At 41.8% G+C, this 71,799-nt stretch overlaps 2 protein-coding genes across 3 annotated transcripts in view; both read left to right on the forward strand.

The window, feature by feature from the left end:
• The first annotated feature begins 2,587 nt into the window (after window positions 1-2,587).
• On the forward strand, window positions 2,588-19,525 carry MSMO1 (methylsterol monooxygenase 1). 2 transcript variants are annotated; one of them, XM_017656223.3, is made up of 6 exons: window positions 2,588-2,688; window positions 5,919-6,204; window positions 14,491-14,639; window positions 15,577-15,703; window positions 16,956-17,110; window positions 18,508-19,525. In XM_017656223.3, the coding sequence occupies exons 2-6, from the start codon at window positions 5,950-5,952 to the stop codon at window positions 18,701-18,703; spliced, it is 882 nt and encodes a 293-aa protein (XP_017511712.1). In that variant the 5' UTR covers window positions 2,588-2,688; window positions 5,919-5,949; the 3' UTR covers window positions 18,704-19,525. The 2 variants fall into 2 exon arrangements, with proteins under 2 accessions (XP_017511712.1, XP_036880588.1); XM_037024693.2 differs by having other exon boundaries at window positions 2,637-2,741.
• A 25,638-nt stretch (window positions 19,526-45,163) lies between these two features.
• The window catches only part of CPE (carboxypeptidase E), a 70,616-nt gene continuing 43,980 nt past the window's right edge, over window positions 45,164-71,799 (forward strand). Inside the window, exon 1 of the mRNA XM_037024704.2 lies at window positions 45,164-45,476. Within this exon, the coding sequence (XP_036880599.2) occupies window positions 45,179-45,476 (298 nt within the window). The 5' untranslated portion in view covers window positions 45,164-45,178. The remainder of the gene's footprint in view (window positions 45,477-71,799) is intronic.

Raw genomic sequence — 71,799 nt, forward strand, 5'->3', positions numbered from 1 at the left:
CCTGGAGATGGGGCTGTGGCGTCTGTCAGTCTGGATGGTGTATGGGACCCTTTATGTTGGGAAGAAATTTGGTTCAGAGACGCTGGGAAGTCAAAGAGGAAGGTGAGGAAGGAATCCATTAAAGTGAGGATAACTGAATGAATGGCAGTTGCCTTGCAGGCAGCAGAGAGCAAGGACGAGAGAGGGAGGAAAGGGAAGCTCACTGAACCCCTGCTCAGCATGGGGCGAATCTTGCCAACTTCTGAAGCCAGTGGCATCCGGTGTCTGCCTGAATCTTCATGCATGGGAACTAAGCCTCTACCGACCTTTTGGATTTGCAAGGGGGAAGCCACAGAGCACTGGATGGAGTGAGATTATGTTCTGAAAACTTCCCAAAGGCAAAGAAAGGAGATTTTCAGGCAGGCTACTAAAGAGCATGATGGTGCAGCTGCAGTCCTGTCTGGGTCACCCAGGCGATGCAAATTTGTAAGCCCCAGATCACAGCTCCCAGCAGCCTCTCCCTACTTATCTAGAGTAGAACACAGAGAGAGACACACTTGAAGAAAGGGGAGTGTGGGTAACCTCAGAGAGGAGGTGTGCTCAAGGGTTTAGGATCTGGGTTTTATAGGGCTTTTTGGGTAAGGGTTAGCATAAGGCAAGATGTATACAGGTGATTCATAACTCCCTTGAAGTTTTGTCTTAAGAATAGGGTTATTTAGGTGACTGTATTGGTCTAGATCTCAGTGATGCTGGGGTTCTTGTTTGTGGAGTTGAAGAATAAATTTAGCAAAGTCAAGGTAGGAGAGTTAGGGAGACTTTTATTGAGAGATACAGTGAGAGGACAGATAGAGCTCTTGGCTCACACTAGGAGGGGACAAGAGAGCTTGCAGTGGTGTGTAGTCTAGGGGTTTTATAGGCAGTTGAGGACTTTTGGGAACTGGATAAAAGGCTTAGGGGTGTGGACTTGTTAAGTGGTTTCTGAATATTAAAATTTAACTTAACATAAGAAATTTACTCTTCTGATATCTCTTTGGGATATTGGCGTCTTGGTCTAGGAGTATATTAAGGCTGCATGTCAGCTCTTGAGGTGGGCTGAGGTTGTTTGCTAAAGAGTCTAAGTTTAAGAATCTTATTTCTTTTTGGGTATTAAAATGCAATTTTATTTTTAAGGTGGAATTTTTCTTGCTTTTTATTATGGTGTTTACAGTTGTGTTTGCATGTTAAATGAGTTGCTTAGTTTGCAACATTACCTCATCAGATCTGAAGGAGGAAAGACAGCACATAGGCCTGGGCTTTTAGCATGCTAAGGTGAATCTTACACATAATTATAAATGATTAGCATAATAAAAACATGTGCTACTCTAGAGCTTAATGTTTAACAGTTTTGGTAGGGGGTTTCCTTGCATGTAGTTACATTGCTTTGACTGTAAATATCCTGCCTTGCTTTTTCTAGAGGCCATCACCCTCCTCTGTCTAAGCCCATGGTCCCTGTCTCATCAGCATCCTTTATCCACATAGGTTTATTTACACTTTGGAGGTCTATCTCCTGTCCTGGGTACACAGTTACATGAGGCTGGAAGAAGAGGAAGAACAGCATTTAGATTCAGTTAAAGAATAAGCTGGGACTTTTGCACAGGCTAGGATAGATTTTACAATGAATGGCATGATCTAATTGGTACAATGAAGACACGGGCTGCTCTCTAACACTTCGCTTTATCTGGGGAATATGTGGACATTCCAAGTGACTCCTGGCCTTTGAAACTTCAACTAATTAATTCTGTGAGTCCTTTGGGGCTCTCGGTTTTATCTAGTTAACTCTTTGAGTCCCTTTTAGTGGGTCCCACTGGCCTTATTCTCTCTCCACCCACTTATATCTGTCTTTCTGCCTCACAGTTACCGCCTGTACATAAGCCTAAGATCAACAGATGGTGGAGGTCGCTTTTCAGGGGCCAGGACAAGCCCTGCTGCCCCTCATGGGATTCAGACTGTCCCACAGGCATCACTGCCTTAAGTCCCAGGGGCCACTTGCCACGTAGAACCCTCTCCTAAACGTTTCTGCCCCGGATTTCCTTATCTGCAAAATGTGGTGCTCAGCAGCTCCCTAGAAGGCGCAGGATGCGCCCGCCCGAACGCCCGTCCTTCTCACATAGGTGTCTGTCCAGGGGCGCGAGTCTGTCCGTGGTGCTGGGTCACCTAATGCGGTCTCCAAGGGACGCGTGCTGTTCGCAGGCGGCTGGCCTCCCCGCGTCGGGGCTCCTGCCATCCGGTCTAGGCGCCGCCACACCGCCCAGGGTTAACTTCGCGGCCACCAGGCCAGAGAACGGTGCGGGATGCGCCACCACGGCAACCGTCCGGCGGCGCGCACCGCCTGGCTCCGCCCCCTCACGCTGTCGCGCGCGGGCGCCTCTTTGCCCGAGCGGCCCTGCGGCTCCGGCTACTGGCTGGGAGCCTGGGTCTTACTATACTCACTCCATCCGCGTAGCCAATGGCTGGGACCGCCAGGCACTCGTTGGCTTGAGTCACAGGATGCTGGCAACGGCCAGGACCAATCATAGTGCCGCGGAGGCGGGGCGGGCGCTCTCCTAGCCAATAAAGGCATTCATAGCGCCTCGCCCCCTGGCTCCACCCCCGAGTTGAGAGATTGTTTTCGCGGCCGCAGCTCGCAGACGAGTGGGTGTCAGAGGCTGGCAGTTACCGGGGCTCTGGCAGGTGAGGGGCCGTGAGCGGTGCACGCGGGTGAGGGCCCGGGAGAGGGGGCTCAGGTGAGGGGGCCGGGAGAGGGGGTGCAGGTGAGGGGGCCGGGAGAGGGGGCCGGGGAAAGGGGCGCAGGTGAGGGACCCGGGAGTGGGGGCGCAGGTGAAGGCCCGGGAGAGGGGGCGCAGATGAGAGCCCGGGAGAGGGGGTGCAGGTGAGGGGGCCGGGGAAGGGGGCGCAGGTGAGGGACCCGGGAGAGGGGGCGCAAGTGAGGAGGCCGGGGGAGGAGGAGCAGGTGAGGAGGCCGGGGAGGGGGCACAGGTGAGGGTCCCGGGAGAGGGGGCGCAGGTGAAGGGCGCGCAGGGCGGGGCCTGGGGCGCGCGGCCTCCGGGCCTGCTTTGCGGTGGGGACGGGCGAGAGCGGACTTCTCCCGCGGTCGAGGTAGACCGGGCGTGCTCTTGCCCTGTAAGGGTTTGGCAGTGCCCGAGGCCGCACGTAGGAGGAGACAGCGAGCAGCGGTGACAGCATCGAAGTTTTACACAAACGGCACAGGGAGGACAAGGTCTTCCTTCCCAGAGGCTGCACCAGAGACATTCTAAATCGGAGAGCGCGGCGTCCTTCCTGATCTCCTGGCTGAGTCTTTGGATCAAATTAAATCAAGGACTACATGAAATCACAAGATCCAAGGGAGGAGAGTATTTCAAGGAGAGACATGACAAGTCTCCCAGATTGATCTAGTAAGACAAACCACAAAGAATGTTTATAGGATTTGGCAGCTAGAAGATCCTTGGTGATTTATTTGTAAGCCAAGTTAAGGGCAGTGAAGAGACTGGAAAGCTGACTGAATTGCTGGAGAGTAAATGGGAAATGAAAATGCAGACAACCTGCCTAGAACACTCTTTCAGGAGACCTTGCTGACCTGTAGGCATTGACCCTCTTCCTGTGATATTACTGTGTGCTTTCTTATTCGCCATTATTTACTATAGCATAATGGATGACCATTGGCTCCCCCACTTAGCATTTTTGTAACTTGGGTTAAGAAAGTTGCTTCATTGATTTTTCATTTACCTAATGGGGATAATAAACACTTTCTCCCTTATAATAGACAAAATTTTAAGGTATTTAAGTGTACAGTGTGGTAAGTTGATATATGTTTACATTGTGAAAAGATTCCTACCCTCTAGTTACTATTGTTTACACTTTGTAGATAATAACACTGAAGCCCAGAGAGGCATTTGATCTTGCTGAAGGTCACACAGCTAGTAAGCAGTGGTGATTCAGCATTGTGAAACTTGGTAATAACCTAGTGAAAGATGAGGATTGAAATGTTTATTTTGTGATTTTGGAGATTGAAGGCATCTTGGTGGGTGGGGAGGTGGATTGCTACAAGTTGAGTGAAGCAGTGGGAGGTGTTATTTTGGTCTCTCCCTTGAGAAAAAAAGTTAAAAGAAAGAGAAATAGGACAATGTGGCTTGAGGGGAGGCAGTAGAGGTTAGGAGAACTTCTCAAAAAAGGAAGACTTGGGTATTCTTTAAACTTGAGGGGATGGACTCCATGAAGAGGGGGAGGATGAAAAGGGTGAGTGGTGGGCAAGCTCTTGGTGAGGTAAGAGGAGCACAGAGGCTGCCCTGGCTGCGCTGCAGTCTCTGGAGCTAAGCATTCCAGGATGAGGGGGCAGAAGGACAAAGACGCGGTGTGAACTCAGACAAAAGGAGGGTTGGCTAAGCTCCCAGTATCCTCTGCAGACTGGGACTGTCAGTTTGGGGCTGGGGCGGCGGGAGTTGAGCATTTTAAGCACTATTACGAGAGCTTTTGAGGCTTTAAACAATTTGCTTTTAGAGTGTCCATCATAATTCGTAAATTAGGAACAGCAGTGAATGTTTTTATGAAAGTAACGTTCTGCATAAGTTTTTCTGTTTTTTGGTTTAGTGACTTAAGTATATTTATTACATAAGTAAAGCATACTCATGAAAATCATTACAATTTAACAGTTAAAAGAAGTTACAAACTGGAAAGTAAAATTCTCCTCTCCATAACCCCCTGGTGTGTGCAGGTGGTGCGCACCCAAACCCTACTGGGTCTTTACCTCTTCCTGCAGGTCGCTACACTGCAGTGTTCCCTGTGCACGTATGTAAGCACAAAAGCGCTTGGATAAACATACTTGACGTTATCACAAGTGGGGCTCTTGCTAAGCATTCATACTGCAAGCTGATTTCATTTGACATGATTTAGACACCTTTTCTGTGGACATGTGCATCTCCCTCATTCTTTTAAACAGCTGCAAAATTGTCTATGGAGGAACTTGGAATTTATTTAACTAATTTCCTATTGATGGACTTCTTTTTTTTTGTTTTTCTTTTTTCTCTTTGTTTTTGCTATTATAAGCAGTGTTTTCCTCAGTCTTACTGTGCCTGTCTTTGTATACGTGAGTGAAAAGACTGCTAGGTCAGAGAGTATTCATTTTGAATTGTGATGATTATTGTGAAATTTTCCTCAGAAATATACTAATCTTCCCTATCAACAGTGTATAAGGATGCTTGTTCCCCAAATTGTTACCCTCACCAATACAGGGTCCTGAGCAATATGAAACTTTTAGAATTTGATTTTAGAGTGTATTTTCTCATTTGAGTCAAATTGAACTGCTTATTTGTTTAGTAAGTATTTACATTTGTTTTTCTGTGAACCACCTGTGAATGGCCTTTGTCATTTTTCTATTGGGTTTTTAGCCTTTTTCTAAAGCATATTTTGTAGCCCTTTGTCATAAGTGTTGGAAGTACATTTTTCAGTTTGTCATTTGATCTTTAGTGTATTTATAATTGTTTATTTATTTCCCAGTCAGAAGTATTTCATTTTTATGTACTCATATTTGGCAGACTTTTCTCCTATAGGTTTTTTTTTGTTTTAAGTGATATTTTTAGACTTCATTATTGCCATTGAAGGTTTTCCATGGAAAACACACTAAAAGATCTCTTTAAAGATACTTTGAAATTCTTTATCCACTGTTCTTTTAGATCCTGCCGTTGAAAGTTAAAAATGTAGCTTTAAAATCAGTATTTACAAGTAGGGGTGGTGGTGACATCCAATAGACTTTTTTTTTTTCCAGTCACGTGTTTAGGGCCTGAGAAATTGATTCTCCTTTAGTAATTGGTGTTAAAATGATCAGAAGATGAATTTGAAAAACTCTTTTCTTGAAATTTCATTGTTTGCCTTGTTTATCTATTTATATATGTATTTATTTTTTACAGAATTGTAAGGCTGTCTGCAGAGATTTAAAAAATGGCAACAAATGAAAGTATCAGCATCTTCAGTTCAGCATCATTGGCTGTGGAGTATATAGACTCATTTTTACCTGAGAATCCTCTGCAAGAACCATTTAAAAATGCTTGGAACTATATGTTGAATAATTACACAAAGTTCCAGATTGCAACATGGGGATCCTTGATAGTTCATGAGGCCCTTTATTTCTTGTTCTGTATGCCCGGATTTTTGTTTCAATTTGTACCTTACATGAAGAAATACAAAATTCAAAAGGTGAGTATGATGGGCTTGCTATGGAATATTGTCATTAGTATTGTTGAAAATTTTAAAAGCAAATACAACTTTGTTTTGAAAAACTCTTGATTACAGCTGTTCAATAGAAATATAATGAAGTCACATCACTTTAAATTTTCTAGTAGAATACATAAAGCAAACAAATAGGGAAATTAATTTTAATGTATTTCATTTAACACAATAAATCTAAACTATTATTCTTTTGACAAGTAATCAGAGTTGAAAAGTATTTTATAAGATATTTTATGGTCTTACCCTCATAGTAAGTCCTTGAAATCTGGTATATATTTTACAGTAATTTTAGCCCATCTCAATTTAGACAAGCTATATTTAAGGTGTTCAATAGCAACATATTGCTAGTTTCTATCATACTGGACAGCATAGCCCTAGGTTATTATTGGTGGTATTTTAAGAACTATTTGCTAAATTTTGCTTTAAGGTACATGTGATATTAGTCAAATTTGGGTTTATAAATTTTAATCTTTAAACCAGTTGGAAAGGAAAATTAGGGGGATTTGTATATGTTAATATCCTAAGACCTTGATCAGAAAGTTTTGTTTTTTCTCTAAATATATGGTGGTAGTTCTACACATTCATGTCATCCCAGAAAGGAAGTGATAATGCTCCTAGCTTCTATATATTAGTTTCAGTGCACTAATTTCTTGAGACCCGCTATGCGTGACAAAGTGTTGAGATACACATAGTGCCTCATCTCATTTCTGAACATAGGGAAAACAGTGACCTCTACTAACGTGGACACTGATGAGCTAGATGGTTTCCCATGCAGGAGGCAGGACTGGCTTAAGAGATGACTTACCAGCACTTGGTAATCCATGATTGTTTCTAATACTTGTTGTTTACCCTTCTATAAATGCATGCCCAGCTAAAACTCAAAGGCACATAGTCTTGGTAGAAAGTAGAATCTTGAGAGAGATGATCTGTGGAGGTTAATTTGTACTCACTGTGCTTGTGTTCTCAGCAGCCTGGGAGTGTTCTTGCCCCTCCCAGTGAGTCTGACTTTATTTAAGCAGGTACTAACCTTACCCTCTCTGAGGCACTGAGCTGCAGGGTCAAGTGACTAGGCAGACTCTAAGCCCAAGGAGGAAATTGAAAAGGGATGTCCCCCGAAGGAGAGTGTACTGTTACCCTACATTAAGGACACATTCTGAGGAACCTCCATACTGCTTTTCACAATGGCTGAACTAGTTTACATTCCCACCAGCAGTGTAGGAGGGTTCCCCTTTCTCTACAACCTTGCCAACATTTGTTGTTGTTTGTCTTTTCAAAGATGGCGATCCTTACTGGTGTGAGGTGATATCTCATTGTGGTTTTAATTTGCATTTCTCTGATGATTAGCGATGTGGAGCATCTTTTCATGTGCCTGTTGGCCATCTGAATTTTTTCTTTGGAGAAGTGTCTGTTCAGATCCTCTGCCCCTTTTTAAATTGGATTATTTGCTTTTTGTTGAGGCATGTAAGCTCTTTATATATTTTAGAAGTCAGCCCCTTATCAGATATATCATTTACAAATATATTCTCTTATACAGTAGGATGCCTTTTTGTTCTACTGATGATGTCCTTTGCTGTATAGAAGCTTTTTAGTTTGATGTAGTCCCACTTGTTCATTTTTGCTTTTGTTTCCCTTGCTCAAGGAGATATGGTCATGAAAAAGTTGTTCATGTTTATATTCAAGAGAGTTTTGCCTATGTTTTCTTCTAAGAGTTTTGTGTTTTCATGACTTACATTCAGATATTTGATCTATTTTGAGTTTACTTTTTGTACAGAGTTACATAGTAATCCAGTTTCTTTCTCTTAACATGTAGCTGTCCAGTTTTGCCAACACCAGCTGTTGAAGAGGCTGTCATTTCCCTGTTGTATGTCCATGGCTCCTTTATCATATATGAATTGGCTGTATATATTTGGGTTTATATCAGGGCTCTCTATTCTGTTCCATTGATATATGGGTCTGTTTTTGTGCCAGTACCAAATTGTCTTTGATTACTGTGACTTTGTAGTAGAGCTTGAAGTTGGGGAGAGTAATCTTCCCCGTTTTATTCTTCCTTCTCAGCATTGCTTTGGCTATTCGGGGTCTTTTGTGGTTCAATATGAATTTTTAAACTATTTGTTCTAGTTCATTAAAGAATGCTGTTGGTATTTTGATAGGGATTGCTTTGAATCTGTAGATTGCTTTAGGCAGGATGGCCATTTTGACAATATTAATTCTTCCTACCCAAGAGCATGGAATGTATTTCCATTTATTAGTGTCCTCTCTAATTTATCTCAAGAGTGTAGTTTTCTGGGTATAGGTCTTTTACCTCCTTGGTTAGGTTTATTCCTAGGTATTTTATTCTTTTTGATGCAATTGTGAATGGAATTGTCTTCCTAATTTCTCTCTCTGCTTGTTCATTGTTAGTGTATAGGAAACCAACAGATTTCTGTGTGTTAATTTTGTATCCTACAACTTTGCTGAATTCAGATATTAGTTCTAGTAGTTTTGGAGTGGATTCTTTAGGGATTTTTATGTACAATATCATATCATCTGCAAACAGTGACAGTTTAACTTCTTCCTTACCAATCTGGATTCCTTGTATTTCTTTGTTTTGTCTTATTGCCATGGCTAGGACCTCCAGTACTCTACTGAATAAAACTGGGGAGAGTGGGTTTCCTTGTCTTGTTCCCAGTCTTAGAGAAAAAACTATCAGCTTTTCACTGTTAAGTATGATGTTGGCTGTGGGTTTGTCGTTTATGGTCTTTATTATGTTGAGGTACTTGCCCTCTATACCCATTTTTTGAGAGTTTTTATCATGAATGGATGTTGAATTTTGTCAAATGCTTTTTCAGCATCTTTGGAGATTTTGTCATTCTTTTTGTTGGTGTGGTGGATGATGTTGAAGGATTTTCAAATGTTGTGCCATCCTTGCATCCCTGAGATGAATCCCACTTGATCAGGGTGTATGATCTTCTTGATGTATTTTTGAATTTGGTTTGCTAATATTTTGAGTGTTTTTGCATCTGTGTTCATCAGGGATATTGGTCTGTAGTTTTCTTTTTTGTGGTGTCTTTTCCTTGTTTTGATATTAGAGTGATGCTGGCTTCATAGAATGAGTTTGGAAGTATTCCCTCCTCTTCTATTTTTTGGAAAACTTTAAGAAGAATGGGTATTAGTTCTTCAGTAAAAGTTTGATAAAATTCAGCAGTGAAGCCATCTGGTACAGGGGTTTTGTTCTTGGGTAGTTTTTGATTACTGATTCAATTTCATTTCTGGCAATTGGTGTGTTCAGATTTTCTGTTTCTTCCTAGGTCAGTCTTGGAAGGTTGTATTTTTCTAGAAAGTTGCCCATTTCTTCTAGGTTATCCAGTTTGTTAGCATATAATTTTTCATAGTATTCTCTTATAATTCTTTATATTTCAATTGTGTCCATAGTGATTTTTCCTTTCTTATTTCTGATTCTGTTTATGTGTGTAGACTGTTTTTTTCTTGAGAGGTCTGGCTAGGGGTTTATCTATTTTGTTTATTTTCTCAAAGAACCAGCTCCTGCTTTCATTGATTCTTTCTTTTGTTTTATTCTTCTCAATTTTATTTATTTCTTCTCTGATCTTTATTATGTCCCTCCTTCTACTGACTTTGGGGCTTCTTTGTTCTTTTTTTTTCCATTTCAATAATTGTGAATTTAGACTGTTCATTTGGGATTGTTCTTCCTTCTTCAAATAGGCCTGAGTTGCTATATACTTTCCTCTTAGAACTGCCTTCGCTACGTCCCACAGAAATTGGGGTGTTTTGCTGTTTTTGTCATTTGTCTCCATATATTCGTTGATCTTTGTTTTTAATTTGGTCACTGATCCCAATTATTTAGGAGCATGTTGTTAAGCCTCCATGTGTTTGTGAGCCTTTTTGTTTTCTTTGTACAATTTATTTCTAGTTTTATACCTTTGTGATCTGAGAAGTTGGTTGGTACAATTTCAGTCTTTTTGAATTTGCTGAGGCTCTTTCGTGGCCTAGTATGTGACCATTCTGGAAAATGTTCCGTGTGCACTTGAGAAGAATGTGTATCCTGTTGCTTTTAGTTGAAGTGTTCTGTCTGTTCTAATGCGTTGTTTAGTACCTCTGTCTCCTTATTTGCTGTCTGGTTGATTAGTCCTTTGGAGTAAGTGGTGTGTTGAAGCCTCCTAAAATGAATGCATTGCATTCTATTTCCCCCTTTAATTCTGTTAATGTTTGTACATATTTGGGTGGTCCTATGTTGGGTTCATAGATACTTATAATGGTTGTATCCTCTTGTTGGAGTGACCCCTTTATCATTACATAATACCCTTCTTTGTCTCTTGTTACTTTCTTTGTTTTAAAGTCTATTTTATCTGATACAATATTGCAACTCCTGCTTTTTTCTCGCTATTAGTTGCATGAAATATCTTTTTCCATCCCTTCACTTTTAGTCCATGTATGTCTTTGGGTTTGAAGTGAGTCTCTTATAGGCAGCATGTAGATGGGTCTTGCTTTTTTATCCATTCTGTAACTCTTGTCTTTTGATTGGTGCATTCAGTCCATTTACATTTAGGGTGATGATTATTAATAGATTTGTACTTATTGCCATTGCGGGCTTTGGATTCATGGTTACCGAAGGTTTAAGGGCAGCTTCTTTACTATCTAACAATCTAACTTAGCTCACTTATTACACTATTATAACAATCTGTATATTCTTTTTTTTTTTTACCTTCTTTTTCTTCCTCTTCCACTCTTTACATGTTAGGTGTCATAGTCTGTACTCTTTGTGTATCCCTTCCCTGACTTTTTGGGTTAGCTGATTTAGTTTTGTATTTGGTTAGTATGTAATTGATTTACTACCTTTACTGTGGTTTTATTTTCTTTGGTGACAGCTATTTAGCCTTAGGAGGACTTCCATCTAGATCAGTACCTTTAAATACACTGTAGAGATAGTTTGTTTGAGGAAAATTCCCTCAACTTTTGCTTATCTGGGAATTGTTTAATCCCTCCTTCAAATTTAAATAATGATCTTGCTGGGTAGCGTATTCTTGGTTTCAGGCCCTGCATATATCATGCCACTCCCTAGGTTTCTGCTGAGAAATCTGATGATAGCCTGATGGGTTTTCCTTTGTAAGTGATCTTTTTTCTCTCTCTGGCTGCTTTTAATACTCTGTCAGTGTCCTTGATCTTTGCCATTTTAATTATTATATGTCTTGGTGTTGTCTTCCTAGAATCCCTTGTGTTGAGAGATCTGTACACTTCCATGGCCAGATTGGGGGAAGTTTTCAGCAATTATTTCTTCAAAGACACATTCCCTTTTTCTCTCTTCTTCTTCTGGTACCCCTATACTATGAATATTGTTCCATTTGGATTGTTAACACAGTTCTCTTAATATTCTTACATTCCTAGAGGTCCATTTTTCTCTCTCTGCCTAACCTTTTTATTCCTGTTCTCTAATTTCTATTCCATTTACTGTCTCCTCTACCTCGTCTAATCTGCTTTTAAATCCCTCCATTGTGTTTCATTTCAGCTACTGTATATTTAAGGTGTCTGTGTCCCTCCTGAATTCATCCCTTAGCTATTGGATATTTTTCTGTATCTCCGTTAGCATGCTTATGACTTTCATTTTGAGTTCTTTTTTAGGAAGATTGGTGATTTCAGTCATGGAATTCTCTTTCTGGTGTTTGAGGGATTTTGGATTGAACAAGGTTCTTTTGCCATTTCATAATCCGGGAGTGATGACTCTGGTCGCAGGCGAGTGGTGCCAGTGCCTACCCTAAAGAGCAAGCCCTTTCCTCTTTCTCGGCTGCAATGTCTATCTCTGCTGTCCGGGCCAGTGAGCCACGCTCAGGGAGCGGCCTCTGGGTTAATCCCCTAAGCTTCCTTGGGCAGGGCTGCCCTCAGTTGCCTGTAGTGATAGTGTTGGTTGCAGGCGAGGGGCACTGGGGCCTGCTAGGAGGACAAAGCCCTTAACTGCTTCTCAGCTGCAGTACCTGCCTCCGCTGTCAGGGCTGGTGAGTCTGCACAGGGAGAAGCCTCTGCATTAAACTGTGTAGTTGCTGTAGGTGGGGCTGCCATCCGGATGGTTTGGAGCAGTGGTGAGGACAGCAGGTTTGTGCACAGGTGCCTGTGGGGAGGAAAAAGCGGCAGGCTGCTTATTTCGGTGAGGGGCCTTAGGTTGCATTGCCAGCCAGGGGAATGGAACACCTGAAGCTCCTGAATGTTCCCAACCTGCTGGGCTGAGTGTGCCAGGACGATTTTGTCCACCTGTTCCATCTCCTAAACCCTTGCCCCTTTAACAGCCTTCTCACTATTGGGAAGTCTTTCAAAGCGCCCACCTTTCTTTTGTCCCAGGGCAGCTGGTTGTGCAACCTGTTGACAGTCTCAGTCTCTGACTTTGGCTTTCATGCCCTCTAACCTGCAGAGCACCATGCAATGTGGGTTTGTGCTCCTGGAGTAGATTTCTAGGGCTGGGTATTTAGCAGTCCTGGGCTTCGACTTCCTCCCCACTCTGATTCTCTTCCACCCGCCCATGAGCTGGGGTGGGGGGAGTGCTTGGGTCCTGTTGGGTCTTGGCTTTTTTACTTTGCTCTTTTCCATGAGATGTTCTCTTTCAGATGTAGACCGGCTGGTGTAATCTTATTTCTGATCACTCTTTTAGGAATAGTTGTATTTGCTGTATTTGCATAATATATGTGGTTTTGGGAGATTTCCGCCTTCTCATGCCACCATCTTTTTTTCTCGAGTATCTTTGTAAAATGTCATATGTTCTCATAATTCTCTAGAAATTTTTCTCAAGGATGTATATACTAAAATAACTCTTTAATAGTGGTGTCCTTTCCTATTAAGGTGCAGTTATATATAAATTATAGTAAACTGCTATTCCACCAGGTATGAGTTTGTGATTAACTATTTTTAAGCTAATTTGTATACACATTAAACAGTATAGCATGATTTTATTAGTTGTGGTTGATTAGTTTTTGTGCTACTGCTACAGCTATATGGGTGTCAGATTCTAGCCATGATATTAAAAGTCTGTAAACAATTGCTGTGGGAAATAATGCCTTTGTGGCCCCATCAGAACCTTCCATTTCTTTTATCCCCAGTCACAGAGGAGGAGTTGGGGGTCAGATAATGTTCAAGTTCACATACAAAGACAGTTATAAATTGTCTTGTCTAAGCCCTTCATTTTATTGAGGAAACAGTATGAGCATCACAGAGGTAATTAATTGGTTTGTGGAAACTCTGAGATTGGACCCTGGCTCTGTAGACTGATCACTTTTTTTTTTATCAGGGAAGAACAGTTAAAAAATTTCAAGAATGGAACTGGAGACCTAGGTTTTGGTTAGTCCAACTTCTGCTCATCACTGCTTGTATGACGCTGGGCCAGGTGGTTGACCTTTTGGGCTTCTGCTGGGGACCAGTGGTTTCCATGCCTGCGGTATTACAGTTCAGTTAAAAAAGCTTCACTGGCAGAATTGTGAAGTTTTAAGTTAGGACATTAAAAAAAAGCAGTAACTGCTGTTTATTATCACCATCTTCTGTAAAACCAAAAGCACGTTTTCTTATCTAAGTGCTGCCTTTTCAATTGAATACATTTCATTTTTTTTCATCTGGCTTACTAAGCAAGTCAACATCCTGAAGAAGTCTTATGAACATGTCACTACATTAATCTCACTTTTCTCATTTGACTTTAATCTGTAAACTTCATCATCTATGGGAGTAGCACTCCATTCTTGAGGAACCACTGGACATCTGTGAGGAATACCATCATCCTATATGAACAAAAATGCACTCATTTCTAGGAGTGACTACCACTGCATGGCTGGAAGCATTGACTTACCTATATAATAAAGACTTCCAATGCTGCATGCACGGCTGCTGCAGCCGTTGGGAGAACCCAACTGTATTCTTAGTGTTACACGCTTCTTTGAAATTCCAGGTTAAAGAAGTGAATGTTCTGTGTGCAGCGAAGACTGGAGAATTACTCATTCTAGAGTGCATCTTTGGTTTGTTTGAGAACTATTATGCTTGGGTTTGCCTGTTAGCCATTTCTTCAACTATTTAAAGTGTACTGATAGTCGTCAAGCATTTAGAAGAAGAGGATGTCCTGAATCCTGGCCCTTAGTTAATGTAACATACTAGCTGGTAACATGGAATTCACATACCATAGAATTAATCATGTAACAGAATGAAGGTCTTATATAAACATTTGAGAAAAAAATGAGTTCACTTCTAGTTTTTAGGTCAAACCATTGATAATATTGTGGTTTTTCTCCATAGGATATACCGGAAACATGGGAAAACCAATGGAAATGTTTTAAAGTACTTCTCTTTAATCACTTTTGTATCCAGTTTCCTTTGATTTGTGGAATTTACTATTTTACAGAGTATTTCAGTATTCCTTATGATTGGGAAAGAATGCCAAGATGGTATGTAAAGATTTGATTTTTATACTCAGTCATGGTTTATTAAAATATCCTTAATGTTTGTCTTCTTTTTTTGTTTGGTTAATGTTTATTTGTTCTAAACTTTGGGTGTAAATAATATGGAAAAGTGACCCATACTATAAACTTGATATGTCCACATTTTTATCTCTTTCTATATTTTCATGGGCCATTTTATTGGGAGGTGAGCTTCTTGTATCAGTGTTTCTATAGTATCCTTGATATGAATGTATACAGATACACATGCTCATACTAAGTAGAGAAAGTATATGTGAAGTCTAAAATGAACAGAGTAAATGAGAGAATAGCTTGTGAATAGTTTATAAAAATCATTTCCTCTAGACACAGATGTCTATTAACTGAGCAGAAATATTTGTGTTCAAATAATATTTGTATTATTTGACGTAACTGTCTATTCCTTACATAACCTGATACAGATATGCCAATGTATAAACACATACTTTTTCTATATAATGTGTAGTCAACATAAAGAAGAGTTTCTGTGTGTGTTCATTTTATATAAAATATTTTTTCTCTACTGCACTATGTCCTTTCTCTTTGGTGGAAAACTGATGGTTTTGCTATTGTTAATCTTAGCAAAGTCCTTCATCAATATTACTCTTTTCCTAGCAGTTTTGAAGTCTGTTTCATAACTCTGATTTTATACCTGTGAGTTTTTAAAAAAAGAATTCGAATTGCTTTAGTGGCTTATATGTTTAAACCTTCTTTGAGTGGCATCATTGTAGATAGCTCTCTTGCATCTGGCAGTTTTAAGAATTTGCTGATCAGTATATCCAGCTAGATCAAGCTAGTGAGTGGCTATTTGGTTTTAGGTAGTGTCTCAGGAAGTGACCCCAGGTAAAAGTCTAGATTGTTCAAGTAAAAGTTATTTTATACTGAGTGTAGTATTTTCATCTTAAAGGTATACGCTCTTGGCCAGATGCTTTGGCTGTGCAGTGATCGAGGATTCCTGGCACTATTTCTTGCATAGGCTCTTACACCACAAAAGAATATATAAATATATCCATAAAGTTCATCATGAGTTTCAGGTATGTTAGAATTATATTTAATACTTTTTTTTTCCATTAGAGGCAAATTTTTTTTTAAATCTCCGGAGCTTTTAAAAATACCTTTGGCATGATTGTTAACACACACACACACACACACACACACACACACACACACACACACACACACACACACCAGATAAAGTTCTAAAAAGTTTCTTTAGTATCTTAATTTCATGGATACTTGAGACCTGAAAGAAAAGTCAAGAAATAGTTCAGATTCTCATTTTGGGGCTATAACACTATTCTGACACAGTTCGATATGTGGCAGTTTGATAGATGCCATAGTGATGTTAGTGTCATTTAAATTCAACTCCAAAACAGCAGACCTTTAAACTTCAAAAATAATAACCACTTAGTTTCAACACATTTCCACTGCATTGCTTACTCCCAGAAAAACAGTGATTTTTATCAGAACTGCTTGAGTACAGCTCTGCCAAACTTGTTAGGTCAGTTTGTTCCTCATTGATCCTGATTGCATCCTATGCTAAATCAAGCATCCATTTCTTGACAGAGCAAATTCAGATGCATAAACCAAAATTAGGGTTCAAGTTACTTATTTAATGCCTTTATCTTAAACCATCAAAGACAGTTATTAAGGTTTTATTCAGGACATTGCTAGATCTTTTGATGTTTGATAGGAACAAAAATATTTTTTTGAGAATTAGTGTTATATATGTGTGGCTAGATATACTATATATATTGAAACAGTTAATCACTTTATAAAACTATATACATATATAAATTAGAATATGTGTTTAGGGTTCCCCAGAGAAACAGATTCAGTAGGACACACACACATACACACACACACACAAATTTATTTTAAGTAATTGGCTCATGCAACTTTGGGGGTTGGGAAGTGGCAGATCTGGAATCTGTAGGGCAGATCATATGGAATTCAGGCAAGAGCTCATGCAGTCTTGGCAACAGGGCAAAAGGTCTGGAGGCCCAGGCAAGGTGTCTGTGTTGTGGTCTTGAGAATTCCATTTTCTTCAGGGAACCTGAGTTTTTTGTTTTTAAGACCTTCAACTGATTGGATGAAGCCTACCTGCATTATGAAAGGTCTCCTTTACTAAAAGTCTATTGATTTAAATGTTAGTCTCATCTAAAACATTTGCTTACAGCAATATCCAGACTAGTGTTTGACCAAACAGTTGAGCATCATAGCCTAGCCAAGCTGACTCATAAACTAAACCATCACAATATGCTAAGGAGTTCTTATCTCTTTTAGGCTCCATTTGGAATGGAAGCTGAATACTCACATCCCCTGGAAACCCTAATTCTTGGAACTGGATTTTTCATTGGAATTATGGTGTTATGCAATCATGTAATTCTTCTTTGGGCATGGGTGACCGTTCGTTTGATAGAAACTATTGATGTCCATAGGTGAGCTATGGTTTCTATTCAGGTATAAGGTGTCATAAAATCATAAAATACCTTTATCTTCATGGTCACAGGATTATCTTTATTTCTCAGAGACTAATAGCCTTGTTAATGTTATTATTTTTTTAAAAATGAGAGCATAATCATTGGATAAAAGTTCAAATAATAGGTTTTTTATATTAACATCCTTGTCAACAGCTATTGTCATTTTTACAGTGAGAATATATTCATGTATTATTCGGTCAAATGACATCATATGTTCATAAGTACTGCAGCACTGCCTCCCAAAGGGCCCCTATTTCAGTACTGAAGTTTTTAATTTTCTTGTAGTAAAATCTATCAGTCATTTTCTTTATGGTGTTTGAGTTTCATGCCTCACTTACGTCTTCCTGCAATATTGTTCAAATGAAAATATTTTTGTGTGCTAAAAATTTGATTGAATACCAGCAGTTCAGGACCAGCAATTATTTTATCCTTCTGTAATGAACCTAGACTTAACACTTAGTTGAAAAAGTGCTGAAACATTTAGCTTTTACTGAATAAATATCTCTGGTCCTTGCCCAGAACTGCTTGTAATATGTATATATTTCTCATGCTTGCTTTCTGTTGATTGGAAGGCATTTTATGGTTAAATATTCTATTTAATGACTTAATTTATAAAATCCTTAATATCCTAATATTTCATTATTTTGAAATTATCATATATATATATATTACATTTTGATTTGGGACTTAACTACTATACCCATGAAAGAATATCAAATTCCAATAATTATTTTTAAGACACTACAGTAGCAAAGTTGATGCTTACGTTCTAGGCAGAGAACATTTTTCTATAGATAAGTTGTAAATGATGTCTCCTTATTCTTTCGTCCCTCCTTTCAGGGGAGACATTAGAGTGATTTGGATTGGTGTAAGTGTGGGTGTCAGGTTTTAGATTGGTACTTAGAAGTAAAGGAGGTTACTGTAAAAGAAGTTGCTACATAGTGATTCTCAGGTTTAACCTTATTAATGCTTGATATTTTCATATTACTTTTCCTAAAGTACATGTAGTATTATGGGTGTTGCAAACTGGTTAGAAAGCTCCTCTAAAACAGAAAAGAAGAGAAAAATAATTTTTGAAAATCTATATCTAAAGATTCATTACTAAAATTCTTCCCTGATGTATAATAGTAATTTCCATGGATCTTTCAAGTTTTTAAAAAAATTTCCTTAAAGTGCATTCTAGAATATGCACCATTTTCTGTGAGTTTTCGTCTTTTATAAACATGTCAGAAGTAAAGTGACTTAGGTAAAGTGGAGTGTTACTTGAATTAGCTAATGAGCATATTACTATCTGTGAAAATGTCAGTTATTTGAAGTGTATTTATTTCCTTAATGACTGGCTGTTCTCATTTCAGTGGTTATGATATTCCTCTCAACCCTTTGAATCTCATCCCTTTCTACGCCGGCTCCCGGCATCATGATTTCCACCACATGAACTTCATCGGAAACTATGCTTCAACATTTACATGGTGGGATAGAATTTTTGGAACAGACTATCAATTTATTGCCTATAATGAAAAAATGAAGAAGATTGAGAAAAAGACTGAATAAATATCTCATATAAACATTCCTGAAGATAACACAATTTCCTGAATTGAAGCTAGTAGCTAACATTGCTTCTGCAGAGCAGAAATAAATATGTGTCTTGGCTCATAAGTGATTAAAAAGAACATTTACAACCTTTAATTATCTTCCTAGTAGGAACTTTTTCTACTTTATGTACAAGTTCTCTACATGTAGAAATAAGTAAATATATATTTAAATAGAAATTTCATGAGGAAGTTTTAAAGGCCATGTCTCTAACCTCTACAAAAAGGTTTTAAATAATGGCGGAAGTATTAATCTGTCTTTCCTCAGTAATACCATAGGCCTGCAGTTGAATGAAATTGGTCTTTAAGTCTCTTAGATATATAGTGACTATTTCAAAAATTCTTAGGTTGTTGGCCTCAGATTGAAGTTTAGATGTTCTTTAGAATTTGCCTAAAAATGAAAAATATCACCAGTTGAGCCCCATCAGCTAATAAATACAGTGTGATTGGAGCAGCCAAACAAGGAATAGCATCGCCAAGAGCATCTGCTGTCTCTGAGCTCTCAAATCAGGGGTGATTCTCTTCTTGGGGAAGTCCTTTTGGACTGCAAGGTACTACTGGCATTTATAATTAAAGCATTTCTGAATTGAAGTGGCATATTTTAGTCTAAAGGTTTTCAGGTTCGTTGATTTTTTTTAAAAATTGAGGTTTTTTTCTGCTATTTACCCTTCCCTTTTTGTAAATCAAGTTTTCATTATACTTAAAGCTGTGTCTTGAAACTTTGTGAACTGACTTGCTGTATTTGCACTTTGAGCTATTGAAATAAATGTGATTTCTTGTCTGATTATCTGGTTTCTAATTTTGAACAGCAGCTGTCACCTTTTATTTATGTAAGGAAAAGCAGAAATTTTATTAAGTTTTGCAATAAAAGGAATAATCATTTTTTTTAGCTGAAGCTATCTAAATGCTTCATTTGCTAAATTGTAGTTTCAACATGTATTTATCAGGCTGTCTTTGTGGGAGGTTCCTTTGACCTAATAAAGTAGAGGATTTTGAAGCAGCTCTTTGCTTAGAAAATGTTTTCTGTACAGATGCAAGAATAGAGCTAAACTTTTTAGGGCTTAGTAATCTTAGGTATCTAGATTCTAATTCAAGTCAGGAGTTGATAGTTAGCATATAGTAGTACCAAATTGTTATTTTTTATTATAAGGAGCCAATTTCTGGTAGTTTTTCCTTTTTTGGAAAACGTAACATGGTAAATGGGTTCCCATAAGGATTCAGAAAGTTAAAATGGAGAATATTTGGCAAGACCATATTCCTAACTTGCACCTGGCTCACAGGACTTTTTTCCTTCCCCCTTCCCACTTCTCCCCACCAATGGGTGTGGGTATAATAACTATGTTAGCTTTAGTTCTGAAATAGTGACTTTGGGGCTGTATTTGTGCTGATTACTTAAGATAGCTATGGGAATTCTTCATTCTCTGCCTTTCACCCTAATATTCATGGGATGCACAGACAACTCCATCAGCAATAAAACTGACTCCCTTTCAGTGCTTAGGGAGGTGAGACCTACTGTTGGAAGTGGTGCCAATTTGGTGCCTTCTAGTTCACTCGCCAGCTAACTACTGAGCACTTACTGTGTACCCTGAATATGCTCCAGGCTTTTAATGCATGATCTCATTTAAGTCTTGAGTAAAGGCTGTCTGAGGGGATTGTCTGAGGGGTTAATTACTTGAAATCACAGGGCTGGTCTTTTGATGTCAAGTCTTGCTTGCAGCTACTGTGTTCACTACATTGGAGACTTGTATCTTCTATAAAGTCTCAGAATGCTTCCTAAAATATCCCCTTATCACTACATACAGACTTTTAAGAGAGATCGTTGGGAAAATGTTCTAACACAGTAAGTAGTCTTGCAGAAAGTAGTAAGACTCCTTAGTACAAATAGGTTGTAATATAATTTACTGGCCAGATGTTTAAAATGACTTGTTTAAAAGAAGAGACAGCTGTGGGTACCACGGCAGCAGTCTCAACCCTCTGCTCCGGTAACTGGCTCACTTCCTGGAAAGCCTTTCCCCTCTTGCTCTAAACCTATTTCCCCATCAAAGAAATGATAACAACAGTTCACAGGGAGCTTTGTGAGGATTAAGGAGATGATCCATGTGAAGTGAGTGTTGCTATATGCACTGAATGTTAGCTGTTACTTCTGTCTGGATTCATGACGTACATTCAGGTCTTTGATCCATTTAGAATTTACTCTTGTGTATGGGGTTAGACAGTGATCCAGTTTCATTCTCTTACATGTAGCTGTCCAGTTTTGCCAGCACCATCTGTTGAAGAGACTGTCATTTCCCCATTGTATGTCCATGGCTCCTTTATCATATATTAATTGACCATATATGTTTGGAGTCTATTCTGTTCGACTGGTCTGTGACTCTGTTCTTGTGCCAGTACCAAATTGTCCTGATTACTGTGGCTTTGTAGTAGAGCTTGAAGTTGGGGAGCGAGATCACCCCCACTTTATTTTTCCTTCTCAGAATTGCTTTGGCTATTCGGGGTCTTTGGTGGTTCCATATGAATTTTTGAGCTATTTGTTCCACTTCATTGAAGAATGCTGTTGGTAATTTGATAGGGATTGCATCGAATCTGTATATTGCATTGGGCAGGATGGCCATTTTGATGATATTAATTCTTCCTAGCCAGGAGCTTGGGATGAGTTTCCACTTGTTAGTGTCCTCTTTAATTTCTCTTAAGAGTGTCTTATAGTTTTCAGGGTATAGGTCTTTCACTTCCTTGGTTAGGTTTATTTCTAGGTATTTTATTCTTTTTGATGCTACTGTGAATGGAATTGTTTTCCTAATTTCTCTTTCTATTAGTTCATTGTTAATGTATAGGAAAGCCACAGATTTCTATGTGTTAATTTTGTATCCTGCAACTTTGCTGAATTCCAATTTTAGTTCTAGTAGTTTTGGAGTGGAGTCTTTAGGTGGAGTCATTTGCAAATAGTGACAGTTTGACTTCTTTACCAATCTGGTTGCCTTGTATTTCTTTGTTTTGTCTGATTGCCGTGGCTAGGACCTCCAGTACTATGTTGAATAACAGTGGGGCAAGTGGGCATCCCTGTCTTGTTCCCAATCTCAGAGGAAAAGCTTTCAGCTTCTTGCTGTTAAGTATGATATTGGCTGTGGGTTTGTCATATATGTCCTTTATTATGTTGAGGTACTTGCCCTCTATACCCATTTTGTTAAGAGTTTTTATCATGAATGGATGTTGAATTTTGTCGAATGCTTTTTCAGCATCTATGGAGATGATCATGTAGTTTTTGTCATTTTTTTTGTTGGTGTGGTGGATGATGTTGATGGATTTTCGAATGTTGTACCATCCTTGCATCCCTGAGATGAATCCCACTTGATCATGGTGTATGATCTTCTTGATGTGTTTTTAATTCAGTTTGCTAATATTTTGTTGAGTATTTTTGCATCTCTGTTCATCAGGGATATTGGTCTGTAATTTTCTTTTTTGGTGGGGTCTTTGCCTCGTTTTGGTATTAGAGTGATGCTGGCTTCATAGAATGAGTTTGGAAGTATTCCCTCCTCTTCTATTTTTTGGAAAACTTTAAGGAGAATGGGTATTATGTCTTCTCTATATGTCTGATAAAATTCTGCAGTGAATCCATCTGGCCCGGGTGTTTTGTTCTTGGGTAGTTTTTTGATGACCGGTTCAATTTCGTTGCTGGTAATTGGTCTGTTAAGATTTTGTGTTTCTTCCTTGGTCAGTCTTGGAAGGTTGTATTTTTCTAGGAAGTTGTCCATTTCTTCTGGGTTTTCCAGCTTGTTAGCATATAGATTCTCATAGTATTCTCTAGTAATTCTTTGTATTTCTGTGGGGTCTGTTGTGATTTTCCCTTCCTCATTTCTGATTCTGTTTATGTGTGTCTATTCTCTTTTTCTCTTAATAAGTCTGGCTAGGGTCTTATCTATTTCATTTATTTTCTCCAAGAACCAGCTCTTGATTTCATTGATTTTTTTCTATTGTTTTATTCTTCTCAATTTTATTTCTCTGATCTTTATTATGTCCCTCCTTCTGCTGACTTTGGGCCTCATTTGTTCTTCTTTTTCCAGTTTCAATAATTGTGACTTTAGACTATTCATTTGGGATTGTTCTTCCTTCTGTAAATAGGCCTGGACCTACCTTTCTTTTAAGGACCTGTCTTAAGCCTCACCCCTGGACCCCCACCTGCTGACTGAGACCTTATTCCTGCTTCACATGACAGCTCACCTCTCCCCTCACTCCAAGTTCATTAACACTTCTCGCATTCCTTGGCACACACTATTCTGTATGGCTGCCTCTTTTTAGCTGAAGATATCTTATGTTAAACAATGTGTTCTTGTTCTGTATCTTTGCTCATGTTAATCTCAGCCTGAAACAGGTTCAGTGAGGGTTATTAATATTTTCAAAGGCATGCTGGTTGTGGTTGGTGAAGATGATTGCAGAGCTGATATTTTTCTCTTCACTGTATTTTCCCCCTGTATCCTCTGCACCTGCTGTGATGACTTGTATTTGGTAAGAGTTTAAGAAATTTAAGAGTTTAAGAGTTTAAGATGAAACAAAGGGGAAAACATTGTAACAGCATCTTAATATAGGATTTCAATTATGCTGTCATTTTAACAATTCAGAAAGTCTTAAGTAATAACAAATAGTAAATGGTATATCTGATAAGGGGCTAATATTCCAAAATATATAAAGAACTCATATGACTTAACACTAAGAAAAGAAAAAAATCCAATTAAAAAAGTGAGCAGATGGCCTGAAAAGATGCTCCACGTCACTAATCATCAGGGAAATGCAAATCAAAACCACAGTGAGATAGCACCTTACACCCGTTAGAATAGCCACCATCCGAAAGATAAGAAATAACAAGTGTTGGTGAGGATGTGGAGAAAAGGGAACCCTCCTGCAATGTTGGGAATGTAAATTGGTGCAGCCACTATGGAAAGCAATATGGAGGTTCCTCCTAAAACTAAAAATAGAAATACCATATGACCCAACAATTCCACTTCTAAGTATTTATCTGAAGAAAACGGAGACACTAATTTGAAAAGATATTTGCACCTCCATGTTCATTGCAGCATTTTTTCCAACAACCAAGATATGGAAGCAAACTAAGTGTCCATGGATAAATGAGTGGATGAAAAGATGTGATACATATACACAATGGACTACTACCCAGCCATAAAAAATACTGAAATCTTGCCATTTGCACAACACAGATGGACCTTAATGACATTAAGTGAAATAAGTCAGAGAAAGACAAATACTGTGTGATTTGACTTACATGTGGAATCTAAAAATACAAAACAAATGAACAAACAAAACAGCAGAAACAGATTCATAAATAGAGAACACTGGTGGTTGCTGGGCAGGGAGAAATAAGTGAAGGAGATAAAGAGTGACAATCTTCCAGTTGTAAATAAAACACAGGATGTAATGTACAGCATAGGGAATACTGTCAGTAATATTGTAACAACTTTGCATGGTGACAGATGGTAACTAGATTTATCAAGTGATGAGCATTGGTAATGTGTATAAGTGTATCTGAAACCAATACAATATTGTATGTCAGTTATTCAATTAAAATCATCCCAGCATAGCATTTGAAGTCTTCCTAAATACATACACATGTATAAACATGCATAAAGGTGGGGAGCTCCATGGGTGCCACCTGCTCCAAGGTTCTCTGGAGCCCAGGTATGTTCAGCAGTGAAGGTGAGGCCTAGGGAGGCTTGTCATCTGCTGCAACAGGTGTTTTTTCCCTTCCTTCTGTTGAATCCACTTTTACTGCCATTCTACTGAGAGACACAGCCTCTCTAGCAGATGATGAAGAATTAGGAAGGCAGAGAAACCACACCCCCAAAATATTGAGTTCATTTTCCCCAGTAAAAAAGGGATTAAACACAGTACCTGTGTGTCTGTCCAAGTATCATGAGTTCAGTTGCTAAAGCCTTTGGGTTTGGCAGACTCAGTGTCCTGGAAGTGCTGAGTGTTCATGGGTGTGTCTGAGGGTGCTGGTGGGAGTCTTCCAGCTCAGGCCCTTGCTAAGAATTTTATTTCAAAAAAAGGAGTGCTCTCCCAGTGACCATAAAAATAATTTAATTATCCACCTAGATAGACTTGAATATCCTTTCTACAATAGAAGACATGAGAAAGGCCTTTGCGCTGGGACCACGGGGAGTTAATCCACTACCCCAAGTAGCTTCCTGGGGTGACTGGCAGCAATAATTTGCTGGAAGCTATGAGGCCCCCAGGAAAGGGCCCAGGAACTACACAGACCTCAAAGTAGATGAGAATCAGTTTCCCATGTGGCCTGTTCATGTGACCTTGGATAGATCATTTAACCAAACTTCTGTTTCCTTGTCTGTAAAATGAGAATATTAATGCTTACTTTGCAAGGTTTTAAGGATCAAACAGTTAGTTATAAAAAATTCTCAGCAAAATGCTCAACACATAATGGAATAACAGCAACAAAAAGCTGCAAATTAAAGAAGGCAACTAAAGTTTGATTTTCTGGATTAATTGGCTAATATTTTTCAAAAGGACTGTCAAAGAAACAAAATTTGGAACCAGTACTTATCTTTTTCATTGGAAATGATGGTTTTCTCATGTGCATACCAACTGATATGCACAGCTTTTGCAAATATGTTTCTATAAAAAGTGGTGGATATACTCAATAAATTAAAGTGAACCAATATAAATCCCAAGTGCACTTTTAAACTTAAAATAGCTATTCATTCACAGCACTATAACTTAGATTTTTTAAGAACAAAACTTAAAAATTTTGTTTTCTGTACAACTGGAAATTTTACATTGAAATTATGTTTATTAGCCTTTTTATCCATTTCTCTTATTTTAGTCTGAATGAATCACATTTTATTTTATAGCATCTCTTAAAACACCTCATCCACTGTGAGGAGAGCTATGTTAGACTGAAAACACAAAATAACTCTGGAACTAGCTGGCCAGGTTGCTCTTCCCCAAACAGTTCAGTTTACCAAAGTGGATGGTTTTTTGTTCATTCTACTTGTTTATTTTTACCATTTAGTCCAAAGCAGCCTCTCACTGTCCCTTAGTTACAGCACTAAGCTTACATTACGTATTAGAATTTCATACACAGGACTGTGAAGATTGACTAGGGATTGTCTCTTAACACATTAACTCAGTGTCCTGGGGACAATCAGCAGACAGCAACTGTCCTGAGACCTCACAGTTAAGAAATTCCCTTTCAAGATGGGCAATGTACATGCCCAATAGCTAAACTGTTACTGGCCCTACGAGTTCCAGACTGAGAACTTGACAATGATTAACACTAATTCTGGCCCAGGTATGGGTGGGAAAGTGGTTCTGTTCCAGAAACAAGGAGCAAGTTAGTAATAAGTCAAAAGATTTTACTTAGATAATGATTTAAAGCACAAGTGTAGCATAAGAAGGTGCATTAAGGAGTCTCCAGTGATTAACTTGCCAATAGCCACTAGACCCAAGTCTTGCGGGCTGATCCCACAGTCGTTGTTTGGGATTTTATGTACAGACATTGCAAGAATGCTGAGAGCTCCACAGGAATCCCAGCAGAAGCCCCTCTCACGGGACAGAAGGAAGCTAACAGAGGTTGAAGCCAGCAGGTGGTCGGATGGACAGACAGATTCCTGACGCTGGTGGAGTCCTGGAACAGCCAGCTCTACTTGGGTGAATTAACGTTTCCTCCTCCGCTTCCTCCTCCCTCCTTCCTTCCCATTTACTTACGCTATTTTGATTTCAGTTTATTTTAGTTGGGACAAAACAGGTCTGGACTAGTTCACCTACTGAGGGCTACAAAGTCAGCAGAGCCTGGTCCCTTTGGTTTCCAGGGGCAGGTGTGGGCGGTGGTGACGGGCTCCTGCTCAGGTCTGCCCGCATCCTTCTCTGGGGGGCCGGGGACACCCGTGACCATGAGCTCCTTCCTGCAGTCATGGAAGCCCTGGCAGCTTAACGAATGTAGATTTCCAGGAGTTCGTTTTGGATGTTGAGGCTGGCCTCAGATGGCCAATTATCAGGTGTCCACTGAGAAAGCAGCTTGATCTCCTTAAGAATTTTTATATTCATTCAGCCAATAAACAGTCACTTGTTTCAATTATGTATCAAATTCTGCCAGGCACTAGGATCACTAGGGGGCATGAAAGACACATTCCTGTCCTCACAACATTGATACGGTAGATTATAGTCGATTTAAGAAGTTATTATTGAAAAGCTCCGAGAAAGGAGAGAGGCCAAGGCACTTTGGGATGACGGAGCGGCGGAGGCTCTCGGGAAGGTTTCCGAAGGAAGTAACGTCTGACTGGAGACCTGAGTGGCGAGAGAAGTTAGCCGGCAAAGAAGGCGGGACAGAATGGGAGGCTGGGAGGGACGCCCAGCTCTGCATCCGCGTCTGCTGCCTTCCGAAGGCGGCCCGCCTGCCCGGAGGCACGCGAGAGGCGGGAAGCTGGCCAGGTGGCTCGTTCCCTGAGCACCTGTGACGGACCCGCTTGCTTTTCCCCTCCTGCGTGATCCCATCAGTTCCAGGTACCCTTCGGGCACCTTCGGCTGCTGTCCAGCCAGTGCGCGTGAGCCACAGACCCCCGGGTGGAGGGCTCGGGGCTCAGGGGACAGCAGAGGGCAGCAGCCTGAGCAACACGGCGAGATAAGAAATTGGTTCCGAGGAAGACCCAGACTAGAGCAGGGGTAGCGGCTGGGCTGTCAGGGCTTCTGCAAGTGGTACCTAACCGGCGGGAGGTCGGCTGGCCACCGGTCAGCGAAGCAAACACTCACGGGCTGCAGGGGAGGAGGGAGGGATTACTTCAGGGCGCCAGGCAAGGGGAGCCGCTGGCTAATGCCCAAGGTCCTGGACTCGCCTGGGCCCACAAGCAGGGTTTTAGGCAAAAATGGGAGGAGGTTGCCTGGTTGGTGATCACCTGGTGTCCATCTCCTGACGGTTAGTGGTGAAGTGACAGGGCTGTGGCAGGAGTCTTTTTACCAACCTCTGGCTCTCCCCCCCCCCCCCCGGGGTCTGCGTATTTGTGGTCAGCAGGTGGTCCATATGGTGGGGCTCCAAATCCCCATAAAACATCTCAAAGATACACAAGACAAGAATTTATCTATGACCTTGAGCAGGAACTCAGAGTCCTGGGTCTGTTTAGTTTGCTTCACCTTGGTGTGCAAACTCCCACCTTCTTTAATCTCTAATGACTCAGCCTGATTCCTACACTCTGGGGCATGACTGAGGGACTTGGGGCTTCTCTTTAAAGAGTTAATAGATCTGAGGGCTTCTCCTAAAGGGGGAACCCTGTGCAGTTGCACACGTGTTTAGTAAAATGTAACCAAAGTCAAGGAATCAAAATATTCATTTGTTGAGGCAAGGGACCAAAGAGAACAAACACTTCCCAACCGCTGAAGCCTGGGAGAATCCTCCTGAAACGGTTCTGAGTCATGTGGCAGCTGAACCTAGTCTTTACCTGAGGAAGACCTGGTGACTCAGTGTGTTTGGTAACGCCTCCTGCCACAAGTGGGTTCCCAAGAAGCTGGGATGTGCTGTGTTCCTAACTGTGAATTCATTATTTAATCAATCTAATTATTGGATATTGATTGTATATTATTTTCCAAGTGTTTAAAATACTCAGCAAATCATTTCTTCAAAGCATGTGTTTTTCCCAGACTTCAATTCTGCTAAATCTCATTTGAAATAATGTGTCCTGTGTATGGTGATTGGTTCTAGCCAGAGAACATGTTTATCCCTGGACAAGGCAATCATGTGTCTCTGCACTGGGGAGTGAACTCTGAGGTCCTTTCTGGCAGGAACTATAGGTTAATCAGGTTTGTATTCCTCAGAGACCACATCCCACCAAGTAATTACGGAGTATGTGGCATATAGCAGGTTTTTAATAAAAGTTTGTTGAATGAATGAATTGAAAAATCATATGATATACTGTGGAAATTATGCTGTTTCTCCTTCAACCTCACTTCATCACTTCCTGTTTATACGAACTTGTGCAAATTATTGAACCTCTCTAAACTTCAGTCTTCTTGATTGTAAAATGTGGTAAGAGGGTGGAAGAGTAAAGCCAGTAATTAATACAGTGCTAGTTCAAATATTTTAGGTATTTAGTTGGGAATAATATTCTTTTTTTAGAGGTAGAGATTGATATTTCCTTAAAATAATTTAAATTTAAAATTCATAAAGCTCTTTTGGACTTAAAATGTTGGGACATATGCCTCAGTTTTTCAACAAGTATTATTGAATCTCTTTTATGGGTTAGATGTGGAAACCTCCCTCTAGATGCTTATCTTCCGGCGGAAGAAGACAGCAGCACAGCGGAGAAGCGTCAGTTGTGATGAGTGCGATGAAGGAGGTGGCCTGGCGGCGCGCTGGACAGTGCCTTCTGGCGGCCGGCAGCAGGCAGGCTCCGTGGGGCTCTGACGCCCCAGGCAGGGGACTGGGATTTTACTCCAAGTACCTTGGAAGGCTGCGGCAAGTTTTTAGCAGGGGAGTGATAATTTGATTTATGTTTTGAAAATGGGCTACTGTGTGAATGACAAATTCTAGGTGGACAGGTGTAGAAGCAGGGAGATGGGTTAGGAGGGGATCGCCATGGCCCATGCAAGGGAAGTTGGTTAGACTGGGATCGTGGCAGTGGCCATGGCAAGGACGGATGGATTCCACCTATTGTTGAACGTAGAATAAGTAGACTGCTGGTGAGGGGCATGGAGAAAAGGGGAAAATCGGTGTATAAATGGAATTATATTAAACAGATAATTAGGCCATTTCTGAGATGAAGCAGATGGGGAGAAAATCAGGGCTTTTGTTGGGGTGAGGGGAGCGGGGGTCAAGACCTTGACAAGAACATTAAATATCTAAATAGTTATGATTATTGATTATAATGAAAGACTAGTATATTGATGTGTGCATCTGTGTAATATTCAGAGTTGCCATCATAGATTCCTGGGTGACTTGACTTGCCCCATTATTAAAGATCTTATTTATCTATAAGATTTATTAATTTATAACAATTTAAAAATGTATAACATGACCAGCATCTTAGAGCTAAAGAGAAAACCAACCATCCTTTGTGACTTTTGTCTAATGAGAGATGGAATTTGACTTTTATTTTGGTAGCTTCATTTGCAAACCTGGACATATAAGAGAAATGAAGGCCTATAGAGCAGTATTTTCCCCTAGCAACTGGGGCCTGGCATAACATTTTATAAGTAAGTTATTATGTTATCTTTTACATGCCATTTTTAGAATCTTGTTTTTAAATAGCAGAGTATATCATTTTAATTTGAATCTGATGAACACCACCACCACATTTCATAGTTGTTAGAGTTGGTGAAGGCACAGGAATAATAGTTCCTTTACAGATGAGAGAACACAAATCCGTGTATTCTTGGCTCCTAGTAACATGCTAAGACTTTATATTTATAGTATGCTTTCCTAAAACAGAATCATCTCGGATCCCCAAATTAAATGACAGGCTAAATATTTCTTGGAGTTAATATAATTTCTTTTTGACCCTGCATATCTTTGCTTTTGAGTTTATCCTCCGTGAATTCAGGTGGCTTATCTGTAAAATGTGTTTAATAAAATTAGGTCATTTTTGAGAATCAAGTTAGAAAATGCAGGGGAGACACTTTGTAAACTCTGAAAGGCTTTATAAATGTCACACTTATTTGTTGTTGCTTTATACAACACACAAGCTATGCTACTGTGTGTCATGAATAAGAGAGATTACCCAAGCTGACTTAGGACGAAGTATCCATAAGGAGGAAAATTTCTCAAACTTACTGCTCTAAAGTAGATGAAGTTTATCAAGTTCCTAAGACCCCTGAATAGAGAGATTGCTGGATTTCCAAACGCCTTCCTCCCGCCTTCCTCCCGCCTTTTCTTTCCCACTTGCTCTCCCTCCCCCTCCTCCTCCCTGGCTGTCTCTCTCCCTCCCCTTCCTCCTCCTCCCTGGCTGTCTCTCTCCCTCCCCCTCCTCCTCCTCCCTGGCCGTCTCTCTCCCTCCCCCTCCTCCTCCTCCCTGGCTGTCTCTCCCCCTCCCTCCTCCTCCTCCTCCCTGGCTGTCTCTCTCCCTCCCTCCTCCTCCTCCTCCCTGGCTGTCTCTCTCCCTCCCCCTCCTCCTCCCTGGCTGTCTCTCTCCCTCCTCCTCCTCCTCCCTGGCTGTCTCTCCCCCTCCCTCCTCCTCCTCCTCCCTGGCTGTCTCTCTCCCTCCCCCTCCTCCTCCTCCCTGGCTGTCTCTCTCCCTCCCCCTCCTCCTCCTCCCTGGCTGTCTCTCTCCCTCCCTCCTCCTCCCTGGCTGTCTCTCTCCCTCCCCCTCCTCCTCCTCCCTGGCTGTCTCTCTCCCTCCTCCTCCTCTTCCTCCCTGGCTGTCTCTCTCCCTCCCTCCTCCTCCCTGGCTGTCTCTCTCCCTCCTCCTCCTCCTCCTCCCTGGCTGTCTCTCTCCCTCCTCCTCCTCCTCCTCCTCCCTGGCTGTCTCTCTCCCTCCTCCTCCTCCTCCCTGGCTGTCTCTCTCCCTCCTCCTCCTCCTCCTCCCTGGCTGTCTCTCTCCCTCCCCCTCCTCCTCCTCCCTGGCTGTCTCTCTCCCTCCTCCTCCTCCTCCTCCTCCCTGGCTGTCTCTCTCCCTCCCTCCTCCTCCCTGGCTGTCTCTCTCCCTCCTCCTCCTCCTCCTCCCTGGCTGTCTCTCTCCCGCCTCCTCCTCCTCCTCCTCCCTGGCTGTCTCTCTCCCTCCTCCTCCTCCTCCCTGGCTGTCTCTCTCCCTCCTCCTCCTCCTCCTCCCTGGCTGTCTCTCTCCCTCCCCCTCCTCCTCCTCCTCCCTGGCTGTCTCTCTCCCTCCTCCTCCTCCTCCTCCCTGGCTGTCTCTCTCCCTCCCCCTCCTCCTCCTCCTCCCTGGCTGTCTCTCTCCCTCCTCCTCCTCCTCCTCCCTGGCTGTCTCTCTCCCGCCTCCTCCTCCTCCTCCTCCCTGGCTGTCTCTCTCCCTCCTCCTCCTCCTCCCTGGCTGTCTCTCTCCCTCCTCCTCCTCCTCCTCCCTGGCTGTCTCTCTCCCTCCTCCTCCTCCTCCTCCTCCCTGGCTGTCTCTCTCCCTCCTCCTCCTCCTCCTCCCTGGCCGTCTCTCTCCCTCCCTCTCCTCCTCCTCCCTGGCTGTCTCTCTTCCTCCCTCCTCCTCCTCCTCCCTGGCTGTCTCTCTCCCTCCTCCTCCTCCTCCTCCCTGGCTGTCTCTCTCCCTCCTCCTCCTCCTCCTCCCTGGCTGTCTCTCTCCCTCCCTCTCCTCCTCCTCCCTGGCTGTCTCTCTCCCTCCCACTCCTCCTCCTCCCTGGCTGTCTCTCTTCCTCCCTCCCCCTCCTCCTCCCTGGCTGTCTCTCTCCCTCCTCCTCCTCCTCCCTGGCTGTCTCTCTCCCTCCCCCTCCTCCTCCTCCCTGGCTGTCTCTCTTCCTCCCTCCCCCTCCTCCTCCCTGGCTGTCTCTCTCCCTCCTCCTCCTCCTCCCTGGCTGTCTCTCTCCCTCCCCCTCCTCCTCCTCCCTGGCTGTCTCTCTTCCCTCCCTCCCCCTCCTCCTCCCTGGCTGTCTCTCTCCCTCCCCCTCCTCCTCCTCCCTGGCTGTCTCTCTCCCTCCCCCTCCTCCTCCTCCCTGGCTGTCTCTCTCCCTCCCCCTCCTCCTCTTCCCTGGCTGTCTCTCTCCCTCCTCCTCCTCCTCCCTGGCTGTCTCTCTCCCTCCCCCTCCCCCTCCTCCCTGGCTGTCTCTCTCCCTCCCCCTCCTCCTCCCTGGCTGTCTCTCTCCCTCCCCCTCCTCCTCCTCCCTGGCTGTCTCTCTCCCTCCCCCTCCTCCTCCTCCCTGGCTGTCTCTCTCCCTCCCCCTCCCCCTCCTCCCTGGCTGTCTCTCTCCCTCCCCCTCCTCCTCCCTGGCTGTCTCTCTCCCTCCCCCTCCTCCTCCTCCCTGGCTGTCTCTCTCCCTCCTCCTCCTCCTCCTCCCTGGCTGTCTCTCTCCCTCCCTCTCCTCCTCCTCCCTGGCTGTCTCTCTCCCTCCCACTCCTCCTCCTCCCTGGCTGTCTCTCTTCCTCCCTCCCCCTCCTCCTCCCTGGCTGTCTCCCTCCTCTTCCTCCTCCCTGTCTGTGTCCCTCCCTCCCTCCTCTTCCCTGGCTGTCTCTCTCCCTCCTCCTCCCTGGCTGTCTCTCTCTCCCTCCCTCCTCCTCCTCCTCCCTGGCTGTCTCTCTCCCTCCCCCTCCTCCCTGGCTGTCTCTCTCCCTCCCTCCTCCTCCTCCTCCTCCCTGGCTGTCTCTCTCCCTCCTCCTCCTCCCTGTCTGTGTCCCTCCCTCCTCCTCCTCCCTGGCTGTCTCTCTCCCTCCTCCTCCCTGGCTGTCTCTCTCCCTCCTCCTCCCTGGCTGTCTCTCTCCCTCCCCCTCCTCCTCCCTGGCTGTCTCTCTCCCTCCCCCTCCTCCCTGGCTGTCTCTCTTCCTCCCTCCTCCTCCTCCTCCCTGGCTGTCTCCCTCCCTCCCCCTCCTCCTCCCTGGCTGTCTCTCTCCCTCCCTCCTCCTCCTCCTCCTCCCTGGCTGTCTCTCTCCCTCCTCCTCCTCCCTGTCTGTGTCCCTCCCTCCTCCTCCTCCCTGGCTGTCTCTCTCCCTCCTCCTCCCTGGCTGTCTCTCTCCCTCCTCCTCCCTGGCTGTCTCTCTCCCTCCCCCTCCTCCTCCCTGGCTGTCTCTCTCCCTCCCCCTCCTCCCTGGCTGTCTCTCTTCCTCCCTCCTCCTCCTCCTCCCTGGCTGTCTCCCTCCCTCCCCCTCCTCCTCCCTGGCTGTCTCTCTCCCTCCCCCTCCTCCCTGGCTGTCTCTCTCCCTCCCCCTCCTCCTCCCTGGCTGTCTCTCTCCCTCTCCCTCCCCCTCCTCCCTGGCTGTCTCTCTCCCTCTCCCTCCTCCTCCCTGGCTGTCTCTCTCCCTCTCCCTCCTCCTCCCTGGCTGTCTCTCTCCCTCCTCCTCCTCCCTGGCTGTCTCTCTCCCTCCTCCTCCCTGGCTGTCTCTCTCCCTCTCCCTCCTCCTTGCCCTCCCATGCTGCTTTTACACAACTCCAACTAAAGTTCTCATAGGACTGCCTCTGACAGAGACAACCCATTAAACCCTTGTGAGCAGGCACATCAGCCCCAAGACGCAAGCTCAACCCGGCGGGGGCCCTGGGGGCAGCTGTGCACCCCACCCCACCCCACTGCCCTCGTCCTTCCCCTGTGTGTTGGATTCTGCCCTCTCCCAGGTTGCCCATCTCAGGATGCAGGCCCTTGGGTGTAAATCATGCAACCAAGTGTGGAGCGGACCAAGTCTCCTTCATCGTAACTTGGAGCAAGACTCCATGTATGTGTTATTTTCAGCAAAGCGGCCAAAGCAAGTGCTGTGTTTGGGTGTTAGGGGAATCCTGGTTTAACTTTGAAGACTTTCATCAGTTGACACCGAGGTGCGTGATTGCAGAAACCATGTAATGGTGCCATGGTACTCATACTTACTAGTGAATAGTGTTTGAGCGTCTGCTCAGGGAAGGTGCTGTATGCTTTTCTCTCTTTTTTTTTGGCAAACGATGTGATTGACCACTGACCACCCGCACCCAGCAGGATGATTCAAACTGTCATTCTTTCAGTAGGGCTGGGTTTGTTGTCATCCACAAACTTTTTTGAAATTAAGGGTGTAGCCCTGATGATGTGTAAGTGGTTTGCTGTTCTCTCTCTGCAAAACCTTAATTTTGACCTCATTTGTAACTTGGTCAGTGCATCCAGAAGCAGAGAGCCTTCCAAAGTCTCAGTCAATGCAGGAGAAGCTTTAACCTACCTTGTAGGCACAACATATGTTCACATACAATGTAATTGTGGAACCTTGTAGAGAACTGAGCAGCTGTCACTGAATAGGAGAATATTTCACCGTGATGTCTTGTATGTTGTATAAAGCAAAGAGGTGGACAGTTTTCTTTATTGGACACTTGAGATTTACAAAATTTAAGAAGTACAGTGGATTGAAAAGTAACATAATAGATAAAGCATGGTTATTGTTTAAAATGAAAGTTTCCAGTACCCCTTTGTACATCTGCATGGTGCTTAGTATCCCTGAGCACCACGAAGGTGTTGTGGATTGTTCGTGTTGGTCAACTTTCAGCAGTTGAAGGGAAAGCCAATCATTTTTTGAGGTTTTTATCTGATGGAAATTGGCAACTTGATTTTTCATTTTGGTAATTTGGCTTCCAAAGGTAGGAGCATAATAGAAAATCCTCTTTTTTGTTCTGAATATCATATTTGTGGTGTGGTAGTCTTGAAATTATACTAATGACAGTAGTTAGGTAGACAAATAGGAAGAACATTGAGTACTTACACAGATTAAATAAGGACATTGGCAAATGACTCTTGTGACATGCAAGCAATTTGGTAGATGTGGCTGCTGAGTGAAGAGGCCACTGTGGTTGCTGTGTTGCGTCCTGAAGGAGAATGTGGGGTTGCAGCTGGGCAGGCACTACAAACATGGGAACTGTCTGAGTGCCTTGGTATGGGGAAGGTGGTACAGATTTGCTAGTTCATTCATTCCGCATGTGCAAACATCCTGCACACCTGTGACTGGCTCTCACTGGGCTAGGCTGTGAAGGCGAGTGCACAGGGTAAGGTAGCCTCCGACCCTAAGTGATGTAGCACTCTGAACCCTCGGGGCTGTAGACATGGGAGCAGAGAGGTGATCGCTGAGATGTGCCTGTGGAGGAGACTGCCCTGAGCATGTGAAAGGGAGCAACAACAGGTGGGTGTGGGGCCCTGAGGAAGCCCAGGAAGGTCCATGGTGATGTCGTATGAGATGTAAGAGTAGGTAGGAGAGGTCAGCTCTACAGAGTAGAGTGGAAGAGTAAGCGAGATGAGGTGTTTGCTTAACAACTAACGGGGAAAGTGATCTGAAGTGAGACCTTCAGCTTTTTTAAGGAGGATGGGAGAGAATTGTGCAAAGGGACAAGTGCAAGGTGAGAAAGAGGACCAGAAAGGACAGGAGACAGGCAGGTTTCCTGGTGGGGAAGGAGAGGACAGGAATAGGGTCTAGGGAAAAGGGATAGACAGCTTAGAAGGTGAGGGTGGTGTAGACACAAGTATGGCTGCGACTTGGGGGCAGTGCAGGAACTTGCAGTAGTACCTTGAGAGATAAAATAAGGTAGTGAGAAAAGCTAGAGGAGACTCAGGGGAAAGACTTCCTAGTGCTCTTTATGAGGTTCTCTGGGGAAGAGGGCCATGGCTTTGGTTTGGATCCACTGAGTGATATCACCAGAGAATGGCAGACCGGGGAATCAACGTGAATGGTGGAGAAGGTGGTTTGGGCAGCAAGATTAAACTGGAATTAACCTGTGATGGAGCAGAGTAATCTCCGGGGGAGGATGTTGTCATCCTCCAGGCGAGAAATAACCACCACTTGGATCAAGGCATTAACTGTGATAATAAAGCAGAAGGAATAACTTGAGAACATAGGCATCTAAGAAGAGCAAGACCTGTCAGCTGCCCAGTACAGTTGTCACAGCCACACGTGGCTCTTAAGCACTTGAATTTGGCTGGTCTGAGTTGTACTGATGAGTGGGATGCAAATCACACACGGATTTTGACTATTTAGTATGAGTAGATATTTCAAGTTGATATGATGACATTTGGGATATATTGGGTTAAACAAAATTTATTATTACAATGAATTTCACTTGTGCCTTTTTCCTTTTTTTGAAACACGACTACTTGAAAATTTTAAATTATTTATATGGCTTCTATTACATGTTTGCTGGGGCAGTGCTTCTTGGACTTCAGTCATACTGTCTGGCCGTAGGCGGACACAGAAACTGGTACAGGGATGAGTTGTAAGATGATGACAAATGCTTTTGCTCACACTTAGTTTGGGTTGGTAATTAGAAATGCAGGTGGTGGCAATGTCGCTGGAGTGCCATCCAGCTGGTTGGTGCAGCGTGCTCGGTGTGTATTTGGTTGTTACCTGTCTGCTTTGGTACATATGTACCCTCTTAACTGGCATAACTGGGACAAGTAGGTGGTTAATGGAAAAAAATCAGTTGAAGAGAACCATGAAAAATGAAGCATACAAGTGAAGTTTAAGTAATTTACTTAAAACGCATAAGCACACACTCATCCATTGGCTGGCTGTTGCTTGTAGGAACCCTAAGGCACTGTCTACCATTACCAGTTTGGTTTCTTTAAAGTGACAGGGTTTTGAACAAACCTGATAGCAGGATCTTTAGAGACTTCTGTTTTCTTCAGTCCTCTGCTATTTTCTCATTCATACTGAATTCCATTTAAAAACTTCAAATGTTTCCAAAGCATATGACTTTTTTACTACTCTTGCATTTACCAGTTTACCTCATTTTTAATTAATGATACTACCACAGGTAAAAGTCACATGAACGTTTGGGTAAATGTGGGAATGAGGCCAGGTCAGGTGTGTGGACACCAGCAGTCTGCATGGGGGTGTGAGCGGAGAGCTGGCTGAGTGGAGGTCAGCTAAGGCAATGTCTTCCGTGTTTACAAGGAATGGGAACAACAGGCCTTGGTGTTTGGACTTTGGAGGTAGGAGGAAGGTTCCAAAGCAGGAAAGCTGGATGGGGCACTGTGGTATGAGTAAGAGGCACCTGCCAGGAGGATATGTCCCAACAAGGAGTGAGGGATGCAGAAGGCTTCCATCATTGCCACACCTTTTGTGTCCGCCCCCTTGCAGGCATTATTTCATGGAATGCTGAGTGTCCCTCATTTTCAGAGGAAGTCATTGAGCAATTTCCTGAAACAAGTAGACCTGGGACTAGAACACTGTTATGTCAAACTTCAAACCCAGTGTTCCTCTAATCTTACTGTGCATTGGAATCACCAGGGGAGGTTCATGATGGGGAGAGCTTATTCACACACAGATTTCCAGACCCATCCCCAGAAAACTGAATAAAATTTGTCTGGCATGTGGCCATGCTCGCTAGGTAATACTAATGCAGAAGGTTCATGAATGACAGTGCGCTACTTGGGGGGTTGGAGGACATGGCAGAATAGGAGGTCATGGTGATAACTGCATCCCATGTACACATAAAGGAAACAATTACATTGAATATGACTTGAATATTGGACAACAGATTGCCTAGAGCTGATGAAGAAAAGAAGACTACACAGAGAAGGGTAAAGGGGCAGAGCCACGATCGAGCAGGACCCAAGCCATTTGCTCATCCCAACTCACAAGCAGAAGGGAGAGGAATGGAGCCGGGAGGGGATAAGTTCTCAGGAACTTGGCACACCTGGCCCTGGAGACCTGTTCTGGGAATACAAGTCCACATTGCACTGGGCCACCAGGGAGACTTGGAGCACTCTGGAAGACTGAGACTCCTGTTGCTTGTGGAGGACAGACATGCTCCATCAGTCCTGCCAAGACCCAACACAGAGGTGGCAGTTTGAAAGGTTCACTAGCCTTGGGAAGTGTGTCTGAGGAGCGACGTGGTCTGAGGGAGCTCTCTCTGAAGGAGAAAGGGCAGGTGGAGGACACTTCCCCAGCCCTCCCTCATCCCAGCTGGCCAGATCCTTATGAGAGCAGCTCTGAAACTCTCCACCAGCCCCACTGACTGAGCCCTGGCATGCCCCTGAGTACCTGCCCAACCCAGCACACTTGGCCCAGTGGTGGTCCACCATTGCTAATGAATAGCCCTGTGGAGGGCAGTCCCGCCCACAATGAATCCCAGTAGAAATGCCTGACACCACACGAAGGTCTCTGTAAGGCTAGCTGTGGGGATCCAGCAACAAAGGCAGACAGGAAGAAAGGCAGGCCCCCTCTAGCATACCAACAGCACCTGCAGCTCAGCCTCAACAGAGAACTGGGCTCCAGTGACGAAGGGTTTCTGAGCTTCTGGGCACCATAGGATGCTAACTACATAAAGCCACTATTTTCAAGACCAAGAGGCACAAATGATCTATCTAATACAAAGGAAGAAACACAGAAACCCAGGCAGAATGGGAGGCAGAGGACTATGTTCTAAACAAAAGAACAAGACAAAACACCAGAAAAAGTGCTAAATGAAACAGAGGTGAGCAAACTTCCTGATAAAAAGTTCAAAGTAATGGTCATAAAGCTGCTCACTGAACTGAAAAGAATAGAAAAACTTATGAAATTAAAAGAAGAATTAATACATATCCTTCTTAAAATATTCCAAAAGTTAAGAGAGGAAGGAATACTTCCAAATTCATTCTACATGGCCAGCATTACTCTAACACTAAAACCAGATAAAGATGCTACAAAAAAGAAGTCCCTGATGAACATAGATGGAAAAATCCTCAACAAAAAATTATCAAACCAAAATAAAAAAAAATACATAAAAAGGATCATTCATCACAACCAAATGAGATTTATTCCAGGAATGCAAGGATGGTACAATATCTGAAAGTCAATCTATGTGATACACCACATTAATAAAAAAAAATGATAAAAACCATATTATCATCTCAATAGATGTTGAAAAGGCATTTGACAAAATCCAACATCCATTCATGATAAAAATTCTCAACAAAATGGGTAAAGAGGGAACATACCTCAATATAATAAAGGCCATATATGGCCAACCCATAGCTAACATACTCAATGGTGAAAAGGTGAAAGTTTTTCCTCTAAGATCAGGAACAAAACAACTTTTATTCTCACCACTTTTATTCAACATGGTATTAGAGGTCTTAGCCACAGCAATCAGACAACAAAAATAAGTAAAAGGCATTCAAACTAGTAAGGAAGAAGTAAAACTGTCACTATTTACAGATGACATGATACTATATAGAGAAACCTTAAAGACCCCACCAAAAAAACTCCTAGAGCTAATAAATGATTCAGTAAAGTTGCAGGATACAAAATCAATATACAGAAATCTGTTGCATTTCTATGTACTAATAATGAACTAGCAGAAGGAGAAATCAGGAAAACCATTCCATTTACAATTGCATCAAAAAGAATAAAATACCCAGGCATAAACCCAACCAAGGAGGTGAAAGACCTGTACTCTGAAAACTACAAGACACTGATGAGAGAAACTGTAGAAGCACAAATAAACAGAAAGCTTTCCCATGTTCATGGATAGGAAGAGTTAATATCGTCAAATGGCCATCCTACCCAAAGCAATTTATAGGTTCAAGTGATCCCTATCAAAATACCAATGGCATTTTTCAATGAACTAGAGCAAGTAATTCTAAAATTTATATAGAACCACAAAAGACCCCACAAAGTCTAAGAAATTTTGAGAAAGGAGAACAAGGCTGGGGTTATTATGTCCTCTGGTTTCAAACTATACTACAAAGCTACAGTAATCAAAATAGTATGGTACTGGCACAAGAACAGACCCATAGATCAATGGAACAAAATGGAGAGTCCAGATATAAACCCACACATATGTCAATTAATATATGATAAAGGATCCATGGATATACAATAGGGAAAAGACAGCCTTTTAAAAAATTGGTGTTGGGAACACTGGACAACTACATGCAAAAGAATGAAACTCGGTTTTATCTAACTGCATACACAGAAGTAAAATTTAAATGTCTCAAAGACCTAAACATAAGACAGGAAACCATAAAACTTAGCAGAAGACAGAGGCAGGAATCTCTGGAACATCAGCATGAGTAATTTTTTTCCTGGATACATCTCCCCAGGCAAGGGAAACAAAATAAAAAAAGAACAAATGTGACTACATGAAACTAAAAAACTTCTGCACAACAAAGGACATTATCAACAAAATGAAAAGGCAACCTATGCAGTGGCAGACTATATTTTTAAATGATACACCTGATAAGGGGCTGATATCCAACACACATAAAGAACTCATATAATTCAGCACCAGAAAGAAAAAATCCAATTAAAAAATACACAGAGGGCTTGAATAGACATTTCTCCAAAGAAGACATACAGAGGGCCAGCGGACAGAAAAATTGCTCCATATCACTAATTATCAGGGAAATGCAAATGAAAACTACAGTGAGATATCACCTCATACCAATCAGAATGGCCATTATCAAAAAGATAAGAAATAACAAGTGTTGGTGAGGATGTGAAGAAAAGGAAATCCTCCCACATTATTGGTGGCAAAGCAAATTGGCAGAGCCACTGTGAACAACAGTATGGAGGTTCCTAAAAAAAATAAAAATAGAACTGCCATATGACCCATCAATTCCATGTCTGGGAATTTACCTGAAGAAAACAAAATCACTAATTTGAAAAGATATATGCACCCCTATGTTTACTGCAGCATTATTTACAAAAGCCAAGATATGGAAGTCACCTAAGTGTTCCCCATCAGATGAATGGATAAAGATGTGATACATAGACACAATGGAATATTACTCAACCATAGAAAAGAGTGAAATCTTTCCATTTGCAACAACATGGATGGACCTAGAAGTATTATGCTAAATAATTAGCCAGGCAGAGAAAAACAAATACCATATGACTTCATTTATATGTGGAATCTAAAAAAACAAAAAACAAATGAACAGAATGGAAATGGATTCATGGACTCAAAGGGACTGTGGTTACTATGGGGAGGGTTGGGGTGGGTGGGTGAAATGGGAGAAGGGGATTAAAAGGTACAAAATCTAAATTATAATAAAAATTAGTCATGGGGATGAAAGTACAGCATAGAGAATATTGTCAATAGTTCTGTAACATCTTTCTATATTGACAGTAACTACACAGTTGGAGTGAGCATTTAATAATGTAGATAACTGTCAGATTACTATGTTGTATATGTGAAACCATATAATATCATGTATCAACTATACTTCAGTAAAAAATGTTAATGATACAAACAAAAACAAAAAAAATCCATACACTATTGCCTTACAGGAAACCACAGAGCAGGAACAGCCAGAAAGGGTGGAGGCTGCTTAGTGGGGAATGGAGACTGGACATGGATATGCGGTTTGCTGGAGCCAGCCTGCATCAGCTTACAAGAGTCCGTTGTTAAAATCAAAGGAATTTTATGAGTCATTTATTAAACACAGCCAAAAAATAACAAACTTTCAATTAAATGAACTCTCTTATAAAAGTTAATACTCAAAATTAATCATTTCTTAATTATGTTGCCACATCTTGTTATCACCTATGTCCTTGAGGTCATCTGTAGGGGCTGATGCGGTCTGTATTGGTTATCTAGTGCTGCATAACTCATCACCCACCTCACAGTGATTCTCTACAGTCTCTGTGGGTCAGAACCTGGCCGCTGCTTGGCTGGGTAGTTCTGGCTCAGGGGCTCTAAAAAGGCTGTTGTCAAGGTGTCAGAGAGGCAGTCTTTCAGGGCCCTGCTGGGCTGGAGAACCAGGTTCCAGCCTGTCTGCATGGTTGTTGAGGCCTCTGTCATTCATGGACTCTTGGCCGGGGGAAGTCAGTTCCTCCCAAGCTGTTTGATGGGGTCTCCTTCAGATCCTTGCTGTGTGTGGATTTCTCCACAATGTGATGGCCAACTTCCCTAGGACAAGTGTGAGCAGAAGTGGGAGAGAAATCAGGATGGAAGCTTCAGTCATTTTATAACCTGATTTTGGTAGACACATCCCATAAAGTCAGCATATTGTGCTCATTAGAGCAAGTTGCTAAGTGCTGCCTACACTGGAGGGGAGGGAATCATGCTGAACCTCCTGGGAGGTGAGAGTATCGGGAATTTGTCAACACCACCATACATGCATACCCTTCTCAATGCCATGGTCAGTGATGTCATATTAATAATCTGTACTCATCCACAGTGGGAATAACCACACTCTAAATGAGTGCTGAGCACTGGACAGCCCTAGAGCTATGTGTTTACACAACTTTTGTGAAGTAGATGAGTTTTAGACAGGGCTTTGGAAGAAGGAAATTAAAGGTTTGGGATATAGAGTTTCTGGATTTGAAAATGGTGAAGGCGACACATGAAGAGGTAGTTTGGGAGCTTGAAAATGCCCATTTAGAGTCCAGAAGTGACATGAAAAAGATTGCTTTTCCTCTGTCTTTCTTGCATAAGGATAATTAAAAATGTGGGTTGCATACTAGATTTAACTATGGGTAGACAAAGTCAGCACATTAGAGACTTGGTATGCCCAATTTCCACCTACTAATCAGGCGTACAACCTTTACGCTCCAGTGAAGATGACCTATACCTTAAACAGCACAAATTCAAAGCCCAAGTTTTAATTCCTTTGAACAGATTTCTTTGTGTAGGTGGTATGTCCAAAAATAAGTGAGGAGCTCTACCATCTTTCAGATGAGCAGGATTTTTTTCAAAAAGGAAACTTCCAGAATCATAGCATTTTAGATCCAAAGGAGACCTAAGTAATCATAGAACAGTATTTCTTGAAGTATGTTTCTCAATCATACATCAGAAGCAGAAATACTTTGTTTTGTTAAAACCCAGAACCTTGTTAGTACCCAGAACCCATCTCAGACCCACTGTGCTGTCGGGGCTTGGGAATCTGCACATTTCTCAAACTCTCTAGATGATTCTGCTGCACTTGAGTAATTCACTCTAAGCCTTCCATTTCATAGAGGAGGGAAACAAACCTTCTCAGATGCAGAGGTCCCTTTCCAGTGAGACCACATGGCTGGTAGAATTCCATCCAATAAAAACAAATGAAAAAGAACCCATAACATTGAGTTTTAGGAGAAAATAGAAAACACACCCTTTGTCTAAAAAGACAGCTAAAGGGCAACACAGGACTTCAAGAAATAATATGCTGTTTATGTGTGTAGCAACTAGTTGATATGCCGCACCGAGCCACAAATTAGTGTGGTTGCCTTAAATTGCTAACATGAAAATCTCAACCTTCTACTTCTGAAGTTCTTGGATTTAGATACTCTTTTTTTTCTAGGTTTCCAAGGTTGCTTTTTTTGTGCATGATTTTAGAATGTAATTATAATCGTGGTTCAAACTTGTGGACCATGTAATGAAATACAGACCTGGTCCGAGTGGGAAATACACAGTTCTTGGTTCTGCCGACATTGACAAGGGGAGTGACTAGATCCACATTCAATGAGTGTCATGTCTTTTGAGTGGTAGCTTTACCCGAAAACCAGAAGAGATTCATGCTGCAGTGGGAAATGCAGACAGTTAGAGGGGTTTGGGAACAGCCTCTTCAGCAGCATTTTTTTTAATCCAATAAAATCTTTTAAATATTTGGATCCTTTTCTGGAAGAAAGTGTTCCTTTAGTGTAGTGTGTTGCTTGACAGGTGGAGAAAGAGCAAGTTAAAACATGTCTAACATGAAAGATTCCCTTCATAGTGTCCAGTTTTTCTGCTTGGTCAGAATATCTAATGGATTATTTATTGTTACTTATTTGGATTTGTGTTGTTCTTGGATCCAAATGGCAACCTCTTCAGAGTAACATCTTCAGAGTTGCTCCAGGGATATAAATCCTGTCTAAAGGCTGGGTACAATAACTTTGTGAGGGTGGGTGGAGATGGTGGGGAGTGGAGATATTATCTCTCATGAGCAGAGTTTTCTTTCCATAACAGGATTTTATCTTTTTTTTTTGTTTTTTTATTTTAGAAGCTTCTTCAGCCCCAGTGAAGCCTCAGATGACTGCAGTCCTGGCCAACATCTTGGTTACAACGTGGTAAGAGAGCCTGAAGCAGAACCACTGGATAAGCTGCTCCTTATTTAGGAGCATTAAAGATTTATTCTTAAGGACAAACTAAATCCTTTGTCCAGCACACCCCAGAGCTGTACTTTGTTTTCCCCACTGGTGTCACAAAAGGGGATTGACACAGGTACTCAGAGGACATTGCATTATCAGTTTTTTAATTTTTTTTTCTGGAAGAATCCAGGAATGTGCATAAATACAATTAAAGACAATATCTGCAGATTGTTAGAATGCATTTCTATTCCCTTAAGTCTCTAAATCCAAGTTGTGCTTTCCAGCCAGACCTTGCAATAAATGAAAAATCCAGCTATTGGATTGTGCTTGTGCTGTCAGTACAGCTATTACAGATACATCGTCGGGAGAAGGCAAGGGGCCACCAACGCTTGCTTTTTGTCTCTTTTTTCTGGAATGTTCTCTAATTCTTGGTGCATCAAGATGGAAACCCCGGTCGACTTGGAATAGATGTCACTTAAAAAATCCAAGGGTATTTTTCGCATCCGCAGTGTCGTGGGTTTGCCAGGGACAACGTCGTCCCCAAACCAGAGCTTAGTTGTCCTTCACCTGCGTCGTCCCGGCTGTTGGTCTGTTGACGTGGTTCCCATCCGGCAAATCGCGCAGGCGGCCGGGTTGCTCCTCCCGCAGCTCCGGGCGGGGCGCGCGTTGACACTCCTCCGCCGGTCGGGAGGCGACCGCGGGCTGGTGCGGACCCGCAGCGCCGGAGCCGGGCGGACAAAGAGGCCGCCAGCGAGGGCCGGGGCGCAGGGGCGCAGGGTCGTGGCCGGGGGCGCCGGGAGCAGGGCCGGGGTGCAGGGCCGGGGGAGCGGGGCCAGGGGCGCGGCGATGGCCGGGCCGGGGGCGCTGCTGGCGCTGGGCGCGGTGCTGGCCTGCGGGGCGCTGCTGGGCGCCGAGGCCCAGGAGCCCGGGGCGCGGGCGGCGGGCGCGGGGCGGCGGCGGCGGCTGCAGCGCGAGGACGGCGTCTCCTTCGAGTACCACCGCTACCCCGAGCTGCGCGAGGCGCTGGTGGCCGTGTGGCTGCAGTGCACCGCCGTGAGCAGGATCTACACGGTGGGGCGCAGCGCCGAGGGCCGGGAGCTGCTGGTCATCGAGCTGTCCGACAACCCCGGGGTCCATGAGCCTGGTAAGGCGGCCCCGCTCGGGGCGCGTCCGGGGCCCGCTCGAGGTCCCGCGGCGGCGGGGAGGGCGCGATTGTGCGCCCAGGGCGCCTGGGGAGGAGGGCGCCTGCGGAGGAGGTGGGCAGTGGAGGGGGGGCCGAGGTGGGCTTAGTTGGCACCCTTCTCCCACTCCCGCGCCCCCTCCCCGTCTCCAGCCCCTGGGCGGCGGAGGTCGCGGAGGCTGCAGGGCGCTGGCAGGGGCGCTCGCTGCGCCGCGTCTAGACCCGCGGGAGTAACGGAGCCTTGGGTGAGGCAGAACTTCCTTGCGGACCGGAGTAGAAAGGTAGCTGTACTGCAGGGCTTCGGGGCTCGAGGGACAGTCGCGCACCTTCGGCGGTAATTCCCGGAGGACCAGCGTCTGACCCGCGTACACGCGTGGAAGGCCCCGGGGAATGTGCCTCCGCCGCTTGCCAGGGAAGGAGGGGGTTTTCCACGTTCCCAGCTTTGAACACTCGAGATGAGTGTTGCGATCCCATTCTATTTCACCTGATGTTCCCACAGCCATCTTGTGCATCTCCTTCCTGAAGATGTTAAGGCACTTTTATTCATGTTAAATATGATTCATTTAGTATAAATAAAGAGGTATTAAAAATATTCATGGGCTTTTTCATATGCTTTTGCTTTTTGGAAATGATGCAACTCTTAAGACCGTTCCAGGCCAACAGGAGCTGAGATGCTTGTTGTTTTTTAATGACAGAGAAAACAAGAAAATAGGCTAAAGATTCTCAGTGTTATGATAGTGTTATAATGATGTTAGGAATCAGTCCAGAAGGGATTAAAATAAATGATAAATTAAAATTTTATCTTCAAATGGAGAGTGTATAGGTTGATCAATAATCTGTAAAGGGGAAACATTTCTCAGCTTCAAATAATATAAGTGAAAGTGCAAAGGTTTGAAAAACTTCACTGTCAAAACCCTAAAATCAGATCCTGGAAAACATTTTACATAGTGCAGTGTAGCAGGATTCAGTTTGTAGATTTGGAAGTTTTGGAAATTAGTTTCAGACTGTTATCTGAAGATAAAAAAAAATTTGAAATACGATGACTCATTTTCAACTATTTCAAATAAAGTCAAGGCATCCTAGGCAGAAATAAGACTAAGTATTTGTGAATTTCCAATTGCCTACTTCCAGTTTCTTGTTATTTTATTGTAGATTGCTCCTTAGAATTTGCTGCAGTTATGAAAGCTATTGTTAACTTTTTGCTATCTTGTTTTAAGTTTAGAAATAAAATTCCAGAATGATATGGTTAGAGTGCAGTATGCTTTTGAAATGAAAACAGTAATTCCTTTACTTGAGTGTTTGGAATGTATAGTCCACCAAATTTGCAGACCTCTCTAGGATTGCAAGCTCCTTGAGGTAGGGACTATGTCTTCAGCACCCAGCCTGGATCTGCCGCACAGTACTCATGATGGTGAAAGTGACTTGGTCAGCAGCTGAGTAACACAATGTTTTAAAATATTGTATTCCTCCTAAACACAAAATACACAGATTTAATTCATGTGTCAAAGGTGAACTCAGAAATGTTTTACTTTATGTGATTTATAATTCCTTGTTAAATGATGGGAACCTTAAGTTCATGGTATTACTAAGTAATTAAATACAAAATGTCTATCCACTGTATTTTTAAAGGTAGGAATAAACTATTATCACTAATACTGAAAAACCACAAGGATGATTTCCCCCTCCATCATCTTTTTTTTTTTTAACGGGAAGATAAGTAGGTTAGAAATATTCAGGGAACTGGTGTTAAAAAACCACATACAACTGAGCAGATTTTAAAGATCCTATTGACATTCTTCATGGTTCATGAATCTGGGAGCATCCAATCCAGTAGGTGAAGGAGTTTACAGACAGAAGAACAGGAACAAGGGAGTTTGTATGAGACAGAAATGGGTTGGTATGCAGGGGCCTCAGTGGGTGGCAGGGTCTCCGGTGACCATGAGCTGGTTCCTGGCTGACAGGTAGATTCCATCCTGGGAGAGGCAAACTGTAAGGGGTCGGTTTGGGGATGCAGGCCCCAAACCTGCATCTGGAGGCTTCATTTTGGGCTCTCTGTCTTGTTTCTAACACCAGTAATGGAGAGGTCTGATCAGTATGTTAGTTTGCTAGTACTTGTACAAACTGTTTTTAGGCAGTTGGAAAGTGTTCACCTTTCTTAAGTGGCCTTCAAATTCATTTTAGATTAAGCTATTTTAAGACATGAAAAAGGATATCCCTACTAATTCACTGGTGTTTTTGAGCCTCTCCACCCTGAGTGGGCTGTGTGTGACCCACAAGATAGCCCTTGCCTTTGGGGAACAGAGGACCAGGAATTGGAAGGACAGCGTGAAGGGGAGAAGAGCTGCCAGAACGTGTAGTGGGTGACAGGCTTGTGGCCACAGGTCTGGTTACTGAAGAATGGATGCCAGGAAGGCAGGAAGTGCAGTCATTGAAATTCACCAGTTCTGGTGTAGCTCATATGGATGCATGTTTTAACAGAGTTCCCTGTTTAGGAAAGGCTAAGTCTTAACTCTTTCACCTGTATGTGTCTTTTTTTTGTTTGAAATAATATTTCTGATTAGCTACTAGGAAGTAACATTTAGCTTCACGAATTCAGTATGAGACTAAAACCAATGAGGTGTCGTGCATTCATCTCCCAGCAAGTAAGAGGTCTGAAGTGTTAGTTTTCTTAATCTACATTCCTTTTCTGAACTTTAAAAAAAATGTAGCTAAGATCTAAGATTTAGTTATCATAATAGAAAAGCTACTCCAAGACAAAACAACATACGTACACATAAAGATGAAGATTTTCTGTGTGGTAAAACCAGTGGGCAAGAGGCTTCCATTGTCCAATTAGCAGGTTATGGACAGAAGGTGCTCCTGTTACCACCAGCTCTCCTCCTGGGCACAAAGAGTGCTCATTACACTAGTTGGGATTAGGCCATGGGCTGAACTTGAACTGACCTCCTGAGAAGGATTCCCTTTCTCAGATTTTCCACATTTTAATTCATCAAAAGGGGAAGGAAAATCCCATTTTAGGTTGATCAGCAAGGAATACCCATACCTACTCTGCCATGACAGCCTCATCACTGGCTAGTTGAATGTCGGGTGCCTGTTATCATTTTGTATCACTAGAGACCTGCAGAAATCTGGAGGAGGGTTGTATCAGCCTTCCTCAGAAGAACTTGAGTGGTCTTGGCCCTGGTCTCAACTCACATCATAAATCTGGACACTCGAGATGGGACTGCTGTGAAAATGACTCTGGGCTGATCCTAGGCGCTCAGATGTGTTTCCATTAGATAGGGTATCTGCCAGGCCCAGTCTTGGTCCCCAGGTTTCTTTCTATTTGCTGATATTTTATACTTTTAGAATATTTCTGCACATAGGTACTCAAACTCGAACATGTGCTGCTCTTGGCACGCAAATCCAACATTGCAACACCCAGAAAAGAAACCTTCGTTAATTTATGTCTAAGCAGTGGAATTCCTATTCCCAGACCACTCCTTCTAGAGTGAAACATGAGCTAAGATTAGTTAGTTTAAAAATAATTCTTTTACATGTAGTTTAAGATGGCTCTTGGGAGTAAATCTGATTTATAGCTAACATGCTATCATAGAAACATTCTTTAAAACATAGATTTTTCTCTCTCAAAGGCTGGAATGATGATTTTGGATCTGCTCCTCCCCAAATCTGTTAAAATTTAGTGTGTGAATGCCAGTATGCAGCTGCCAAATATTGTGATGGAATGTTCAATGCTGGCAAAATTTCTACACAACTCAAAGAAAGAAGTGGGAGTTTTGGTTATTTGGTATCACATATTTTCATGCCAGATTAACAGGTATTAGTGGGAAATGATTACAAGTCACACCTCAAGTTGGTGAATATAGATGATAGATTCTGAGAAGGATCTACCATGTGTGGTCAATGGTTATTTTTAGATTCAAGTGAGTCAGTGCAGCTTTTGCCAGAAATAATGTACTTCATTGACTTGTGATTGGTTAATGGAAGAGAGGGAATTGGGCTGCCCCAATATTATTTCTTGTGCTCAAAGTGGGCAGCTTGTATGGAAACTGACTTGAAAGGTGGCAATGGGATGACCTCCCGACATCTGCCTGAGTGGGGTAGCATATGGTGAGACCCCACATCTGCAGTCACTCCTTTTGGGAAAGACAGTTTTGACAAATACAGAAATAGTCTGCATAAGGAGTGACACAAAACCCAGCTTTGCCCGGAGTGTATTCCATGGAACAATTAGTTCAGCTCAAAGATGAACAGATTTGTATATTGTAAGACTTAATCAGAGCCCTTTATATGCTAATGTCTGTTTAAGATCTCCAAATTAGATGTATGCTAGACAGTTTTTCCAATCTTTTTTCACCAAGGAACCCCCGTTTTCAAGGAGCTTATCTTGGAACCAGCATTGCACTATTTGGAAAAATAGTCATTGACCAACATGTTATGAAGGATGAAAGCTGGAATTCTCTCTTGAAAGACTCATACAGGGAGCCCCAAGGGGTGGGGTGCTGTTTCCCATTTCTTTATGTTCATAAACAGCAAGCATAGTGACTTATGTGGAGTAAGCTCTTCAGATACGCCCATTAGCTGAATATCATGTTCAGAGGCAATGAGCACGGGACAGATAATTTTGATGGAGAGGTTAAGGTAACAAAAGCCTTCGGCTCCTTTGTTGTTAGTAGCTCCATGCTTTTAGCTTCTGCTAACCTCTTCTTGATCACAAATAGGAGCTCTGAAGTCATACCTCACCCCGTAGCTGAGAGGCCAAAGCCCTGCAGGAGAAAAAAAAGGATTTACTGGAGTGGCTTGCATCTGCTTAGTAGGGAGACTGGTGAACCTGCTAACATTTTTCTTCACTGTCGGCCAGGCTGGACAGTGCACTCACTGGCCTTCCTCTTTTCAGTGGCCTCCTTCCCTGTGTCATCACGGGACATGAGGGGCTCACCTGTCACAATGGATACCAAGGCCAGCCCACAGCCCTGAAGGACTTTGCCTCTCACCACTGTTTCTCTGTTCACAGATGTTTGCCATCTGTTGATTTTTAAAACGCGGGGCCTTCCTGCTTTTCTTCGGTTTGACATCACATTTTGCTTCATTCAGTGGGAACAGTGAAAGTATTCATCATTATTTGGGAAAGTCTTTATGGTTGTTTTCTCAGGTAGCTAAATAAATCTAGTTCCAACATTTACTTTGGAAAACGAACTCATTTTTCTGAAGAATTTATAATGAAACTGTTCAGGTTCTGACTACTTTTTTCTTTGACAGACTTGGTATGAGTGAAAAATCTTTGAAATCTTCTTTTTCAACCCTCCCTAATTTTCTTACCTTGCTGGGGTCCTTTCTGTGTGTTTTTGTAGTTCTTTGAGGATCTGTAACATAAAGGTTTACAGTATATGCTTTGATAACCAGGGACCTGAGTTTAAATCTAGTCTCTTCGTAGTTTCAATTAAGTGCTTTTGGACAAATCACTTCTTAAGTTCCAAATTTATCACCTATGAAATGACAACAATGTGATGATTAAATGAAGTAGTAAATAAAATGTTCTTAATTTATGATGTGTCAACAGCTATTAATGTCTTTATTATGGCATTGACCACTGCTGGCCTGTTTCTGCAGTAGATTGTAAGCATCTTGCAGGCAGAATTGCCTTTTGTTCATTTCTGTATCTGAAAGGTCTAGTGAATACTTAGGGCCTAGTGGTCACTCAGTGAATGTTTGAAATAAATGAATTTTCTCAAGCAGGGAAAGATGCACATCACAAACCAAAGCTCTGTTGAAGGTCAGTGTTGACATTATGTATGTTGGCTTGTCCGAAGTATGATAATAAGAAGGGACAGAAATGGTATGTTTCTTATGTATATACTTATATTTTATTGTGACGCATCCAGTTTTGCATAACGGAGAAGGCTGCCAGCTGCATGTCTCTCCAGTGAGGGCTTGCTTGTTTGCTGTTTCTTATTTCTTATAAGTGGACTAGTATGAGTTTCTATACTCTTGAGACATTTTAAAAAGTGGAGCTGCTTTTTAAGTGTTAGAAGTTCTAAAGATATTCAGGAGAAACTCACTTGGTGAAATTTTTGACCTTCAAAGTACCTGCGTGAGCCCCTAGAATTGGGCAAGGTGGGCTGTTTTGAATGTAGACGTCACGTACCTGTGGGTGGTGCCCTCCCCAAGAGAGGGCATCCAGCTTATATCTGGGCATGCTGCAGAGGAGGAGGTTTACCTGAACACAGCTGATGGGGCAGATGAGCTCAGACTTGAAACCTTTAAATTGCTCCTTTCTTCCCTTCTCTTTAGTTACTGGAATTGCTGCCAATCTGTTGCTCTGTGAATGTTCTTCTTTTAAAATTCAGGATATGGTGTTTTGTAGGCAGTCCAGCAGCCAGATCTTTCTAATAAAAATGCCCTCAGAGACAGGCCTGTGTGCTTCCCAGTTCCTTTTATTGTTTTCAGATGATTTATGTACATCTGTAACTGTTCTAGTTAGTAATCTTGAAGGGATACATACAGAGCTAATTCTTAAATAGAAAGAAATGAGTTAACTATGATAATAAACTCTACCAGTAAATATTTTGCTTTTTATAGAAATCTATTCAGTGTAAAATCACTGTTGAGCATCATGGTTTAATAATAATAATATACCTAATTTTAAAGACATTTGATTTCAAAGACTGATTATTTTTAAAATGGATGCAGATCACTTACTTTTAAAATGAGACTACATATAACTTTAACTTAAATCTAGCTTGCTAAAAAGTTCATTACTTTGGTTTCGGGAGTCAAAGTAATTGGGAAAAGCAGCGATTATCCCATGCATTTGCTTATGCAGACAGTTACTCAGATGTTCAGATCCAAAAGTGATGCTGACAGATCGGACCTACCAAGTTTCTCTTCGTATATAGCCTAAATTATTAAAAACCAGAAAATCTTCTCTTTACTATGCAGCTATTATGCACTGTCATTTTGTAATTTTTTTTCCCCCAAGAAATATTTTATTTCTATGGCTCAGTTCACCAGCGTGCACAAATCATAAGCTTTGACCATGAGTTTAAGGTGGGAAAACTTCACTGTAAGAGCTGTCTGGCTGTCATCTGCTGGGCCACTGTCTGGAATACCTTTTTCCTTTTTTCTTTTTCTAGCCAAGGGGTAGTTTTAAAATAGCCTTTCTCATAATCATTATAAAAAATTGCCATGTAGCATTCCAAGCTAAAATCAACCTCCCAAGTTGAAAAGAAAATGTGGGTTTTGTCAATATAGTTAATACTTTCAATTTGACTTAGGGATTATTTGATGAATGCCCATTGTGTGCATGTCATTTTATTTTATCTGCTGGTCACTTATTGGGAAGTGCCTTTGCATGCCTTGAAATGAGTGATTTCGTTCCGAGCTCGGAGCCTCTCTCCTGCATGCTGAGCTTGATTGGCGTGCTGGGGGACTGATGGACACGTTATTTGGTGCTGCCCAGCATGTGCTGCGCGCGGACGCAGAGGTTGAAGGCTTCCCTGGGCTGCTCCTGATGTAGCACGTGGAGACAGCATCTACAGGGGACTTAGTGCAATTATCAGACATTTGTCCTTTTGGTGTGCCATGTGCAGTATTGGACATCTGATTCTGAAGTACAACAGTCCTGTTGAAATAGTGTGATTTGTCTCAAATCATGTCACTTGTTTAGCATAAACTTTCTTTTTAAAGTTTACTGGAGGAAACCAGTCTTATTCACTTTGGGAACTCAGTAAATGGTAAGCCAGATTCTTCACAGAATCAGCATCGTGGGAGTTAAGTCAACGTACTTTTGTAACGTGCATTAACTGTCCAAAATCAGCAGGACCTTTATAGCACTCAGGCAAGGAGAAATCCACTTGCTAAATATATTTTCTCAGGAGTTATATTCGATTTTTGGAAAAAACTGAAGCAATACAAATATAGGTCAAAAATTCTCATGTGTTAGGAATATGTATAGTGAATAATACTGTGTAGACAAATAGGCAAAAGTGCTCTGTAGGCAAAGGTTTTGTCTAGGTCTTGGTGATGGGAGACAATCATGAGTGGAACAGTTGTTTTAAATTATTTTAAATTTCAAATTGGCTACTGTATTTATATTTATAGATTTCACTTGCATTTATAAAATAGCCTTCATTTTCCTTGTTTTCATCTCTATCCATAGCTATTGAAGGGAATCAAAGTGTTTTCCCTTTTACTTAAGTGGCTTATTAAAAAAAAATTTTTTTTTCAGAAGCTTTTTCTTTCAGGAATTTCTCTTGGACTCTTACCACTCTCTCTAAATCTGGCCGGATAGTCCACCAGGGCTTTAAATATCTGTTCAAATTGGCCTTTACTTCATGAAGATTCTACCTGGAGGACTTACTGTGCCCCACATCTCCTCCCCTTCATCCTCTGACTTTGCCTCCCTCTGAGTGTGAGAATAAGAACCGAGTCATTGGAACGGCAGCTGCCAGGCTTTCGTCGGAGCACTGGCACATGAGCGCCCAGGGATGTGTGCAGGCTCATTCTCTGTCTGCGTCTCTGCCACAGCCCTCAGCTCTCTGCGAACAGCCCCGGTGTGGTCCTAAGGAATAGCTTTTCCATTCTTATCACAGGTGAGGGATTGGATAATCCGTATCTTTATGGGGAGTTAAAGATGCAGGAAGAGTCTCTATGTGGAAAAGAAACATTTTTGTTGAAAAGAAAAATTAAAAGCATACATTTCCTTGTTTTTGAAGATCTTGTCACAAGTGATCTTAATTCCCTATAAGATGCACATAAATTGTGGTTCTCACATGTTGGGAAAGACTTGTGAATATATTAAGAATAGTTACACTATAAAAAAAGGCAGTCCAAGGCGTTTAGATTTCAGGGGGTTATTTTAAGAGGTTTGTGGCGCTGCGGAAGGGACAGTCTGAGTCCTAAGGGGCCTTTCTAGTTAGGTCTGTGCTGCCTTTGTTTATCAGCAGGGATGGCCCCTTTCCAGCTGCATGAAAGCACCCGGCTCGCTGCCTTTCGTGTCCCAGCACTCGCCATTTCACTTATGACAAAAATCAGAGTTCCAAAATGAGCCTCCAAAAGAAAGTTATAAACCCAGCTGCAAGCTAATAATTTGAAGCATTGCTTGCACTGGTATTTTCTTTCTCTCTAGGGGACCACACTTCTCACTAAATTTCTTAGTTTATTGCCCAAATATGCTAAAACTGTTAGAAGGTCGTGGTGACATATAACAATTAATAAATTAAGTTTTATAAAGTTTGTTGGCATGCAAAACATTAAAATATGACTAAAATAATACATGAACACATCCAAACAGCTAATGAAAATCGTAATTTCATCACATTTAGGACACATTTTTATGACCAGTGCTTAATTTCACAGTGGCCCAATCATGCGATGACGTGCCCTCCTGTTTTTTTAAAGAGCTGTCCTAACCTGTGGCCTCTGCTGCACCACGATGGTGACTGCACATTTCAGTGAGACTGCTTGGTCTGGAGAAAGTGACCACTGAGTGCACCCTGAGACGAGGCCCGCACGGCGGACTCTCTCGCACACCTGTGCCAAACCCCTCCGTGTGGGTGTGCGCGGTCCTGCTGTGTTCGGTCATGGCTCCTTCAGGCCCGACCTTATCTCCTGCCCTGGTCCTTTCTACGTGGAGCCTGGGCTTCGTGTGGCCTCCTGGCCTGCTTCTTGGTGGACGCAGGCCCTTGTTCTGTGTTGAGCCACGTCACTGGCTGCTGCCTTGTTTCAGAACCAAAGTGCTGATTGCAAAGAGCTCCTGGGTGTCAGGGCGATGCCCCAGAAACTATGATCAGAGGGCAAAGTCTCGAGTGGCAGTAAGCAACCAACTGAATTCCGTCTTAGTGTTGGTGAGGGTGGTGTGGTGCTTGTCAAACAGGACAATAGGGAGAAGAAGGGAAGTTGGATTAGTGGTTTAACCATCTGGGAGGGAATTACTGACTCGTTTATCTTGAAAATTAGATAACGATGGGGCATAACCTGGGGATATGGACTAAGTCACGCTGCTCACCTCTTTCAGTTTTGGAGTTAATGAAATAGCAATTATAAAGGGCTGCACGTGGCCGCGCTGGTGGTGAGAAGAATGGCCCAGGGTGTCTGTAGCTTCACATGTCACCCTTGGCCCAAACCTCCATCAACTGAGCCCATAACCCCCAACCCTGTCCACTTTCCTTTGGGAAGGTAACCCCAAAACTGTATGACTTAATATAGTTGTTTCCCTTTTGGGTAAGAATATTCAACCCTAAGGAGACTTAGACATAATTTGTATATTGCTGGAATTTTTAGTACTTTTAAAACTTAAAAATGTTTCATAGAATTTGGTATATTCCAATGTCCAAAGATTAACTTGGTAATTCCAATAGAAGAAAATGTGTGAATTATGATTTTTAGGTTGAAGTCTTAACAAGTTTTTAAATGGTGTTAGAACATTTAAGATAACTTAGGAGGGGTGGGAGAAATGGGTGAGCTTTTTTTTCTCTTTAGCTTAAATATAAAAAAGAATCACCATATACATCCAATTTATTACATTTACTATATTACTTAAGAAGTTGGAAATGTTTGACAGCCAGTCAAACAAGGTACTTAAAAGGAAATTGAATATATTATGTTTATATTTACAGTTTGGAAATTTTAAGATAATTTAAGTGACTAACTATCCCTTGAGGTTGGTTATAGAATCTCCTACATTGTAAATAGGTCAGTATGATTTGTAAACTGAACTTAGAAAGAAATGGGATTTTGGATTTATAATTTGTAACTCTAATAAGTTGAATATTAAAAACCACATTAACTTCCAAGTATTTTCTGTTCACACAAGTCACACTCTGGGGCCTTAAAGTCCTGCCATTTTGCATTAGTCCGTGCATGCGGTGCTTCTGTGCTCAAAATTTGGACCGGCCCTTCTGTAAGAATTTTTGCTTGCACATGTATGAGCGGCAGGAGATCTCAGAGGTGCTGAGCATGTGCAATAGATAAAAATGCTTCCTTTTCTGTGAAATGCACGGAAAGGCTCTGTAAACCTTCCTCAGATTAACTCAAATTAGAACAACCTCTGGGCTGAGTGTGGCTTGTACTACCCAGCATTCTTAACTGCCCTTCAGTTGATTCTAGTGTTCCACTGTTCAGTGTGGCATCTGGGATTAATAGAGTTGCTTGTTCTCATAGGAGTGAGCTATACACAATTTTGCTGTACTTCAAACCCACTTCAGCTTCTAATTTGCTCTCCACCGATAGCTGTAGACAGAACTGGAGAACCTTCATTAAAACAGCATATTAATTTTACTCATGCATGTAAATTGTACATTGACAACAGCTCTAGGCCTCACACTGGCAGTAAAGACCATGAACTATGTGATAATTATTTTTAATATTTTTGAGACCTTTTCCCATTATTTCTAGACTTCTGGGTATGCTTTGTATAGTTGATCCACATTGCTGGATAGATGAGAGTTGAGGGTGTTTATACTGTTCTAATAAACATTTCCCCTTCTCTTCTGACTCCTTCAGTTTGCACACACTGTATCTTAAAAATTTACATGCAACTTTTGGGAACCCCAAGTATTTTTTCTAAATAGTTTTAAAGTTCTTGTTGATGTTGCTGCAGTCACTCCAACATTAAAGCTGAACCTTGGTTGCTAGAATCCTGGGACCTGTGTGTACAGGGAGAGGGGATGAATGGGGATGTAGTTTCTAAATGAAAGTATAGGAGGGTCGGACTGGCTGCTATTTTCCCCAGTGGTCATAGTGTATCATTAATGTATTTATAGACTCTGCAAAGACAGTAGCATAAGCAAACATTCATACCCTGCCAGCACTTCCCTGAGGCCCAGGAGGCGCCCACCTGTAGGCTACTCCATATTTCCCATGACGTTCTTCTTGTCAAGGTGCCAGACCACAGTAACAACGGCTTATGATCAGAAAGGGCCTGCTAACAACTTGCAGGTATAATTCACCCTAATTGGACAAATGAGCAAGGAAACTAAAGATATTCATTCAGTAGGTATTTGGAAATACAAGATAAGAGTGCTTTTAAGCCAGTTCATGTTGGAAATAGAACTGTGAATAGCAGAGGGCAGTAAATAATGTACCTCTGCCATTACTGTATACATTGTGTTCATAGCTCCAATGTATCTACTTAACAGTAATATCCAAGCCCTTTAGATGAGCGATGTTCTGGAAACTGGCAAGATTCTTGCAAAGGGAGCAACAAAGAGTAGCATTTTGTCAAGTCTGTAATGTGAAGGTGTCAACTCAAGTGCCACAAGGAGCTGGGAGAGGTCGTCATGGGGGGCTTTCAAGAGGAGGTGGGGTGTGAACAGGTCTTGAAGAATGAACTGAATCTGGGAAGTGGAGGAATTCATTTTGTGCCAGCATGTGATTGTTCATGCCTCTTGTGTCTTTTTCTTTACAGTCCCCTTTAATGGTGACATCTAAGTGTTCAATAAGTGTGTGACAGATAATTGCATTCTATTAACATGTGAAATTTCTACCTTGTTAGAGAGAATATAGTTTTTAGGGTGTTGTCTTTTGGAGTCAATTTCCTCATCAGAAGGTAAAACTGTTTGGGATGGATATTATGCCAACATTATATATGTAAATATATATGCATATAAAATGATCTGGTTATTTTACATATCATTTAACTATACATATATGAAGCATATAACATATGTTGAATGGCAATACTTTTTCCTTCCAGATAATTATTTCTGAACACTCCTTAAAAGTCATGGAATAAAAGATGTTAACTAACTTTCATTTTGTTAGGCCAATTTCCTGCAGTTAAGTATAGTTCAATCAGTGTTCTTACTATCCATTTCAAAACTATGTTTAACCACAAAATGCGAATGCCAAAAAAAGATGTAGTTTGAGTTGTCAGGCAGAATTCAGCACGTGGTTTGTCAGATGCTTTAGGAGGAAAATTTATGATGCAGAAATATTTAATATTTGAGTAATTTTTCCAAGTATAGATTTTTTTTAAGAGGATGCATTTGTTTTGAATTACTCCTAATGTTAAACCCAATCTTTATTAGAGTTGCATAGAGTTGTGAAATCTTAGAATTACAGTTTGTTCTTTTTTCTAGCTGGAAGGAACCTCTCGTTTTATAGAGGATTAAAGTGAGGTTCGTAAGAGCCAACCACCTGCCCGCACTTGTGCAGCCGAGGAGGCCCTTTCCTGCTGTACACTGGGCATGCTTCTTAGGCTTTTTCTCACAGCAACGTGTATAGATCGGGGAGTGAGCTCAGTCATTTCTTGGCGGTTGTTGAGGTCATGAGCTGCTCACACGGCCTGAAGTCTGTGGAGGAGCGACACACAACCTTTCAGTGTGTCCATTCCTTGAAGTGCAGTTTCCTGACAACTACCCCACCCCACCCACTCTAGGTGGTTGTGGGGTGTAGCAGGGGATAGACAGGGCCTGGGGTGACAAGACAGGGTGTCCAGTGACAAAAAACCAGCAATAGATTGAAATAAATCACTTTAGCCCACTATAGGAATATATAGTAAATGAAATCTTTCTTGGCAGTAGAATGCATTCTCTAGGAAAAAGCAAGCTTTTGTCGGAAGATTGTTCTGATGGGCTGTTAAAGGCTGGGCCTTCAGGGCTGAGGAATGGGCTAAACTGAATAAAGACGCACATTTTCAGAGGCTGTGTGGCGTGTCAGAGGGAGAGAGAGGCCTATTGGCTGGTGCCTTAAGAGAAGCTCTGGGGAGGTCACCAGAATCCCACGTGCTGCGATGCTTTGTGGAGTGTATTACTAAGGAGATGGGGTGAGGTTCATAATCTTGCTTCAAGATGAGCAGTGGCAAAGCCAGAGGTAGCCCAGGAAGGACCAATACAGAGCAGTGACTGCACAGTTACAAGAACTTGTCCGCAGACACGCGCTGCACCACGGCGCCCCCAGTGGACACAAAGGCAAGGTTTTTGGACTAAGCCAGACATCCCCCATCTCACTGACCTACAGTAAAGCCTTAGATTCTTGAGTTGTGTATTGCAAATTGGAATCCTGCCCCCAGGAGAATGCACAACACAGGGAGTGGCCCTCGGAAGGGTGCTGCAGTTTGTGTAAGGCTCCAGGCTTGTGTGTACCTGCAGAATGGATCGTGGGTTGGAGGTTGGGGTGTGGAATATAAATAACTGAAATCGAGTGAGGTTTCCTTTTTTTATTGAAGCATTATTGATATACAATCTTATGTTGGTTTCAAATATACAACACAGTGGTTCAACGGTTACCCATATCATTAAATCTTCACCCGCTCTAGTGTGTCTACTGTCTACCAATGTAGAAAGATGTTACAGAGTCATTGGCTATATTCTCCCTGCTGTACTACAGTCCCTGTGACCAACTTATATTGTGATTGTGAATTATTGTGCCTCTTTATCCCTCTCCCCTCCCGTTCCTGCACCGACCTCATCTCCTCAGCAACCACTAATCACTTTTCAATGTCTGTGAGTTTACTGCTGTTTTGTTCCTTCTGTTGTGCTTTGTTTTTATGCTTCACAAGTAAGTGAAATCATATGGTATTTGTCTTTCTCCGCCTAGCTTATTTCACTGAGCATAATACCTACCGTCTAGATCCATCCATGCTGTTGCAAATGGCAGGATCTCTCTCTTCTTTTTTAATGGCTGAATAATATCCATTGTGTATCTGTACCACATCTTCTTAATCTATTCATCTACTGATGGACACCTAGGTTGCTTCCATATCTTGGCTATTGCAAATTGTGTAGCGATAAACATAAGGGTGTATATGTCTTTTGAATCAGGGATTTTGTTTTCTTCAGATAAATTCTTAGGAGTGGAATTACTGGGTCAAATGGTATTTGAGGTTTCCTTTTAAACAATAGTACTTGTAGGTGACCTGTTAATAGACCTACATTAAATTTTAATGTGAAAGAAGTTACTTGTGCTAAAGAGGATTACATATTTGTTGACAATTTTTCCAAAACAACAGTATGCACACAGTTTCTTAAAGAACTTTATTCCATTTGTGAATGTTTTATAAAACATTATAATGGTAAGATTTATTGATATTGCATCTAATAAAAAAACTTGTATTAAGAAGAAGAAGTATGTCTAAGAGTGATACTTGGAGAAAAGTACCCCTTTAAATTATTGAACAGAAAACAGTGGTACAAATTATTGTAAGAATTTAAGAATATATATGAAATATATATAGGTGAAATTCTTTTGCTTTGTTTTTTGCCATTTAAGAAACTCTAGCAAGATGGTTAGATGATAAAGTCTTTTGGTAATTTGTAGCCAGGATAAGCGCAAGCAAAAAGGCCAAAATCTTCAGGCTGATGTTTGTGTGAGAGGGTGTGTTGTCAGGAGAAGGAAATGGGCTAATAATACAATGAAAAGACTTGAGATAATTTTACAGTTAATTCGGGGTAAAATAACTTTCTTCTTGATTATCATATTATTTCAGGTGAAAGCATTTGGTGTGAGCTATTCAGACAATTGCTTTCATTCTCCATTTAATCTGCATGGGGTCGTCACCTTTGGGTGTTAATGAGTCCTGAGCCCAATCTAGTATGAGGTCAGGAGGAAGGGACAGGGGCTGCATGTGCGTCAGGAGTTAGTGGGTGATGCTGGTAATGATTTGACTGGACAGCTTTATTAGCAGCCATTTCTTTGCCAGGCTAATAAAAAGTGGCTTCTTAGGGTCGTTTTCCAAGTCCACTTATGAAAATGCATTAGAATGAAAAGAAAAGAATGAAAACAAATTTCATCCTGTTTCATGCTTTTCTGTTAAGTATATATGCAGCTTAGAAGCTAAATTGACAGCTGAGAATAAACATGAAATTGTAAATGCTGTGTATCTATGTAGTTCAAGGGATTGCATGTGATTGCACATATACAGAATTTTACAGGACTCGTGGGAAATGTTTTTGTGCCTTTAGAGAATGCTAACCACCTGTGGGTGCCCCAAGTACTTCAGCAGAAGAAACCTTATATGAGAAGTCTATGATAACCCTGTCCCAAAGGGCCACGGGGCCATGCCAGTTCTAATTGGAGGCGGAGGCCCCATGTCCTGCGTAAATAAAAACTAGCTTGATTTTTTTATTTATTTATGCAGAACATGCTCTGTGTTATAGGACAAGGCTGGGCGAAGTGTGGTGGGAATAGAGGGCTTCCAGGGCAGCCCGAGGACCAGCAAGATGCCACCAAAGCCTTTCTCTCATCTTAGAGCCTCTGGCATCGATGGACCTGAAGATACCTGGAAACTGGCCAGGTGTTCATTGTGCTGGAATAATGTGTCCAAGTCCTTTCTGAGCCTTGGGAAAGAGCAAGTGATCTTCCATTCATGTATGTCTGTGCTTCTATTCAAAGTTAAATTATTAATAGCATTTGGAGAAAATACTCTATGTTTCGTATGGGCAAGAAGATGTTCAGTTTGAAACATTTACTGAGCTTGCTTGTGCCATCGTGGGGGAAACTGTCTTAGCTTTATTATTTCCTCAAAAGCTTTATATATATTTCCTGCAGTATAATAGCAAAATAAACTCTATGAAGGACTTAGAATTTTTAAAGCTATGTAATTCACATTTTAAGTTTCTGTTGTTTTGTTAGTTTTCCTAAAATAACTTGAGGGGTTATTATTTGAAGACAGTCTTAATCTAAATCAGGAAGGTGAAGGTATCTTGTAAATAGTTCTATATTTTGGATTAAATTTATTTTATTCCAAGAAAGCTTTTTATGGTGAATATAAGCAAAGCTATACAATTTTAAGAATATTATAATAAAGAGGATGACTGACTTTAAAGAGGGCAAAGTTAAATAATCTAAATATTTGTATGCAGCCTAAAACCAGATGTTCTTATTTGAAAAACAAAATTTGTTATGCTTCTAAAAATAGTTTTTATGTAAGAAAAATGAAAACAGTGGTGCAGTCAGGAAGCTAAGAACATTTTCTTGCATAAATTGTGTGTGTGTTAAAAGACTAAACTGTTGTCTCTTGTAGGCTACCTGGCTCCGTCATTATAATCACTGGATATAAATCAACTGTTGTTCACAATATGGGGAAGTGCTATCTCACATGACTGCAGGGTAGCTGGTTACTTGCTTAGGATAGTATTTGCATTTTGTAGTGAATTTTAGTGACTTTGCAAAGTGCCAGATCAGGAGAGCAGGACGTCTTTCTTTAAAAAGCAAAATATAATTAGTGCTAAAAGGCTGAATGTTCCTGTAATTATCTCTTTATTGGTATAAATCAATTCTGATGGATGTGCTGAACGAGGCAGGTCTGGAATCTCCTTCCTTGGGCTTCCTGTTCACACATCCCAACAGGGAGACTTTGTGAAGACGCTGTCGTGTCGAACCCGAAACTGTCTCGGGATCACTGCTTCTGGTTTGTGGAGAGACTTTCCAAGCATGGTTCTTCAAGTCCCCGCCCCTGAGCTCAGGGGCTCCTCCCAGTCTGGGGGCAACAGGGGTATGTTCTTCCTGTGCCCCTCTGCAGGGTTCCCTGGCCTCTTGGGGCTATTGTGTAAGAACTGGTTTGAGTTTCCTTTTAAAGCTACTGGCTGGTAATTTTAATAGATTCTTCTGCTATTTGGGTTCAATACAGCAAAATGAAAGCAGCATTATTCAGGGTAGCTGTCACCACAATCCTTAATATTTTCTCAGCATTATTTTCTTGAAAGTATGTTTTAGGACAATGAACAATGACCAGTACTTAAATTTTAGCACAGGTACAAGCTTATTGGGGACCTCTCTGGTCCCCTGTCACCACCTAATTATTTCAGACCTTGAGATGTTGTAATTCCAGCTATGGAGACATGTATGACCAATACTTAAATTTTAGCATGAGTATAAGCTTACTGGGGACATTTAGGTTCCATGTGTCTCTGGTCCCCTGACACCACCTAATTACTTCACACCTTGAGGGTGTTGTAATTCCAATCATGTAGAAATGTATGGATCAAATCCAGGTATGTAGAAAAGTGTGGCTCAAAATCAATACAAGTACGATGGTGACATTATCACACTCATACCTGCCACCCTTGTCACACACATGCCTTCACCTGCTCTGCAAGTAGTTTTGGAGAAATGAGCTAAGCACCAGGATGCTGCCTGTAGCCTATAAAGGGGAGCGATCGTTTTGGCATGTGGTTTTGTTTAGGATCTGGACCCCAGAGGTAGGCACCGGGTGTGAAGTAGAGAAGGCAGACTCGGCTTTGGTGTCTGGGTGTAGGTGTGGCATGTGTGTCCTCTTGGAAGCTTGGGTGGTGAGGGATGTTCCCATCTGTGCTCCACGCCAGCTCAGCCACCATCTGCACCTGAAACTTCAAATGAGAAAAGTCAGTGCCTTGAGGCTAGGGGTGCGAGGGAATGAGGAGCTAAGCCTGGCCCTCCAGCTCCTTGTCAGGACATGGGGAGCATGGCTGTGACCCAAGCCTCTGGCTGAGCTGCCCCTCTGCTGCCCTGCCCCTGAGCCAGCTCCATGGGGCAGCTCTCACTAATGCTCTGCCAAGACAGCTTTCTAGGAGCTCGCGTGTGGGAGGGTGAAGCACGGACGCAGGGGCCTGGAGGCTTTGAGGGCCAGAAGGAGACCAGCGGGGCCAGCTGGGCGCCCACGGAGCCGCCTCTGGCCTTTCCAGGCCCCGCACCGCATGTCCTTCCTCAGCCTCCTCACTCCGTCTGGCTGTCTCCTCCTTGCTCCCTGGATTGCAGCATGGGACCCGGGGTGGCCCCCACTTCCCAGGCCTGCCTTAGGTTCCTTTGTATACGCGCCTGAGGCATCCTACATCCGCCTCCTCATCCGCATATGTTGTGAAGTGATCACCACGTGTCTGTTAACATCCACCACCCCGCTTAGTCACTAACGTTTTTTCTTGTGATGAGAACTTTCAAGATTTACTCTCTTGACAGCTTTCAAATAAGCAGCAGGGCATTGTTGTGTAGTCAACTGCAGTGCCCATGGTGCAGGTGATCCCCCAGGACTGACTCATCGTGTAGATGGAAGTTGGTCCTTTGGCCCAGCAGCCGCCCCCAGCTCTGGCAGCCGCCAGTGTGGTCTCTGTTAGTTCATTTGGAATCCATGTATGATGAGATTATGTGGCAACTGTCTCTGATTTATTTCAGTTAGCATAACAGGACCGTTTTCTCAAATTAGAGGGTAGTGTGGAATGGTGTGGGGGCAGCCAGGGGTGGGTGTGCTGATGCATATGGAAATTGGGAAACTGTCCAATTCTCCACAAAAGTCAGTTTGGACATTTTTAATGAGTGAATTTCCTAAAAGTTAGAAGTAGCGATAGAAAGTAGTTGGACTAAGTTAAATATGACTCCCATGATATTACCGGATGACATTGATTTAGAAGCAGAACCATTCGGAGCAATACCTGTGGGCCAGGCTTCCTATGGAGTACCTTGCTCAATGAACCATCTCATGAGGCAGGAATTGTGTTTCCATTTTATGGACAAGGAAACAGCTCAGAGGGATCAATTAACTTTAGAGTTTTCAACTAATGAGCAGTAAATCTGGGAGGTTTCGTTTGTTCATTCATAAGTGCTTATTGGCAGAAAATGTTTTCCATCATTGGTTTTGTTTTGTTTGATTGTAACAATTGCATTTCCTTTAGAACCATGGTTTCAATCCAGAGAAAGCTGTGTAGGTCACAGCATGAATCAAGCAGATCACCCCAGTGTAAATGTAACCTCACCATTTTACTCACCCAGAAGTGTCTGGGGCTTTAAGTTCCTTGCATTATAAGTTTAATATCTTCTCTCTCTCTCTCTCTCTCTCTCTCTTTTTAAATCACTGACTCCTCCACTTCTGGAACAGTGCCTGGGACATTGTGGGCACTTTGTAAATAATTCATGGTGCCCAAGAAAAGTTAAAGCCATAGATCATTTTCTATTCAGTAATAACAAAGCCTGACTTTTTTTTTTTCCTGATTCTGTGTAAGGAGCATTTCACTGAATGTCAAGTATTAAGGGCCTCTTGGATCAAACTCACTTGCCATGGTCACACTTGCCATTGGAATTGAATTCTGAGGGGAGCTGAGGGTTTCTTGTCCTCAGCCTTTACTGTAAGTAGTGACACCGGGGCAGGGAGTCATGTAGAATACCAGATCGAAGCACTCAATAAGTGTGTTGGTTTGAAAAATCACCAGCCAGCAGTGAGGCAAACACATTTTGTATGAATGAGAACTTAGCCCACTGATTGGCATTCAAGACCCATTGGAAAAATCAGGAAACATGAGTGGAGAGAGCCCACAGTGGATTGGATTGGAGCAGCTATCGAAAGACACAGAAGGCCAGAAGGTGGTGAGAAAAATGCCAGACAGCACACTGTGGAGAAAAATAAACAACCAAGAAAAGTTCTATTTGGCCTTAAAAGGGGCAGATGGTGACAGGAAGCATGCAGTGAGGGGTGGTGGTGAAAAATATCACAAAGACTAAGACCATAGGCATGCCAAGGTTTGGGGGAATAATGAAAACTCTTTGCTGGTGTTGTAAGAAAGGGGGATAATGCAGAAACGGAATGTTAAGTAAGTGTTTATTTGTGTCAGGATAGTAGAAATGTGGGCTGCATTATTCCATTAGAACAGAAGTTTGGTTTTCTTAGAGATTGTGACCAAAATTGTAAGAAGTATTTTGTTTTGCAAAAAAAGAGCTGGCTTTGTATTAGATCTGTTCCTTTAACAGTTCTGATGTGTGAAAGAATTCTCCTAACAGTGTTAATAGGTTGCTAAGAAAGCAATAATTTTCTAATGGAAGAAATGTACAAAACATGCTTTCTTTCCCCTTTTTTTCTCATAAAAGGTCTTTGGGATGGGATATAGAAGATAAGAAATGACAATGTTGAGGGTTAAGGTAAAGAATTTAAATTTAAAAGTTGAGAAAAAAATTGCAGCAAACAACTAATCCTTTGGAGTGGTAATGGGAGAATTGGACAAAAATTCACTGTCAATATTTAAGATAGAAACAGTTGAACATTTACAATTGGGAATAGTTTTACAATAAAGGGCCTAATTTACTGTGCTTAAACTTTGGTTCAGAACTGCCTGTTGTATTTTCTCACGGCAGTGACCAACTGGAGGAATCAGATGGGCCCAGGTGTTACCACCCTCTCTGTTCGGAAGTATTTCTGTGCTGTGCCCGAATATGTCTTTGATTTCATGAATCAGAAAGATTAGATGCTCACTCTCCTTTAGAATGAGGAGTTAATGCATTAGTATGTTGGATTCTTATTTATTTTCATTGTTCTGCTCTTGGATTTTTGACCATACTTACTTAAGAGTGAATATTGTATTTTAAATGGAATGAATGAATGAAGTAAGAGGCCAGCAGGCAGATCCTGTGGGTGATGCTTCTGCCCTTTTCCTTGAGAACTGAGGGCAAAAATTAAATGTACTATGAAAATTTGTTTTGCTTTTAAAGACATGGTTGTACAGAGAAACAAGCTTAGGCATCAGAATACTTTTAAATGAACTAGAATCATGAAATCTAGACACTTTATGTCAGTTGTTTTACTTCATCCTCAAAATAACATTTTAACATAGTTGCTATTTTCATCCTTATTTCTAATCAGGAAAACAGAGGATCGTAAAAACCAAGTCAGTTCCCTAAAGTGCCGTAACCCAGGAAGTAACAGAGCCAGGGTTTGGACCCAGTTCTGTGTGTCTTCCATCATGCAGGGCTTCTTCCCAGGGAAGGGGTTTTGTGCGTTAGATTACTTGAACCCCACTGGCCAGTAGGCTTGTCCTTCCCATCGTCTGGGTGGGGCGTGGGCATGTGTATTGAAAAGGTTTCAGAGGAGGTTCTGATGCTAACTGCTAGTCAGAACTGCTGCATCCAAGCCTTCCAAAACCAACCCACAGCCAGCCGCCAGCCCACCCACCCCATCTGATTGTGGAGTCAGAGGTGGAGACCTAAACATCATCTTCTGCAAGATGTTAGCCAATTGATCCAACCTACTTCACAGAGTAATATTTCTTAACCACAGGCTAAGAATGTCTTTTGATCAGGTATTAAGAAATATAATAAGTTGTTTCTGGGAGGCACACACGTACACACAGAATTCTCTCTCTCCTGTGCTTTCATGTGTTTTCACTTTTATGGCTTTATGTGTGGGCAGCTCTTCATATGTCAAGGCTTACTGCTGCCTTCACCCACATTCTCACATCTTGTGTCTTTAGTCATTCTCTGTTTTGTTATCCCACCACTTCTGTCCTCTAGGAGGTCCGAAAAGACATTGTATCATGTAACAAAATGTCCCCTTTTTATCCATACAGAAAATACACCAAAGGATGGATCTGGGAAAAGTGAAAATATTAATCTCTTATTTCCTGGGAAATTCCAGCATTTTTATTAATATTGGTAGTGTAATTTTTATTGTAGACACTCCTTTACAAACAATATTTTTATCACTACTGTGGATGAATTCTCTCACATTGTATTTTCACCATGTTATCGCCAGAGTGAAAGAACTACTGATGTTTCACATAGGTATCTTGCTTTTTTGCCATTTGGCTGAACTTTCAATTCTAAAGGGTTATCCAATTGATTCCTTTTGGTTTTTCTGAGCAGACCATATAATTTGTATATGTTTCCTTTTTATTTGTCAAAGTCTATATATCTTAATTTATTCACATGCATATATTGGAAGTTCAGAATTTGCAGTGGTAAGTACTTTCCCCTGGCTGTGGTGGGAACGACTCTTCATGTCACTGTATGTGGTGACCCTCACACACACTCCACCATTAAAGGACTATGCTTCACCCTTACAGATTAGGTACATTAAGCCTTTGCAATAATTAGTTTTATCAAATGCCATTTTGATTTGAAATGAATTTTCATTTAAAGGATACTAAGAATAGACACTCTTTGATTGGGGAAGATTATTCTTTGAATATATTTCTATTTCCTGATATTTTATTTAGTTGTTCAAATCCATGTTCGTAAAGGAGATTGGCCTGTACTTTTCTATTTTATATAATTGTTTTCAAATTTGGAGTTAGAGTTGTAATGTTTTTTCACAAAATCATTTCACGGAGGTCAATCTATTTATTAGTATAATGGGATATGGCTCTATTTAGATCTGCTTCAGACAGGGAAATCACACTGCCTGATCACCAGTTACTCCCCTGAATGGCCCAAGACTTGTCAAATTAGAAGGATGTCAAGGCAGAACTTACTGGTGCAGTGGCAAAGTAGAAAGTATTTACAGCTGTGTCCTGCTTTTTCTCCCCCTCCTGTAGACTCTAATACAGTGGTCCTTAGGCTGGTGGTATCTTCAGGGCAGAAAACAACACATGCACTGAAAGGTGTGTGTTTGGATCTACGCGACTGACTGTAGCTCCTTGTCCCCCAGAAGCAGAGAGGGTATAGAATCTTCATGTTTTTAATCCTCGTATGGCTGGTCAGTGAATAACCTCAGCCTCTATTGCATCTCCTGGGCTTGGTGGCTTATGCCTGGGTCTTACCATCACAGACAGGGCTCACTCCCAGACTGGTGGATTTCTTCTTCTCCAAGCATGTCCAGGAAGCCCTACATCTCCTTCCTGCCTTTGCAATAGGGACCACTGAATTGCCTTCATGGAGTATAGCTTTCCCTTCAGAATGGACAGCTGGAGTTGTAATTACAGAATGCTCAAGTTCAATTTAGCTAAATATTTGTGCTCACATTTTTATCCATCTTATAATTCTAGTTACTATCACATCTTCATTTCAAACACAAGTCGTATAAACAAGAAGCCGTATCTGGACAGTAAGTGCTTTCTTAAATCCTGTTCTCCCATTTTAATGAATGGCACTTGTTCATAGCATTCCATTTTACCACATTAATCCCATTTTATTGTTTGCAATTTTTATTTCTGTTGTTCATTAATGGTTTTGCTAAAGGACTGTCTATTTCAGCATTTTGCAACCTTGTCTCCTCAGAATACTAACAAATAGCAAATGAGTGTGAGAAATTGTGCTAAATACCCCTCTTGAGGATTCAGAGTACACATTAACGTAAGAAAAGATCTGAGAAGTTTTGAAGTAAAAGGGAAAACTTGGAAGTCTATTTAATGTTTTAAAGAACTTAAAAACAAAGAACTTACTTGTAGAGGAAGACTTTTTCTTGGCACCCTTAACTGATTTTGTGTCCTAACACCAATTTTAAAAGTGCTAGTTTATTTCATTATATTATTGTTTCTTCAAATAAGAAGAATTGTAAATTTTAAATTCAATGCATTGTTTTTGTTATTTTTTACTTCTTAAAATTATTATTTTTTGCCTTTTAAAGGAATCATTCCACCATTTTAAAACTTAAAAATAGTTTCATTTATTTTGATATTTTAACAAAAATATTTAAAGCTATGCCAAGATCTCTGAGTACACCTTTGACCAACCCTAAATGTTTTTTGATATTTAGCAACCTCATTATTGCTTTTTTATAAATTAACTATTTTTCATTTTGAATTTTTTTCTTTGATCTCACTTTTTAAGAAAAAGTTTTGAAATTTCCAGTTGTATGCCTCTTTAAAAATTAATTTCCAGTTTCCTTGTATGGTTATTTAGAGAATGTGATCTATGGTTTTCCTTATTTGTAAAATTCTACTTTTCAATATTTGTCAAAAGTTTCTCTATGACCAATTGTGTAATTAGCCATAATGTTTCATGTGTGCGTTAGAAGACAGATTCCCTGTTTCTAGATTATTGAGTTGAATATGTTCTGATTAGTTTTATCTTTAAAAAAAAATCTCTACTATTCTTTTAGTCTTCCTGACCTACTGTAAACTGTGGAGGTGGGTTGGTCTCTTCTGTAACTGCTCTTTATTTTCTACTATACTTACAAAGTGTTTTGTATACACATTTTTGGTGCATTATTCAGAGTTATATATTCAGGAGTGATTGCAAAGAATGTTAAAGTTGATTTTGCATAATTAGTTTATTTTTCTTCTTTTATTTTTGGGTTTGCTTTATATGCATGTACATATTATTTTATTCTTTTGTCCATGTCATTTTGTTTTAGTTACATTTATCAGATGTTATAGAATCAACTGTTTTTCTCATCACATCTTAAGCTTTTTCTCTTTGATGGTAAAATAGAAAAGATTTATACTGAATGCCATAATTATTATGTTTGCTCTTACCCTTATTTTTATTCCTATTTACTTTCCATTCTACATTTTGCAGTGAGGGCCACCTTCTTTACTTTCAGTTTCTGCAATGAGTTAAAAAAGTAGGAATCTCTTTACTTGCACTGTTGCTTAAAGATAATAGAGATTTATAATTTCTCTACTATTATGAACATATAAATCCTCATCCAACATCTGTTGGTTCCTTTTATTTGATGTAGGAGTTTTTACTCAGATTTTTAAACCTCTATATATTTTTTTCATGTTCAGAAATCACCACAGGCCCATCCTAACTGCAACTGCTAGTTCTTAAATTCATCTCCTGAGTCCAAGGAATTTATAGAACACTGCTCGAGCAATATTTTGGATCAATCTTCCCTTTATATGCCTACAGATAGGAGACAGGGTGAAAGCTTGGCTGCTTCCTGTTTAGGAAAACAGAAGATTTAACTTGCCTATTTTTTAGTTGGAGAAAGATGAGTAAGAATTAAAAAATAGCCTGGAACGTGACTGAGAAATTGAGGATACAATCAAGTCATGGAAAGATTGCTTAAGGTCAGATCTGTAAAAGCAAAATATTTCCTCTAAAAACCACTTAACACCAGTGAGGCCCAGGAGATGTTTTAGGTTAGTGGCTCTCAAGTCCATGGGGAGCGATTGGCAGCATGTGCAGACACTTGATTTCCACAGCTTGTGGCTGTGAGTAGAGGTGACGATGCTGCTCAGTGTCCCACACGTGCAGCACGGCCTCCCAGCAGCATAGTTCCGCCTGCTTTGGCTTGGGAGATGCCTTCGATTAAGTGGTATGTACACAGTAAATGTAGATTTTTATAATGTTGATGTGCATTGTGTAACATTCTTAAGACAGAAAAACATCTGAATTCTTACTGGCACCTGAGTGAATTACTTGAAGACAAGTGAGAACCCTTACTGCATTGTTCTCTGAACTTGAGGAACGGTTGTCACTGGCTAAGATCTAATCTTCAGCCAAGTCAGCTGAGAATTTCCCACAGGGAGGAGAATCTTCTCTGGGAATGTTGCTCAACCTTAGAATTTTAAGACTCTATCCTTCGTGGCTTATGCAAAACCTTATGTCAATCTATAAATACTGTTATTTCAAGGAAAGGTGTGAAGTGGGCATCTATGTTTTTAGAAAGCAAGATTGAAGGTGAGCTATTGGAGAAATTCCTTTTACTGGATTACAGTCTAAGACT

Source organism: Manis javanica, chromosome 3 (assembly GCF_040802235.1).
Source record: "Manis javanica isolate MJ-LG chromosome 3, MJ_LKY, whole genome shotgun sequence".
Taxonomy (NCBI): domain Eukaryota; kingdom Metazoa; phylum Chordata; class Mammalia; order Pholidota; family Manidae; genus Manis; species Manis javanica.

Coding starts and splice junctions, on each gene's coding strand:
- MSMO1 (XM_017656223.3), top strand. CDS start 5,950: ATGGCAACAAATGAAAGTATCAGCATCTTCAGTTCAGCATCATTGGCT. Junction 14,640..15,576: donor TGGGAAAGAATGCCAAGATG/GTATGTAAAGAT, acceptor TTCATCTTAAAG/GTATACGCTCTTGGCCAGAT. Junction 17,111..18,507: donor GAAACTATTGATGTCCATAG/GTGAGCTATGGT, acceptor TTCTCATTTCAG/TGGTTATGATATTCCTCTCA.